Source organism: Sminthopsis crassicaudata, chromosome 3 (assembly GCF_048593235.1).
Source record: "Sminthopsis crassicaudata isolate SCR6 chromosome 3, ASM4859323v1, whole genome shotgun sequence".
NCBI classification, from domain to species: Eukaryota; Metazoa; Chordata; class Mammalia; order Dasyuromorphia; family Dasyuridae; genus Sminthopsis; species Sminthopsis crassicaudata.
The window spans coordinates 174,608,144-174,674,095 of NC_133619.1; the positions used below are offsets into that span (position 1 = coordinate 174,608,144).

General features: G+C 34.7%; 1 protein-coding gene across 2 annotated transcripts; it reads left to right on the forward strand.

Moving 5' to 3' along the window:
* The first annotated feature begins 16,350 nt into the window (after nt 1-16,350).
* CFAP97D2 (CFAP97 domain containing 2) lies at nt 16,351-59,635 on the forward strand. 2 transcript variants are annotated; one of them, XM_074299615.1, is made up of 6 exons: nt 16,351-16,568; nt 32,073-32,296; nt 41,276-41,356; nt 42,438-42,559; nt 53,940-54,120; nt 57,925-59,635. In XM_074299615.1, the coding sequence occupies exons 2-6, from the start codon at nt 32,138-32,140 to the stop codon at nt 59,131-59,133; spliced, it is 1,752 nt and encodes a 583-aa protein (XP_074155716.1). In that variant the 5' UTR covers nt 16,351-16,568; nt 32,073-32,137; the 3' UTR covers nt 59,134-59,635. The 2 variants fall into 2 exon arrangements, with proteins under 2 accessions (XP_074155716.1, XP_074155717.1); XM_074299616.1 differs by having other exon boundaries at nt 16,373-16,568; nt 32,078-32,296.
* Nucleotides 59,636-65,952: the final 6,317 nt, after the last annotated feature.

Genomic DNA, 65,952 nt, shown 5'->3' on the forward strand with positions numbered 1-65,952 from the left:
TGTCTTCCCTCATTAGATGGTAAACTCTTTGAGGACAGACACTTTCTTACTTAGTATTAACCCCACCACCCTTGTACACTTGGCTGACAGTAAGTGCTCAATAAATATTTACCAACCATCTATTTTTATTGATATTAATAATTTCTTGTGGTACAGTAATATTCTATTATATTCATTTACCATAATTTATTTTTACTTGGTTTCCATTTACTTATTGCTACAATAAATGTATTTTTGTGTATGGAACTTTTTTGTCTTTTACTTCTCTCCATCCCCCCCCATGTATGTCTAAAATTGGGATCTCTGAAACAAAAGGTCTGGACAACTTAATAACTAGATTTCTAGAATAATTGGACTAATTCATAGATCCATCAACAGTGCATTATAGTGCCTTATCTTTCCACAGAACCTGAAACATTCATTATTTCCATCTTTTTTTGCCAATTTGCTAAGAGTGAAGTGTGAAATGAAACTTCAGAATTATTTTGATTTTTATTTCTTGTTAGTTGGAGAAATGTTTGTTAATAACTTGAAATACTTTTTTATTTACTTATTTTTAAAAATTATTTGTTTTTGACATTTACTTTTATAAGATTTTGATTTCCAGTTTTTTCTCCTTACTTCCCCTCTCCCTTCCCCAAGATAGTAATCAATCAGACATAGGTTATATATATACATGCACAATCATATTAAACATATTTCCACATACCACATTACTCATGTTATGAAAGAAGCATCAGAACAAGAGGGAAAAACCTTGAGAAAGAAAACAACAACAAAACAGCATGCTTCAATTTGCATTCAAACATCATAGCTCTTTCTCTAGGATGTAGATACCATTTTCTACCATGAGACTTTTAAGATTATGTTAGATCATTCTATTTCTGAGAAGAGCAAAGTCTCATAAAACTGATCATTCACATAATATTGCTATTACTGTGTACAATGTTCTCCTGATTCTGCTCACATCACTTAGCATCAATTTTTGTCATCTAAGACTTTCCAGGTATTTCTGAAATCAGTCTGCTCATCATTTCTTATAGAATAATAGTGTTCAATTATATTCATATACCACAATTTATTCAGTCATTCCTCAATTGATGGTTATCCCTTCTATTTCCAATTCTTTGTCTTGTAATTCTTTGAGAATCATCTGTTTATGTCCTTTGCCATGATTTAAAATTTTTTTAAAAACTATATAAAAGGATATGATGTTTTTCTTAATTTTTACTTAGAAGCAAGCATTTTAACTATGTATTACTAGAACATAACTGTGTGAATATTAACACCAGGAAATCTCAAAAAAAAAGCTGGAATATAAAGTTTTTTCTCAGAAAAAGCCTGCAGCAGCATTTTTATATAACGCTTTTTTTCAAGCTTGACTTTCCATACAGCTTCCAGAAACAAATAGCAAGAACTGGCCAGCATGGAATGATAAGCTTCTTCCTGTAGATGGAGGGTTCTTTCCCCTTTTTATGTCATGATCATCTTTGGCAGTCAAGTGAAACCTATCGATTCCTTGCTAGATTAACAGTTTTAAATGTATAAAAGAAAAGAAAAGAAAATATGTAGGGTTGTGAAAAAAGCCAAAATCAAATGAAAATAAAAATGTATATTTTCCCCCATCCCATAGACTCCCTGATATCTATCACAAAAACATGGATAGTTTATGAGTTTGTACCTAGAGGTTGTTAGGTAACAGAGTAGCTGGAAGACTGAGCCTGAAATCAGGAAAGATCCAAATTCAAATCCCATTTCAGACAATTGTTAGCTGTGTGATTCTGGGTTAATCATTTTGTCTCCTTCTTATTAAGTTTCCTGCATTGTAAAATGGAGATAATAATGAACTTATATTTATAAAGCACTTAGCCTAGTGCCTGGAACAGAGGGTTTGTTTCTTTCCTGTGAAACCAGGTTAAGAACCTTTGCTCTACAGGACCAGGAGATAGTCGTATACTTCAACAACAATACTATATGATGATCAATTCTGATGGACATGGCCCTCTTCAACAATAAGATGAACCAAATCAGTTCCAATAGAGCAGTAATGAACTGAACCAGCTACACCCAGTGAAAGAACTTTGGGAAATGACTATGAACCCCTACATAGAATTCCCAATCCCTCTATTTTTGTCCACCTGCATTTTTTATTTCATTCACAGGCTAATTGTACACTATTTCAAAGTCCGATTCTTTTTTTTTTTTTTTTTTCCCCTGAGGCTGGGGTTAAGTGACTTGCCCAGGGTCACACAGTTAGGAAGTGTTAAGTGTCTGAGACCAGATTTGAACTCAGGTCCTCCTGAATTCAGAGCTGGTGCTCTATCCACTGCACCACCCAGCTGCCCCCCAAAGTCCGATTCTTTTTGTACAGCAAAACAACTATTTGGACATGTATACATATATTGTATTTAATTTATACTTTAACATATTTAATATGTATTGGTCAACCTGCCCTAGAGGAGAGGGGAATTAGAACAAAAGGTTTGGCAATTGTCAATGTTGTAAAATTACCTATGCATATATCTGGTAAATAAAAACTATTATATATATATATATATATATATATATATATATATATATAATATAGAGCAAAGGTTCTTTTTTTCTTTAATATATATATATTATAATATATATTATATATATTAATTAATATATATACATATATATTAAAGAAAAAAAGAACCTTTGCTCTATATTTTAAAAATCAATTTCTGATTAAAATTTCTTGCACAAGGTCAAAGAGGTGGAAGAGAATAAGTATTTGTTTAGCATCTACTATGTGCTAGGTACCATGCTTACAACTTTATAAATATTACTTCATTTAATCCTCCCAATAACTCTATGAGGTAGATGCTATTATTACAAAATTATGCATTTGAGGAACCTGAGGCAAATAGAAAAGTGATTTACACAGGTCACATAGTTAGTAAGGCTTTGAGACCATTTTTGAACTCAAGTCTTCCTGATTCCAGGCCTAGTGTTCTTCTCACTGTACCATCTAGAGTACTGTATCTCAAAGAGTACTGGTTAAATAATTTGAGATTTCAGATTTCTAATGAAATCAATCTGAACTTCTCCCCTTCTTTTACTAAGGCCCAGATTTCCAGAACAAAAGAAGAGGTATCAGAAATTCTGACCTCAGTGGCAAGGAGATTGATTCATAGCTAGATGTTCACTGTTGTTGCTCTAAAAAAATTCCTGCCCTTCAAGGCAAGAATCAATAAAAAATTATTTCTAAGAAGTCAGTGTAATTTAAAGCATTTATTCAGAGGCAATAAAATCAAGCATAAGTGTTTTATATAACTCTTTTTTGTTATAAGAAGAATTTAAGTGGGAGGAGAAATGATTGTGATTTAAAAACAAAATGCTTCAATAAAGCTTATTTAAAAGAAAATAAAATCACTTACAAAAGTGGTTTTATTTTAAGATAATAACTCTGAGGATATATAGTGTAAAATAATGGATATAACACATAGTATACATTTATACTGCCATCTTTGGCCCATCTTTATCATGTCTCCCATTATCTGCTGAGAAAAACACAATGGAAATGCATCCTATTATAACATTAAGTCAGCTTCTGTTCACTCCCTCCCTTGTTCAAGCTGCCAGAACTACCAGAAATATCTGGACCTAACTATCCTCCCCCACAACTAGGAGAGCCAAAAAGCCTCCACAGAGCCACAAAAACACGACACAATTCCAAAGGCAAAAGTGATTCTGACAGCAAAGAAGAGGCAAGCAGTAAGAATCAGTTTACACTCATACAGGACTTCTACCCAGCACAGGCTATCTGCTGGCAGAGGAAACACCTGCCTTCTTCATTCAGAGTTCCCAGGAAATTTGCCAATTGGGATATTGATTCATTCATTCAGCAAACAGTTATCAAGTTTCCAGGTGTAACTAATTTCATTTGTGCTAATAATTTCTATCGGGCTTCTATAAAATTTAGCTACTTCCAACTACATCTCATACTGAGAATGTCCCATTATCCTCCATATTACATAAGGGTCTTTCAGGTGTTTCCAAAAAAAAAAGCCAAGTGTAAATGACATTCTCTCCCTGTCCACATTTGCCAAGGCCATAGAATATTACAGAAGAGTACAGGAGCTGACACGCTGGGTCAGACCAATGGGCTTTCACTTCAGTAATCTGTCTCTGTAGAACCAAGGAGCATGTTATGGGAGGGTGTGGTCATAATCGCTGTTTCTACCTATAGCCCAAGCTTTGCAAAGATGACAATGAGACAGCCCCAAAGCAGAGACAAATTAGGCTTCAAGAAAGCCAAAGACAGGATAAGCTATAAATATATTCAATTTGCTCTACTCCTATCCCCAAACCAGCTAGATCTATCTCTCGAGATCAAGCAGCTTCTCTATCTAGAAAAGTCTGATGCTGCTGATCTAATTGGTTCCATTTTCTAGCTTACTAAGAAAAGATGTTATTCTGTGTTATTTTTCATCAAGGTCAAGTTGCAGAACTTGTCCCACAAGTATCTACAGTTCTTTCCGTAACCAGCATAGAATGAGAGTACTGACTTTTCTCCCTGGGTTCTATATCGAGACAAACTAGCCTAGTCTGTGGCCAGTCCTTATCTGCAGTAACTTCCTCATCCTTTCTAAGTAACTGAAGCCAGCATATCCAAAGAGGACATATGAATAGCATCCTGACCTCAGATTCCTGCTGTCCCAGGAAATATCAAGTCATTGTCTCTGGAACTTAAACCCTAAAGTGTGTGTTCTTTAGGAACAATGGGCAGGAGTAAAGGAAAAGTAGGTTCATAGTTTTCTAAGCAGATCTATTAATAGACTCCCATATGTCCTGGTAATTTTCCTCCCAATGCAGAAACAATTAGTTTGATCAGATCAATGGGCTTGAGTCTTAGTGGTATCGAACTTAAAAAGAAACAGGGACTAACAAACCATACATAAGGTTTATTAATTTATGTTCTAAGTTCTACATATGAAATTAGAAACCTATATATTACCTATGTTCTATTGCATTTTTATTTAGTTTGTTAAATATTTCCCAATTACATTTTCATCTAGTTAGGAACACCTCTAGTCATAGCCATAGTTTCCTTTTATAGGCTACAAGAATAGGATAAGAGAAGCATCCTACTATTCGAATTCTTTTAAGCTCTGTGATTTTCATGATTTTCCTTAAGGTAATACCCACACATTCATACTTTTTTTCAGACTTAGTATCTATAATATTTGATGCATGTCTCTGCTGAGCATCTTAAATAAGAGAGAGCCTCTTCCTGGGTTTGGACAGTTGCGTTAACTGATCATTATTGTATTTTTTTTTTACTTAGTGTATGCATATGTTCCCCCCCCCCCCATCAAATCTCACTTGCCTCTATTACTGACAGCCAGTAAGTTTGTGTGTTTCTCTTTGAATTAAAAATTCAGACGCTGGGAAGAGGAAAATGTCACTCATGTGTCTTGCTCTTGTGTTCCTGGGAGAAAAAAAGGCTTCACAGTGTTGGAAGTTTGGCAGTATGTCTATCTGTGGGTGGCAGGAAGGAGTCAGAGGACTAACCCCAGCTGATTAGATTGTGAGAAGCAACAGCTGTGGATGAGCACTAATCCCAGGCTAGGCTAATTAGACTCTGTCTGAGAGTAGAGCTCCAAGACTTTCGCTGTTTTTAATATCAAAGAAAGATGCCCAGAGAGGAAGACAGTTTTCCTCTGATGTCAATCTCAAAAGATAAGAAACGTTGTTCAAAATGTTCATATTTCCCCTTAATACTGTGCAGATCTGTTATCCATTAATTTATTTAACCTTTTTTGAAGCCACACATATTTTTTTGTTTCTTATGATAACAAGCACAATGAAAAGGCTGCTATTCAAGTAGATAAAAGACAGGGCTTGTGGCCACTTACATTAGTTGTGACCTTAGGCAATAATAATAACAGTAATAATTTACACTTATAGCGGACTTTCAAGTGTACAGAGAATTTTCTTTAGAATAACCTTATGAACTTATATATTCAAAAACATTTTAGCTACTCTTTTCATAGTAGCTCCAAACTGGAAACTAAGAGGATCCCCATCTAATGGGAGATAACTAAACAAATAACAGTGTATGAATATAACAGAATTCCTTTATGAAGGGATGTAAAGTCAGCAGAACTAAGATAATAATTTATACAACTTTGGAACACTTTAGGACTCTGATCCATTTAATGAGAAATAAGTGCAGCGGACTGAAGAGGATGAAAATATGGCTAGTGAGAGATGAAGAAAGGCTCTTCTTTTTTATGACATGGTCAATGTAGGAATATGCTTCATTATGCACATATGTTATGAGAGGTTTTTGTTGTTGTTCAGCTTGATAGAAAAGAAACATAATAAATGCTTGAAAAAGTAAAACTAATTTAATACTGTAAAAAAATTATAAGTATTATTATTCTCGTTTTAATTCAATTCAACAAATATTTATTCAATGTTTACTATATGCAAGACACTAAGCTAAGCTTGGGGAAAGGGGTGAGGGAAGATAAAAATAACAACAAATATTTCCTGCTGTCAAAAAGCCTTACAGTCTACTAGGGTTAGGGGCTACTAATTCTAATATATGGAATTGAATGAATAAATCAATGGTAATGCATTGGAAATGAATTGAACAAATCAATTAGCTTAATAATTTCTTAGATTTAGAAACCAATCCCTTTTACTTTTTATCTTTCTTGATTGGAGGGTTTTATTCCATCCTTACATAGTAATAGCCTCCCTTCCTAGGATTATTTAAATTGTCTTTATCTCTAACTTATTGTGTGTCTCTTTTAAGTCTTCATTGGTATGAGGTAATGGAAAGAGTAATAATCTTGGAGTCTTTATGCCCTCAGTTTGACTGCTAGGTTGGGTAAATGTTGGTGATATGAACTTGAATGAGCAAGACCTTGAAGTTCTTAGAGGCTCAGCTTCCTCACCTTTAAAAACTTGCCCCAACTACCCATTGAAGTTATTGTGATTATAGAGTATTTTGTGAAACACTACAGAAATATGAGTTGATTTTATGATTTCTTGAATTGTGCTAATCTCAACCCCACATAGAATTTCAAACAAAAATATTTCATGATTTTGAACAATGAAACAATATTGATATGTCAATCCACAATACAGTTTTATTTTAAGTTGTCAAACTTTCTTTACAATAGCAGCCATTTTTTTTCCAGATCTGTGCTCACTAGTCTCAACATTTATCAAAGCTAGAGTGTGTGTTCTTTTTAATTACACATTGTAAGTTTCAAGTACTAATTTATGCCAACCACACATGGTTCTTTTATCACTTTATCATAATTTGGCATCAACTGCTTTGCAAATATATCATATCCAGTATTTAAATAGCTAAATTGACTATTAAAGATTTCTCCCTTACAACTCAGGTTTTGTGACAGAAGTGATTAACATCTGCCACCTGCTGGAAATAGTTGCCATTTCTTACAGAAGAAATGAAAGTCAGAGTCTGAGAAAAATGCATTCAGAATAACCCAGAAGCAACCTTGGCATTGCCTTCACCCACCTCCAGAGGCCCATCCAGTTCCAAAGATGAGTCACACACTGTGCTATTTGGGCACAAACTAGTTCTGAGTCCTACCTTAAAACACAATCAAATGCAGATGAAACTGACTTTAGGAGTAGCCCAGTCTCCTAAAGGTTCTGAATTGAAGGTATGGGGCCTCCCTATCCTGAGGCTTTCCAAGGATACTCATCACCTCTCCTCCACTATCTTCCCCCCACCCCAGAGGGACAGGGGAATGTTGTTAAGGTGCTGTTTGCCAGTGCTTTTGTCTAGGCGTTCTTCTCTAAACAAAGTGGCAAGTAGAAACATGCTCTTCCAACAAATAAACACAACTGCCAGAAACCTGAATCTGTTCTTGCTTCATTGCTTAATACATAAACAAAAAGTTTCCTCTGAACAATCATTTGTTATAAAAAAAAATGCATGTTGGGACTATTCAACAAGCAAGGAAAAGTAGTAACAGCAGAAACTTCTAACAGAGGAAGAAGATTTCCAGCTCAGACTTCATGGGGTTTCTACATTATAAGAACATTCTTCTATTTCAAAAGAAAAAGTTATACAGTATGTGATTTGGCAGGGACCCAAAGCTTGCAGCATAATTTTCAAATAGTCACAGAGTTTGGTATTATAGCTGAATATGTTAGGGTAGCACTTATAAAATTGTAATTTCCTATTGAATCAAAATTGCCCCTTTTCTCTTTCATGCAATAGGACCAACTTTAGAAATGGCATGATAAGCATCAGTGATTTAGAGCTGAAGAGCTTTAGAGAATCTCTAGCCCAGTGGTGTCAAACTAATAGGAAGGGGTCTCTTCGGGCAGGATAGTGCCTTATTATTATTGTTGTTGAGTCATTTTTCAATCGTGACACAATGATTAAATTTCATGATTCAAAAGATATTCATGATGATTCAAATGGGGTCATGAATTTTAACTCAGGTCCTATGATTCTCAATCCAATTATTTTTCATTGGTGATGGTATTTTCCAGTTTGTTGGGACACCTAGAAAATCCTCCAGTCCTGAAATGTTTACCTCCAACCTCCCACTGAAACTTTAAGTTGCATTTTCATCGTTTAACTATGTTAACAATTGTAGGAATTTGATCATTCTAGAAGCATTTATTAATCAGTTACTGTATGTCAGGTAGTGAGCTAAGTACTGTCATTTGAAATGGGAGGGAGGGGAATGGAATTGGAGAAGAGAGAAGGTAACATAGAGGATAGAGTGCCAGGCCTAGAGTAAGGAAGGTTTATCTTCCTGAGTTCAAATCTAGCCTCAGATACTGGTGCACCAGCTGTGTAGCCTTGGACAAGACTTTTAATTTTGTTTGCCTCAGTGTCCTCATCTATACAATGAGCTGGAGAAGGAAAATTCCAATTGGGGTCATGATAAGTTAGAAATGATATGTCTGAATAACAACAAATAAAGGAGTCTTGCAGATTCAAATGATAGCAGAGATTCTGACAGAGAAGCTGGAAGATACAAACAAAATGTAATAAAAGTACTTAACACATACTCTGCCTGGTTCACAATTTGGCAGAAGGCAAGTCCAATAGGCCAGAATTATTCTGTTCTTTTGGAGTCTACTACCCCTCCCTTTTCCACCCACCCTATTATCATGATGTATTCATAATAATTATGATTTTTCTGAACTACAGACCAAATTTCTCTAGTCTCTTTAAATTTCATTGTAAAAATTTGATGTTTTCTTTTAATTTCTATGATTACGTATTTTTTTTTAAAAACCTAAACACTGAAAAGTAGCTGAACTCAGGCCAAATGCATTAAACCTTGATTCTGAAGAGCAGAAAATGAAATATACTTACCCTTTCTTGGGGACATAAAAGAAGGATGAATATGCAAGCATACATGATTACTAAATCAGTTAGTTTCATCTTACAGTTTTCCTCTGTTTTAAGTGAGAATTCATGAGAGTGGGAAAAGGGAAGGGGAGGAGGGGGGTTGTGGAGTGGGGGGCCCAGGAAATGATTAGTATGAAAAACAAAAGGCAAGAAAACTGGCAACTTGTTTCCCACTTAATTGTCTTTAAGAGTGGCCTGGGTCATTAGGAGATTGAGTTGCTTGCACATAGTAGCATATCTAGTTTGTACATGCAGGATATTTCAATCCTGTATCATTGGCTGGATGACATGTCCAAAATAGAACTCATTATCTTTCTTCAAAACACACTTTCTTTATGGTAGCAAAGAACTGGAAATTGCAAGGATGCCCATCAATTGTGAAATAGCTGAACAAGTTACGCTATATGACTTGATAAAATACTACTGTTCCATAAAAAAATGATGAGCTCAATGATTTTAGAAAAATATGGAAAGAATTTCACAAAACAATGGAAAGCAAAATGAATAGAACCAAGAGGAGGCTGTATACAGTAACAGCAATATTGTTTTAAGAACAACTTTGAGTAAATAATTATTTTGTCTATTATAAAGGACAAATTAACTATTAAAAACATATGAAGAAAGAAGTCGTCTTCATCCAGAGAAAGAATAAATAGAAGTATAGATAGAATAACTTTATGCATATATATTTACATAAAGTAATATATATGTCTATATATAAGTACATACGTTATATATCTATATGTTATATAGCATCCATGAGGGAACAAAAAAAGAAATTTACATGATAATTTTGTTGTATATTTGAAAGGAATAGCAAGATGTGCATATTAAATTTGCAGTTTCATATATAATCATGTTTATTGTGTTATATTATGGAAATGCTTGTTTTATTCTATAAACTAAAATTAAAATTAAAAAATCATCCTCTTCTTCCAAATTTCTCTAATCTTATTATACCACCATTGTTACAATCCTAGATTTATAACCTTGCCCTTATCCTTATTCTTATCTCCCTATTATTTCTCAACCACATATCTAATTAATTGCTGAATATTGTCATTTTTACATCTATTACATCTTTTCATAAATCTCTTCTATATATTCCCATAGCCCCACTCTTAATTCAAACCTTTATCAACATTCACCTGAATTATTTCAGGGCCTTCTGACCTTTATTCAATATATCCAACTCTTTGTGATCCCATTTGGGGTTTTCTTGTTAAAGATACTGTAATAGTTTTCCATTTCCTCTCCAGCTTATTATTCAGCTACAAACACTGAGGCAAACAGGGTGAAATGACTTGCTCAGAGTCACACAGTTAGCTAGCTAGAGTGACTCTTATCTGAGGCCAGATTTGAACTGATTCCAGGCACAGAATTCCATCCATCCTACCATCTTAGCTGCTAATCTCTCTTTTTCTTAAAAAGAATGCTTAAAGAAATGATCAATAGGATGACTTCAGAGATGCCTGAAGAGACTTGCATGAATTGATGCTAAGTGAAATGAACAGAACCAAGAGATCATTGTACATGACAAAAGCAAAATTAGACAATGATCTTTTCTTATGGACATGTCAACAATGAGACTATTCAGACCAGTTCTAATGACCTTGTGATAGAAAGACATCTACACCCAGAGGACCATGGAAACTGAGTGTGGATCACAACATAGCATTCTCATTCTTTTTGTTGTTTGCTTGCATTTTCTTTTCTTTTCATTTTTTTGAATCGATTTTTCTTGTGCAGCAAGATAATTGTATAAATATATATGCACATATTAGATTTAACACATATTTTACCATGTTTAACATATATTTAATTACTTGCTATCTAGGGGAAGGGGTGGAAGAAGGGAGAAAATTGTAACACAAGGTTTTGCAAGGGTTAATGTTGAAAAATTATACATACATATCTTTTGAAAACTAAAACGCTTTAATAAAATAAACAAAATAAAATAAATCTACTTAAAAACGAACTTTTCTCCATGAAGCTTTTCTTCATCATAACTGCTAGGGACCTTCCTCTTTAACTACCTTGTTATCAAACTATCTTGTATTTAGTTATTCCTTCTCTTTATCTTTATTCTATAAATATTTATGTATATACTTATCTATGTCAAATACCATGTAAACTCTTTGTGGGGATTATTTTTTGTCATTGTTGTTTTTAATATGCCCATTTCTTAGAATATAGAAAGGAAATAATTACTTTTGAATTAGTTCCAAAGCCAGTTTATGACCCACACAATAAATCAGTGATTTTATAATTATATCTCATTTTTGAACCTTAATAGTGTTCCCTGAAATTAGTATAGCAGAAACTAGGCATTGACCCACACGTAACACTATACACCAGGCTCAGGTCAAAATGAGTTCATGACCTAGGCATAAAGAATGAGATTATAAATAAATTAGAAGAGCATTGCATAGTTTACCTCTCAGACCTGTGGAAAAGGAAGGAATTCATGACCAAAGAAGAACTAGAGATCATTATTGATCACAAAATAGAAAAATTTTGATTATATCAAATTAAAAAGGTTTTGTACAAACAAAACTGATGCAGATAAGATTAGAAGGGAAGTAATAAACTGGGAAAACATTTTTACAAAGGTTCTGATAAAAGTCTCATTTCCAAAATATATAGAGAATTGCCTCTAATTTATAAGAAATCAAGCCATTCTCCAACTGATAAATGATCAAAGGATATGAACAGACAATTCTCAAAGAAATTGAAACTATTTCTAGCCATATGAAAAGATGCTCCAAGTCATTATTAATCAGAGAAATGCAAATTAAAACAACTCTGAGATACCACTACACACCTGTCAGATTGGCTAGAATGACAGGGAAAGATAATGCAGAAGGTTGGAAGGAATGTGGGAAAATTGGGACACTGATACATTGTTGGTAGAATTGTGAATACATCCAGCCATTCTGGAGACCAATTTGGAACTATGCTCAAAAAGTTATCAAACTGTGCATACCCTTTGATCCAGCAGCGTTACTATTGGGCTTATATCCCAAAGAGATTTTAAAGAAGGGAAAGGGACTCATATGTGCAAGAATGTTTGTGGCAATCCTCTTTGTAGTGGCCAGAAACTGGAAACTGAGTGGATGCCCATCAATTGGAGAATGGCTGAATAAATTGTGGTATATGAAGATTATGGAATATTATTGTTCTGTAAGAAATGACCAACAGGATGATTTCAGAAAGGCCTGGAGAGACTTTCATGAACTAATGCTGAGTGAAATGAGCAGGACCAGGAGATAGTCGTATACTTCAACAACAATACTATATGATGATCAATTCTGATGGACATGGCCCTCTTCAACAATGAGATGAGCCAAATCAGTTCCAATAGAGCAGTAATGAACTGAACCAGCTACACCCAGCGAAAGAACTCTGGGAGTTGACTATAAAGCACTACATAGAATTCCCAATCCCTATAATTTTGTATGCCTACATTTTTTACTTCCTTCACAGGCTAATTGTACACTGTTTCAAAATCCAATTCTTTTTGTACAGCAAAATAACTGTTTGGACATGTATACATATATTGTATTTAACTTATACTTTAACATATTTAACATGTATTGGTCAATCTGCCATCTGGGGGAAGGGGTGAGGGGAAGGAGGGGAAAAGTTGAAACAAACCGTTTTGCAATTGTCAATGCTGGAAAATTGCCTATGCATAAAATTTTTGTAAAAATTAAAAAAAAATAGTGTTCCCTAGCTTGATTACCCAATTAATTCACTGAATTGCTTCTAGCTAGTTTCAAAAATCTAATCCATCCTCAAAGGACAAATATCTGCCCTTATAATAATATGCCAAGAATTCAAATGTCAATTATCAAAGAGCAATTATAAAAATATTCACAGTAAAGAATCATCAATGAAATTAATGTAATTATTTTAAAGCATTTATTAAGCACTCGACTCACTGTGAATAAAGCACTGTGTAAGTACTAGGCATACAAAGACAAAAACAAGGAGACCACACGTATAAATTTCATATGTATATCAGAAGGAAAGGCTCAGTGGTCTTTAGCACTATGGCAAAGCTAATGGCAATCCATCTTTAATGTATTTATTTCATTTCTGTAGGAAAAATAATTTATTTCTGCTGTCAAACCATTTGACAAGAGATCTTTGGTATCAGGATTTTCTTTTCTACATCTTCAATATTTGTGACCACTGAGGAGGTAGTTCTGGAGCTCCTGCAGAAGCAGTTACTAAGTCAAATCTCTACAGAGGTTGAGGGCCAGACTAGAAACAGGGGTTTCTAGAGTAATCTCGGGGTATGAGAATAGTTCTGCTATTTCTAGTCTCTTGGGTCAAGGTCCTGGACTGAATCCACCTAGGCAAGACGGTGATTGAGGAGATGGTAGTAGTTTGACCAACTTGGTACATCCCATCCATTGTTTCTCCCTCAGGCTGCCTTGCTATTTCAAGTAGACTGGTTTACCTACTCTTCTGGTGATAGTAGATTAGAACAGGTATAAAACCTGGCAGGATTAATTTGAAGAGAACAGAACTCATCTAGATGTTTAAGTTCTGCTGTTGGTTTAAAGTCTTTGATGCATACTTAGAGAAAGGTTTGAGAACAGAAAAGATATGGAGTGAAATAGCCCGGTAAGCCCTTTAGAGAAGAGGATTGAGGGTGTTCTTTATCAGAAGTAAAAAGAAAATCACTACCAAACTATGAGAAAAAAATATTGGTTAAGTCAAAAGGCAGAAAAATCAGCTTTGGCAGTGATACTAGAAATACTTTTGGAAAAAATTATTTTGGAAGCAGATAATCTGGAGAGGAGGAAAGGTTCATAGAATATTAAAATTACAGAGCTGGAAGATTCCTTATAAATTGTCTAGTTCAACTCTTACTTTTACAGGCAAGGAAACAACACGCAAATGCAGCATACTACAAATAGAAGACCTGGACTGGAACCCATCACTTACTATGTGGAGATTGTTTGACTATGTTCAAGTCATTTCACTTCAATAAGAGCTCAAGTTAAACTATAGGCCTTCAAAATCTTTCCAGTTCTAACTCTAGCTCTTATATTTTTAAACAATGTTTTCAGTTATCAAATGCCTATTTTCTTTTTTATATACAATAATATTTTATTTTTCCAAATACATGTAAAGATAATTTTCAACATTCATTTAATTTTAATAGTATTGTTCCCCAAATACATGCAAAGATAGTTTTCAACATTTACCTTTGCAAAACCTTGTGTTCCAAATTTTTCTTCCTCTCCTCCCCACTTCCCTTCTCCCCAAAAAGCAAGAATTCCAATGTAAGTTAAATATGTGCTTTCTTTCAAATAAACTTCCATAGTCATCATGCTGTGCAAAAAAATCATATCAAAAAGTAAAAAATATGAGAAAGGAAAACAAACAACAAAACAACAACAATAACATCAAAAATGTGAAAATATACTTTGATCCATATTCAGTCTCCATCAGGTGTGGATGGCACTTTTCAACATTCATTTGTATAAGATTTTGTGTTCCAAATTTTTCTCCCTCCCTCTCTTGACTCACCCTTCCCCAAAACAGCAAGTAATTATATATAGGTTAAATATGTGCAATTCTTTTAAACATATTTAGGTATTTGTCATGTTGTATAAGAAAAATCAGAACAAAAGGGAAAAAAACATGAGAAAGAAAAAAGTGAAAATACTATGCTTTAATCCATATTTAGTCTCCATAGTTCTCACTGAATGTGGGTATTTTCCATTCCAAGTCTATTGGAATTGTCTTAAATCACTACATTGTCAAACATCTATATTCTCTCCCCACAAAAGTTCTTCCCACTTTTTTCTTGGAAAAAAAAAAAAGGAAAAAAAATCCTTGAAATCCTTGTGCAATCAAGTAAAACAAATTCCCATATTAATAATGTTACAAATGTTTCTTTCTTCATATTAAGCACATCATATCTCTATCTGGAGATGAGTAGCACTCTGCATCATCAGTCCTCTGAAATAAGTTCCTAAATCTTTCAAAACTATTTATTTTTACAATGTCACTGTTACAATATAAATTGTTTTCCTGGTTCTTCATACTTTACTTGGATTAGTTACTTCTTCCTAGGTTTCTCTGAAACTGCCCCTTTCATCATTTCTTACTATACAATTGTATTCCATTACATTCACACACAATAATTTGTTCAGTCATTCCCCAATCTATGATCTTATATGATTGAAAGATTCATTGGAGATCATTTAATCCAACCTTCTAATTTTATATATGAGGGAAAGAAGGCCGAGAGTAAAAATGACTTATTCTACCAAGATTTCAGGTAGTAAATTAATAGCTGAACCAGGACTAAAGCTCAATTTCCTGATTATCAAAGAATTTTTCTAGTATATCACTGCCTCCTCTCCACATACACACACTACAAGAGAGACTAATGATTCTCAAACATTTGGGAGGGGAGAGTCACAAAACATCTGAGAAAAGGAAAATAATCCGCAGGGGATGTAACTCTTTTGCTTCCATTATCATCATAAAAGAAAAGACTTCACTTTGAACAAGTGAAAAAAAAAATGATAGTGTTTCTCATGGACACCATTATACTTGGTATCTGCTTTAAAAATAATACATATAAGTAGGTAATTCATATCATAAGCAATTAAGTATCAACATTAATGTTTATGATATATTAGGCAAAGGATTATTAATGGTCATAGCACCAGATTTTAGGAACTCCCTAGGCTAGATGGGGACTAGCTAGGTTCACGGATAGATAAGTAGATGTATAAATCCTCCAGGTATTATAACTAAATCCCTGAGTGTAGGTGACTTTCCCCAGAGTCAGGGAATACAAGTTCAAGGAAGAACCCCTTACTAGGGCAAGTGGCTTAGTCCTTAAGGAGCTGCTTTATGAGCGGCAACCAGAGGGTCCAGGCAATCGAGAATAGAATCTTGAAAGGCTGGATCCGAGAGGATGCTGGGTACCGGATTGTACAGTCTCAGAACTCGGGTGGGAAAGGTAGAGGGAGGGGGGCGGGATAAGGGGTTGAAGTCAAGGGGAGGGGGGTGGGGGGGTAGGAAAATATTTGGCTAGTATTAGGTTAAATCAGCGTCCTCTTATGGCAGCGAACAAGCCTTCTGAGATTTTGATAAGCGTGGTCTTCGCAGAATGCAGAGGTGGAAAAACAGAGTCCAGGTAAGAGTTAGATCAGAAAAGATAGGGACAACTTGATCCATCCAGGAGACTAAAGAACCAAAATAAAGGAGTTTAGGGAATTATCACATCACTTCCCATTTCCACACCCTGTCACCCTCCCCTCTAAAAGAAAGAAAACTCTTTTTCCCGACGCTTATGTTTGTTTTTGTTTTTTTTTTTAAATTGGGTTGGCTGACAAAAAGGGGCTCAATTTATGGCCCCAAGTCCAGCCTGGAAAGTCCTAATTAAGCCTCTCCTAAAGATGGACTTCGAAGAGAACCGTCCAACTGCACCGTTGGGGCGGAAGAAGCTCTGAGGGCTGGGCCCTCAGAGAGTCTAGTCTGAGCCCCCGTCGGGTGGGGGGGAGGGGGAGAGTTGAGGTGGGGAGCCCAGGCGGGAGGGAGTCATGGTGACGGGCCTCTGGGGGTGGGGCCGGTGGAGAGACCGCTGGGAGGCGACGGGTGGGAGAGATAGAAAAGGGCGTAGAGAAAGGAGGAGGGGGAAGGGGCAAAAGGACCTGTGCTACCTTCTGGGGCATTAATAAAATAACTATATTTTAGAGTTTTGCGGATCGGTTGGTTTGTTTGGTTGTTAGTTCAGAGTTGTGTTTTTCCTGAGAATTTCCCTTTGCTGATGCCAGTCGTCAATTGTCCTGTAAATTATGGTCATAGAGAGTTGACTGGGGACTTTGAAAAGTTAAGTGACCTTTCTAGAATCACACAGTTAGGGTCAAAGACCGAACTTGAATAAAGATCTTCCTGACAGAGGCCAGCTCTTTATGACAGCAGTGATTAAAATTGCTGCTTGTCTTTTATGGCTTACCTGGATTGTATTTTTATTTTTTTAAATGACAACTGGCATTTATAGAAGCACTTTAAGGATTGCATATCTGATTTGAGCCTCATGAAAACCCTGTATGGTAAGTACTACCTGCATTATTAATCCCATTTTAGAGATCAGGAAACCAAGCCTCAACCAAGATTGATAACTTGATCAAATACCCAGGAAGTGGCAAGGGGAGGATTTGGACCTAATGTCTTCTGACTCTAGTTTGGCAATTTATCTAGATTTTAGGAAACCAGTGGATAAAATACCTCATTCTATTCTTGTGGAAAAGATGGGAGTTGATGAGTACAATAAGGATGATTTAAAAGTGGTTAAATCATTCAATAAAAAAAAAAAAAACAGCCAAATTTATTAAGCCCCTGCCACGTGTCAGGCATTGTGGCAATACTAGAGACAAAAGTAAAATAGTACCTAGGAGCTTATACTTCAGTGGGGTAACAATATGTACATATAGCACATATACAAATTCAATACAAGAAAAATCTTGGAGGAAAGTCACTAATAGCTGAGAACATGGGGAAATCTCATGCTATAAATAGTATTTGAAATGTCTTCAAAAAAAAAAAAAAATCCAGGAGCCATAAGTAAATAAGATCATTTTAGATAGCCACTACAAAGGCACACAGAAATGAATTGAAGAATGTCAAGAAGGCCAATTTGACTGACGTTAAAGAATATGGAAAAGACTAGAAATGGAAGAAGGGTCTAGTTGTAAAGAGTTTTAAATGCTCAACATAGGGACTTAAATTTATTTGATCCTAGAGGTTGAAAGGGAACCACTGAAGATTATTGTATAGAGGATTGGCATGGGCAGACCTGAACTTAGATTTATTTGTCCTTCATTCTCAGAGGACCATGACATCAGGAAGGTGATGCTATGACATGACAGGCTGTACGAGAACACCTGGCTCACTTTCTCCTCTAGTCATGTAGGTCCAGTGGTCAGATATAGATCAAGACAATTGGAGATGGTTCCCGGTGAAGTGGGAGTTCTTGGCCTTTTTAAGCTAAGGTGGTTAACTGGTCTCAGTTTGACTGAGGCCACATTCATTCAGAGATTAAGAGAATCACTTTGGTGTCTATATGAGGAGAGACTTGAGGCAGTTAAACCAAATAGTCCAAACAAGAATTAATGAGAGCTTGAACTATAGTGGTGGAAGTGTGATTGGAACAAAGGGGGCATATCATTGTGGAGGCAAAAAGGCCCAGATGTAGCAACTGATTAGATATGTGCAGTTAGGAGTCAATGATAACATCAAAATTGTAAATTTTGTTGGAAATATGGTAGTCACTCCTCAGTGACAGGGAAAGTTAAAAGAAAAGTGGGTTTGAGAGTGAAAGATGAGTTCTGTTTTAGACATGTTGAACTTGAGATGCTTGTAGTATCTGCAATTTGAATGTCTAATAAGTAGCTTGTGATATGGGCTTGTAACTCAAGACTGAAGCTAAGATTGATATAAAAACATGGAAGTCATCTATATCATTTTACAAAATATAAGTGGTCAAAGTAGTTGAGTAGGCTGCTTATAGTTGGACTCATGAAAGCTAATAAGCTCACCAAGAAAATGTCTAGATGGAAAAAAGGTGAAGTCAGAGTTCCATGGTTAGGAAGACAAGGATGATGACCCTATAGAAGAATTTTAGGAGTAGTCAAAAAAGAAGGAGGAGAACCAAGATAGTGTTACAAAAACCCAGAGAACCAAAAAAAAAAAATGGTAATTAACTGTGTCAAATACTGTAGTGTTACAGAGAGATCAAGAAAGATGAGGATTAGCTTTGGCAATTAAGAAATAACTAGTGACTTTGGAGAGAGCAGTTTTAATTGACTAGTTATGAAATTAACTCAAAGATTAACCCAGAATGACTGGGTTAAAAGAGTAATTGTTAATTGCAAAGTACTTCAGAGAACTATCTGGGCGTGGTTCTGCACAGTTTAACATAAAAACAATAAATTTAGATTTGTAAAGGTCTTTAGGAGACATCCATCCTAACTACTACAAGTACTTCTCTTCTCTCTTCTGGTCTCCTGAGTCCTCAATCCCACTATTTTATGGATGAGGGATCTGAGACTCAGAGAAATTATATGATTTGTCCAAGGTCTCATGAATAAGGAGGCCAAGTCAAGATATGGCTCATTTCCTTCACTTAATCTTTTATTCTTTAACTGGCCAATACCAGAGCTGTCCATTTCTTTGTTTCCTCTCTCCAGGCCTAGATCTTGGCTTGTTGGAGACATCTGTTATCTCTGTATAAAACAGAGCCTCAGTATTTTCTCATTCAGCTTGAGAAAGCATGCTCAAATAAATCACAGTAATCTCTAACTATACTTAGACTATCTTGGAGGGTCCACTTTCCCCTTAATGACATCTTTGCCACTTGTCCAGACACAGACATTAATCAATCTAAAGGAAAAACAGTGCTTCACCTTTAATATATACCATTGAAAAATAAAATTGCTCCAGTCTTTATCCTGTGCTAAGAGCTGGGAATACAGCTATTCCCCACCCTCCCAAAAAAATCACTAGGATTTTTAAAGTAAATCATGAGGTCAACAGCAAATAGGGGTAATTTTGTCTCTTCTTTCCCTAACATTAAATGTTTAACTTCTTTTTTTGTCTCATTGTTATTGCTAACATTCCTAAATTTATAACAAATAATGGCAATGAAAGGAATAATTCTCATTTTGCACCTGTATTTTACTGGGAAAATTTCTAGTGCAAACCACTAATAACCACACGGAAGAAAACTTCAGTTCACTAATAATAAGAGAAATTACCTTGAAGCTTCACTCCACAACCAACAAATTGGCAAGTATACCAAACAATGAAAATAGTCAATGTTAGAGGGATTATAGAAAAAGAGATAAACCTAGGCATTGTTAGTAAATATATGATTTGATTCAATCCTTTTTAAAAAGTCTGGAATTATGCAGATGAAGTGGCTATAATTGTCCCAGAAATTCCACAGCTAGATAAAAACCTCCGAGGAGAAAAGAAGGAAAATAAGAGGAGAAGAAAGAGGAAGAAGAGAAGGAGGAGAAAGAAAAGAAGAAGAAAAAGAGGAGAGGAGGAAAGGGACAAAGGTGTAACTTTTTACTTCTCAATCAGCTCCTGAGATTTCTAAAAGGAGATGGGGAAGGGATGAATGGAAAAAAAATAAATTGATCGAAGGCTAAAAGGGCTTCATCTTCTTTGAAAGTCTGTCTAACAATAATATATAATACTATTCTTTATTTTCTTAGGAGTCAACTGAGATTAAATAAACTGTTTTACGATTTTTCCAGTATCACAAAATCAAAACTTATATATAAGTTGAGTATTCAGGTGTTATGGTTTAATATGTGATTTCAGGAATGACAGAAAAGTTCCATTTTTTTAAAGTCCCTTCCTCCTAAAAAAATAAATAAAATCTTCTTTGCTTTCAAATTACTATATGAAATTCAGCATTTAGAGTTTTATTATTTTATTTCAAAATTCCTGATCTGTTAAAAATTCATTTATCCTTAGAAGGGGATAATATTTTAAAATGCCAGTTATATGTAGTTCAATATGAATGAGCTTCACACTCATTTCATAATGAATGAATTTCATATCTTTTTCCAGATAGCATATTTTGATGGGGGTAAAAGCATAAAATGAAGAGGTCACTGAATACCTAAGAGTACTGTAGAAAGGGAAAGAAGACATAAAATGGAAGATCAAAAGTACTTATGATCAAATTTGCCTCTAACAATCATTTGTGACAGTCATTTGTGAGACCTTAAAAAGCTACTTCAGCATCAAGAAATTCTGTGGATTAGCATGTACTCAAAATCATAATAGTTTATATATAAGCCTCCATTGAGCTTTTACTAGACAATGCCATATTAGTTTTTAAAATTTTTAATAAAAGATGGAAAAATAAAAGATCCTTCCATGTGCTTAAATGGGGCATAATGAATTGATTACCATATAACCAGAGGGGGAAAATCACCACTTAAAAATCACACATTAATTCAGCAAACATTTACTAAGCATCTAATATGTGCAAGGCACTGTGCTAAGCCCTGGGGATTTGAAGAGAAAAATACAACTATCCCTAGCCTCAATGAATTTATAATCTCTTGGGGAATAGATCGTGTACACAGATAAATATCAAATATACTTACAGTAATTTTGGAGAGGAAAGATTAATTACAACTAAAAGAGCACAAAAGGCCTTGTCCATGAGTTGACAATTGAACTGAGCCTTAAAGGGAGAGCCCAAGAGCCATAACTGAGAAGGGAGGCATCTTGAAAGGAGATACAAAATGGAATGACATGGAAGAATGCAAATGGGTTATTTGAGCAGGAACATGGAGTATGAGAAGAAGTAATGTAAAATAAGTCTAGAAAGGCAAGGTAGAGGTTTGTGAGGACTTTAAATGAGAAGTAGAGGAATTTAGTTACCTAGAAACAATAGGGAGCCATTGACTTTTGTTGAATGAGGGAGTAACATAGAAGTGTGTGCTTTTGGACTATCGATTTGGCAGCTGTGTACAAATTGGAGAAGGGAAAGACTAGAAGCAAAGAAGTTGTTGTAATAGTCCATATGAGTGTCAGACAAGGGCTGATTTAGGTTTATGACCATGTGAGTTAAAAGAGGGCAACAGATAGAAAAAATATTGTAAAGACTCAGAGAGACTGATAAAAAGATATGAGGGATAAAAAAGAGGGAAGAGCTGATGGTGGCTCTTGAGATTATGAGCTAGAGTGATTAGAAGGATAGTAGAGCTCTCACCAGAAATAAGGGAATTAGACAAATAAGTTTTAGAGGGAAAAATAATGACCTACTTTAAATACATTACGTGATCAGTAAACATACATGTAGGAAACACATGTGACCAGGGAACATGCATGAAAGGGAACACACAAGGAACTAATATCTAATATAAACAAATGTAGGGCACACTTTTAGGGACACTTGTGGCCTAGACACATGTGATTCCAATAATTCATCCTTGACAATGCAGAGCATCTACTGTCCACTGGTGGCATCATTTTCTGATTTTTTTTGCTGAGTATCACACTTCTGCTTTCCATAAAGGGCCAAATATCTTTCCTGGTCTCACAGGGATCAAGCTATTTTCTAATGCCATTTGCTGCTCATTATATCTTATGGTCATTTGACACTGTGTCTATCTGCTAAGGTACAGTGACTCATTTAGTAAATTTTTCCCTGACACTGTCAAGCAGTTCTTTTATCTGATAGCTGAACCACCAGACCTAGCCAGGGAATAAAAGAAAATCCATCCCTGAGAGCGGGAAACTCACAGTGTAACACAAGGGTAGGAAAAAATATGAAAGTAGCTATATACATATAATATATAATGTAAATGAGAGGTAATCTTAGTGGGAAGGCCATGGGAGTGAGGGTTACAGTACCAAGAAAGGCCTTCTGTGGAAGATGGGATTTGAAGTGAGTCTTAAAGGAAGCTAGTAGATAGGGATGGGGATGAAAAACATTTCTAGTCATGCAGGACAGCCAGGACCAATATAGAGTTGGGATTTAGAGTGTCAAGTATAAGAAACAGCAAATGGACTAGTTTAGATTATCAAATACATAGAAAGAAAGGAAAAGACTTGGTTGTGAAAGGCTTTAAAGGGCAGAGGATTTTATATTTAATCATAGAGAAAAGAGGGGGTAACTGGGATTGATTGAGGGAGGGAGGAAGAAAGGATGTGTTTGACATGAGCAGAATTGCCTTTGAGGAAAATGAGTTTGGCATTTAAGTGCAGGGTGGATCAGAGTGAGGAGAAACTTAAGGCAAGACAAATTAGGAGACAATTGTAACAACAGTCAGGAAGAGATAAGGGCTTATGCTAGGCTGGTGCTAAATGAATGGAGAGAAAGGGATAGGCATGAAAGATGTGAAGGGAAAAAAGATACAAATAGAACATTATCATTGTGCATTATATAATGTATAATATATTAAAATAACATTTTTCAGATGATTTTTGACCTTGTAGTTTAAATTACTAAATATATGATAAATATTTTCTCCAATTTAAAAAAAATCCAACTGTGTAAATCAGAAGAGAAAACTACATTATTTGAGGTGGATTGTGTGTATATTGAGGTTTTTTTTTTGAGGGAGTGGGGAGGTTTGAAGGAAAGGATATGTTATCAAAAATACAAACTGCTTGCTTGGATTTTTTTTTTGGGGGGGAGGAGAATGGTTGTTTATGTTAACATCAAGATCACATTAAAATAGCAACAAACACTGTTAGGACTAAGATGCTGGAGGTCTCAGTATCTCCCTCTGTACTGAAATTACCTGCTGAACTTCTCCATTATTTCTCTTCCCATTGTTCTTCATTACTGGCTTCTGAAGCTTAGGAACACACTTCCTCTCTGTCTTGTGTCTTCACTGAACTGCCTACTATTTCAGATGTTACTGAAAGCCTTCAAAATGTACATTAGCCTCAGCCCATTTCTCTTGCATTGTAAGACCTACATGCCACACAGGATGAGCTGTTCCAGATGGGGCTTCACAAGGAGATTCTCTTTCATTCCTGTAAGCTTTGCAGACCTGCAGGAGCTGTTAGGCCTCTTCTTAGCAAATGGTTAACATGTCCTAGTGTTCTCCAGGTGTTCTCTTTTTAGAATCTAATGGAATAAAACTCCACTCTGCTTGGAACAGTTAAGACATTATTCAAGGGCAACTGCATGAGACTAGTGACCTATAACAAAAAATAGACTGCCTTTAAATAGCATAAATATTATTATTGTTCAGCTAAGAAAGTTCTTGCCTTTATAGCAGGATAAAAATGAGGGAGAGGATGGGAAGCAAAAACAGATTCCATGCTTTGGCAGAGAGCACCCATTTTAGAAAAGAAAATATTTGTGTAGATCTCCATAAAGGCAGACAAGCCTTTCTCCCACCATGGGCTTTCTCTTGGATTGTGTCAGCTTCCTTTCAACTGATTAACTTCATTCTATGCTCTTTTCATTTTTTCTGCTAAGCATGCTAAGAACTCTTGATAGTAATTGTAAAATTTTGAATTTGAATAGATCAGGATCTATTGAAAGGATCTATCAGGAATAGATCAACTTTTCTGTTGACCTAATCTCTGATGAGAGAGAACTCCTAAAAAGACTGCAGCATGGGATAGGGGAAAGAGCAATGGCACTGAATAGAAAATTAGAAGAGTTGGAGGTTCAAATCCCATGTCCTACAGTTACTAATTTTGAAGCATAGACAAATCATTCAACTTTTTTTTCCTCTCTGAAAAATAACGGTAGTGGGTTGGACAGTCTCAAAGTATCCTTTCAGTTCTAAATCCTAAGGATAATTGAGATTGGAGTTTAGAAAGTTTAAATATACTTTCTTCTATTTCCATAAGTTCATTGAAGAAATTTTCTTGTGCTTCCAGTATAATAATTTTCTATCATCAATTCACAGCAGGTCCTTCCATTCTATAAACTTTCACAGCTTTTGATAATCTTTCATCATATTTCTAATCATATGCATCTCATTGAACTCCATGATACTTGATGTTTAATTTTTGCTATTAAATTTAAGCTCTTTTAGAGGAAGATCTATGTCTTAGATTTTGAAATCTCAACACAGTGACTTGCATTATTGTTATTATTGTTGATCCATTCAAGTTGTGTCTGATTTTTCATTCTCATGTCTGTCCAAGCTCATGTTAACATTACCTCCATAATAGTATATTTCTGTCTCTTTCTTTGCTATCTTCTGCTCCTTTTGCTTTCAGTTTTTCCTAACATTAGAGTCTTTTCCAATGACTCTTGTCTTCATTATGTGAACAAAGTTTTTGTTAGTATTTAATATTTGCCCTTTAGTATTAGCTTTAATATTTGTCCTTCCAATGAATTAACTGAATTTATTTCTTTGATTTAATTGGTTGATTTTGGGATCTTTATTGTTCAGGGGATTCTCAAATGTCATCTCACAGCCATATATTGCTAATGGAAAAACCATAGCTTTTTCTCTACAGATCTTTATTGACAAAATGATATCCCTGTTTTTTAGTATGCTATTCATATTTGCCATAGTTTTCCTTCCAAAGAGTAAGAATCTTTTTTTAAAAAAATTTTTTTAAAAGTTTTGAGTTCCCAATTCTATTCTTCCCCCTTCTATCCATCCCTCTCCTTGAGATGGCAAGAAATTATGTATAACATTTCCATTTTAGTCATTTTGTACAAAAATATTTTAATAAAAGAAAAAGATGAAAGCAAATAAAAAATAGCATGTTTCAGTTTGTATTCAAATATTAGCACTTTCTGTGGAGGCAAACAGTATGTTTCATCATTAGTTCTTTGGGATTGTTTTGGATCATGGTATTGCTGAGAACTAAATCATCCATAGTTTTTTATCTCCAATATTTCTGTTACGGTGTAATTCTCCTGGTTCTGTTCACTTTATTATGCATAAGTTCATTTAAATCTTTCCAGGTTTTTCTGAAATTATTCTGATTGATCTTTCTAGCACATAACATATGTCACAGCTTAGTTAGTCATCCCCCAATGATGGGTATTCCCTTGATTTTCAATTCTTAGCCACTACAAAAAGAGCTGCTATAAATATTTTTGTACAAATAGATCCTTTCTCCTTTTGGGGGGATGTCTTTGGGATATAGACCTAGAATTGATTTTTCTGGATCCAAGGGTAACGCATAGTTTTATAGCCCTTTGGGCATGGTTTCCAAATTGTTCTCCAGGATAGTTGGGTCAATTCACAACTAATTAATGTTCCAGTTTTCCCACATCTTCTCCAACATTTTTATTATTTTCCTTTTCTCTCATATTTCTTAATCTGAGAGGTATGAGGTAGTACCTCACAGTTATTTTAACTTGCATTTCTCTAATCAATAGTGATTTGGGGCATTTTTTCATGTGACTATAGATAACTTTGATTTTTTTTCTAACATATCCTTTGACCATTTATAAATTGGGGAATGATTTATATTTTTTACAAATTTGACTATATATTTGAAAAGGGTTTTTTTCAGAAAAAACTTGTTACAGAATTTCCCTCAAATTTTCTTCTTTCCTTGTAATTTTGGTTGCATTGGTTTTGTTTATGCAAACCCTTTTATGTAATGTTCTTTTCTTTAAATTGTAATCGTTCTCAGGAGTAGGTTTCTTAGGGAGCTTCTAGAAGCAGCTTTAGTTTCAGTTCAGTTTAATAATTCCAAACGTGTAGCCAGGAGTCCAAATCCTTTACTGTCTCTTTCCAAATCTTATCTCCTTCACTTGGGGCTCGGCTAATTTTCTGGAGGCCTTCTGGATCTTGGTTTCAGTGTTCTCCACAGGACAGGCTGCCATCACTTCTCGGTCTTCCTTCGTTCTTCTCGACTTGTGAATCTCCTTGACTGAATCCTGACTCTGAGTCTCCGGAAGTCCTCTCTGGCCCTAAGAGCTTCTTGCTTATATGCTACTCACTGAGTACACACCAATCAATCCTTACATCACTAGGAAACATTATTTATTGTAGGATTAAATCAATGCTAAATTAGATTTAACCATTGTCTCCTCAATTCCACTTCATACCTTGTTTCAAGTTCTAGCCCATAACATCTCCTTATAGGATCAGATCAATCTTACTGAACCATGCTAAGTTAGATAATTATTGTCTTTATCCATTCCAGTGACTTAGCACCTTGTAAGACTCCTAACACTTTTAATTTTATGTAATTATTACATTTTGTAATGCTCTCTATATCTTTTTTGATGCCTCATTCTTCCATTATCCACGAATTAGACTGATAAACTATTCTATAATTTCTTAATTTGCTTATGGTACCACCCTTTATGTATAAATTACATATTCATTTTGATCTTATCTTGGTATATGGTGTGAGATGTTGGTCCATACTTAGTTTTTGCTGTGCTGTTTTCCAGTTTTGCTAGAAGTTTTTGCTCCAAAAGCTTGAATCTTTGGGTTTATCATATACTAAATTACTAGGTTCACCTAATCTTTTCTACTATCTACCTCTATTTCTTAACCAGTACCATATGGTTTTGATAATTACTAGTTTATAATACAATTTGAGATGCGGTATAGTTAGACTGCTTTTGAGCTTTTGTTCTTCTAGATTAATTTTGTTACTATTTTTCCCAACTTTATAAAATGGGTTTTTGATAATCTGATTTGTATAACACTGAATAAATAGGTTAATGTAGGTAGAATCATCATTTTATTATATTGACTTGACCTATCAATGAAGAATTAACATTTTTCCATTTGCTTATATCTAATTTTGTGTGAAAAGTGCTATCTAATTTTGTGTGAAAAGTGCTTTGTAACTGTTCAGATAGTTCTTGGGTATGTCTTAGAAGGTAGACTCCCAACTATTTTATAGTGTTTATCATTATTTTAAAAAATTTTTTATCTTTTGCTGCTAGACTTTGTTGGTAATGTATAGATATGCTGATGATTTATATGGGTTTATATTGTATCCTGCAACTTTGCTAAAATTGTTAATAATTTCAAGTAGTTTTTTAGTTGGTTCTCTAGGGTTTTCTAAGTATACCATCATATCATTTGTAGAGTGATAGTTTTGTTTCTTCATTACCTATACTAATTTCTTTAATTTTTTTCTTGTTGCCATAACATTTTAATACAATATTAAGTAATAGAGGCAATAATGGGCATCTTTGCTTTATCCCTGATTGTATTGAGAAGGCTTCTACCTGATCTCTATTACTGATGCTTGTTGATGATTATAGATAAATATTAGTTATCATTTTAAGGTCAACTCCCTTTATTCCTTTGCTCTCTAGTGTTTTTTGATAGAAATGGGTGCTATATTTTGTCAAAAGCTTTTTATGCATCTATTGAAATAATCATATGACTTCTGTTGGTTTTGTTATTGATATGATCAATAATGTTGATTCCTAATATTGAATCAGCCCTGAATTCCTGGTATAAATTCCACCTGATCATAGTGAATGATCCTTGTGATATATTGCTATAATCCTTTAACTAGTATTTTGCATCAACATTTATTTGGGAAATGGGTCTATAATTTTCTTTTAATTTTGGCGCTCTCTAGTTTATGTATCTGCACCATATTTGTGTAGTAAAAGGAATTTTCTATGACCCCTTCTTTGAACTCTTTTAAAGCTTTTTATTTTCAAAACATATGCATGGATAATTTTTCAGCATTGATTCTTGCATAGCCTTGTGTTTTAGATTTTTCCCTCTTTCTCCCTACCCCCCCCCCAGATGGTCAAGCAATTCAATATATGTTATACATGTTAAAATATATGTTAAATCCAATATGTATAAACATATTTATACAATTTATTTATACAATTCTCTTGCTGCATTAGAAAAATCAGCTCAAAAAAGAAAGAAAATGAGTAAGAAAACAAAATGCAAGTGAACAACAACAAAAGAATATTATGTTGTGATCCATATTCAGTTCCTCCAATTCTCTCTTTGGGTGTAGATGGCTCTCTTCATCACAGGATAAATGGAATTGGCATCTCATTGTTGGAAAGAGTCACTTCCATCAGAATTGATCATTGTATTATCTTGTTGTTGCCATGTATAATGATCTCCTGGTTCTGCGTATTTCACTTAGCATCAGTTCACGTAAGTCTCTCCAGGCCTCTGAAATCATCCTATTGGTCATTTCTTATAGAACAATAATATTCCATAACTTCATATACCACAATTTATTCAGCCATTCTCCAATTGATCTGATTTCCAACTGATCCACTCAGTTTCCAGTTTCTTGCCACTACAAAAAAGGCTGCCACAAACATTTTTGCACATGTGGTTCCTTTTCCTTTCTTTATGATCTCTTTGGGTTACAAGCCCAGTAAAGCCACTGCTGGATCAAAAAGTATGCATACTTTGACAGCCAACTTTTAAAGGATCCTTATTTCTTCACTTTTGGCCACCAGAATAATAGTATATGCATATATGAGATTGTTGATATTTTCCCAACAACCTTAATCTCAGTTTTTAATTTCTCCAACTTGGGAAATTACATGATGTGCTCTGCATATTAATTAAATGAGTAAAATGACAATATACAGCCTTGTCATACTCCTTTCCCAAGGAAAGGAGGATTTATACCTCCTTTACATCGTCATGGTTATTGGTGATATTAAGATCTTTTTTGTATAATTTAGTATATCCTTGACACCTCTTCTTAATGTCTTCTACCTCTGTTCAATTCCTATCATTTTGTCTTTTATCATGCCAATTTTTGCATGAAGAGTTCCTTTGCTATCTCTAATTTTGTTGAAGAGATTTCTTATATTTTCTCATTCTCTTGTTTTCTTCTATTATTTTGCATTTCTTCTTTAAGAAAATCTTATCTGTCCTTCTGGAATTCTGCACTTATATAGGTTATGCCTTTCCCTTTCTCCTGTCTTTTTGACTTTCCTTCTTTCCTTAGCTATTTGTAAAGCCTTTTCAAACAGTTATTTTGTTTTCTTGCTCTTCTTTTTTTCTAGAATGTTTTTGTGATAGCCTCTTGTACATAGTTCTTTGAGTACTCTATTTGCCAGATTTAATTTCTTAGATCTATTTATTACTTCCATTTTATATTCATAAGGGATGTTATTTAGGTCATATCTATATGGTGTAATGGTTTTCCTTATTTTCTTTAATTTAAGTCTAAAACTTGCTTTAAGAAACTTATTATGATCTGAACTACAGTCAGCTATTGGGTTTTGTTTTAACTCACTGTATAGAGTTTCTTCATCTTCAGAGAAATCAGTCTGATTTCAGTATTGACCATCTGGTGATTTTCATGTGTAGGTGCTTTTTAGATTTAAAAAGTGTTTGCTGTGACCAGCATGTGATGAATGTGATGTCTTTTTGGAGGGGCAAGAAGATGTAATTTCTAGAAATTGTTACAGACTTTAGAACCAAGCACCTTTGTTCCTTTAAGCATCTGTGGTTGGAGCATAGATTTGTATTACTGTAATACTAAATAGTTAATCTTAGCTTTGAACAGATATCATTCTGTTATTTTTAAGATTATACAGCAGTACAGCATTTCTCACTCTTATTGAATATGAGGACTATGCCATTTCTTATAAGGGATTCTTGCCCACAATAGTATATATTGTGATCACCTAAATTAAAATTTACTCATTCCTATCCACTTAAATTCACTGACATTCACGATGTTGATGTTTAAATGTTCCACCTCCCGTTTGGCCACACGTAAGTAGTGGTCAACTAGAGTGAGAAGCTTCCCAAAGTTGAAGTATTCAGTCTAGAATCAGGAAGATTCATCTTCATAAGTTCAAAACTGGCCTGAGATACTTACTAGTTGTGTGATCCTGGACAATCACTTCATCATGTTTGCTCAATTTCATTATCTGTAAAATGAGCTGGAAAAGGAAATGACAAACCACTCCAGTATTTTTGCTAAGAAAACCCTAAAAGAGTCAAATATGACTTAAAAAATATCTGATCAATAATAACAAAAATTCCCCATATAATTGTCTCCATAAAAAAAAAGTATCAGGGAAACATAAATTTTATCTCTAAGCTGGGATGAATATAAGATGTATTTGTCTAAAACTTAGTTCACATATGCAAATTAGCTGGAAAGATAGGATCAAAATGAATATTAGTCTTTATTTAATCTTCATAGTTCAAATAAACATCATCTAAAATTTGAGTTATCCAGAAAATATGCATGGAACTATGCAGTGCAACACTGCACAATATCATTAATTTAATAATCTGTCCTTTGTGGAAGTGAAATATATAACTTTTTTTTTGAAGCAATTGGGATTGAGTTGCCCAGGGTCACACAGCCAGAAAGTGTTGTGGTGAAGCCAAATTTGAACTCGGACTAGTGCTCTATATACTGCACCAACTAGTTGCCCCTATAACTACCATTTTAAGAAAATTTCCTTTCCATTTTTAAAACAAAGAAATGAGAGAGTGGGGAGTTAGGCTACATAATCCCTAGCATCTTTTCTAATTCAAAATTTTTATGATTTCAGTTCTATAAGTGAGAAAAAGCTAGCAATCACAACCTATTTTTAATAGTTTTACACCATTCTCACCACTTTTTTGGTCATGTTCTACATTAATTTATGTATGTTTCCATCTCATTTTGATCTTCAGAGGGAATAATTGAACACACATATATCTGAGTCTCTGGAATGGCATACAGTTGGCAAAAAAAAACTCGATAGAATAATTTCACTGCCATCCAAATGTTTGATCATATTAAAAATCAAAACTATGTTTGAGGCAAACTTTGTGTGAATGAGACCAAAATATTTGACTTGTAATCATTTTCCAGAAGCAAAAAATTTTACACAGGTAGTATGTCCTATAGATTCTTATAGATTCTCTGTTTTTTGTTGTTAGTTGTTTCCAAATCTTTGTGATTTACTAAGGAAAAAAAAGCAAAAAAAGGAGAGGAGAAAAGAAGAGAAGAGAGGAAAGAAGGGGAGGGGAGAGGGGAAAAAGGAAAGGGGAAAGGAGGGAAAAGGAAAATTATTAATCTGGTATATTTTCTTCCTTTAGCCAATGGGCAAATGGAAAAAGTGGTAAACAAAATGGAATTTCTCTTTCTATTCAAGTACTATTGAGAAACTATCCCTTTGCAATCCCTTTGAAATTCATTTCTTCTTTGCCATTTTGTTTGAAATACTATACCAACTATTCTTTTTTTTCTTTAGCTTAGATGGCATGACAACTACCATGTGATGATCTGTAAACACAATTACGGTCTCCAGGGCTTTGCATGAAATTTTGTGTTAAAGTGATACCTCTGTCTGAAGAGGGGAAGGGACCCATCAAACGGTTTAAAATGCATCGACCCTGCTGCCCTCTGTTTAATTACTTTGACAATATAATCTGCCAGAAATCATGGGAGAGAGCCTACAGAGACCACAGGAGAAAGGTAGGCACAATTTTAACCTTGTGGTTGAGTATATATGAATTTGATAGATAAGTAGTTATTTTCAGATCCAAATGAGCATTAGTTCTTTATTATTTCATAAATAAGAGTTTATAGGGAGAAAAGCTTATTAAGTACCATCATCTAGTTAACTATCAGACAGCAGTCTTTGGTTCATTCTTTCATTATCCAGACTACAGACTCAAGGCTGATGGAAACTCTTGAGTTCATATCTATCTCTCTAACACTGTTAGTTTCTTCACAGCACAGTTTTGACTGCCATATCCTGGATGTATCTGAGTATGCTGGCAAGGAGGGAGGGATTCTACTACATTTTCTCAGGAAACACTTTCCCACTATCTAATTGGTTTCACTGTTAGGAAATTTTGTTCTGTTATTCAAACTGGGACTCCTTGTGTATCCCTTTGATTCATTAGAACAGGGAGTCATTTTTTTATCAAATCTAGAATTCTGGATCGAAAAAGATACAAATGTCAAGAGGAAGGAACAGAAATTAGCTACATGAAAGAAATAAATATATATCCAAAGCCTCTGATCAACAACAGTTAAATAAGTTAATAGTTCAACTCAACCACTAGGGAATGAGGAAGTCTACTGGCAACATTCATCAAAGTTATAATGATCTCTGAAAAAAATGGGACTTGGCTCCTCACCCATGGTACTTGAAAGTAACATTTTGGTAGGAATTCTTAACCTGGGTCCATGAACTTTTTAAAAAATGATAATCGTATTCTAATATGATTGACTCCTACTGTCTATTTTATTTTATACATATTAAAAGTACTATTCTGAGAATCAGTAGGCTAGCAGGGTCCATGTCACAAAAATGGTTAAGGTCTCCTACTAATAGCTTTTCACAGGATAGTTTCTTTTATGACTGTAATGCTAGTAAAGTGATATGTTCAAAACTTGTCAAGTCTTTTTAATTATATATACTGCATTTCATTAAAGAACATGGTTTCCTCCCCTGCTACAAGGATAGCAGAAGGAACTTACCAAACAATATTTTTGAAATATTATTTTCCAAGTAATTTTAGCCAAAGTTTTAGAACTTTTTAGCACCACGTCCCATAAGTTTTATTGTATATATATTGACTATTTAATTCAATCTCCATTAAATATGTTGTAGTTTTAAATATGATATGTTTTAGAATATATTGTACATGTATGGTTCCTTTATCAAATGCCCTATGAAGGATTTAAAGAAAGAAATAATATAAAATTGTGTAGAGTGAAATCACAAAATGACAGAGCTGAAGGAGACTTTAGAAATGATCTAATTCAATCCTTAAATACCTAGATGAGGAAACTGAGGCTGAAGGAGATGTGACTTGTTCAAGACTATGTATCAAGTGATGGCAGAGCAGTCATTGATACCCTAGGTCACCATACTTCTGTATCATTCTGCCCACTTGTGAAGGGCAGTCATTGCCAACACTTATCAAAGTGTATCACAGGTGTGTCAGGAAAATACTTTCCCTGCTTGGGTCACCATGGTGGCTGTACAAAAGAAAGGCATTTGCTCCCATTATCCAATCACATTGAGGAATACAAAGGAGTGTTCTTAATACACTATCTTTTCATTTGGAGCTCCAAATAGATTTTTCCCACAGAAACAATGTAATAGATGCAAGTTTCTATAAAGAGACAAAATGGCATAAAGTTTGCCTAAACAAGGACTGAATTTAGGCTCTGAATTTAATATCTTTGATACTGGCTATGTAACACACTCTAACATAGAAGTTTCTCACCAGAAGCTCCCTACCCAGAAGACAAAACAAATCTGATAATAATAAATAAAGTTTCTAGAGCATTTGGTGTGACCACTTTTGTGGCCAGCTGTTAGGTTCTTACTAAGTGCTAAGTCGGTACTTTGACAATTCTCTAGTTCTGGCCTTTCCTGGGGAAGAGCTTGCATGCTTAGGAGGAGCAAGTTCATTGGTTGAAGTAATTTTTCCCAGAAGCCCTTGAATTATCCCACGCCCATTCTCTGGGAGGATAAAAGAGGGCAGCTCTGGAGGAAAAGAGAATCTCTGCTCTAGTCCAGGCTGGTGGCGGCTCTCTGCAGGAAGGGAAGTCACTTCTCTGGACCAGAGTTAACGGCACCTGTCTGGAGACAACGGCTCTCTACAGGAAGAAGAATCTGTCCGAGAGATTTGAGTTGACACAGCAGATCTCCTCCCAGAGAGCAATCGGCAGCTTCTGGAGACAACACTGTTACAGCCAGCCTGTTGACCTAATCACCAATGACAACAGTGTTTCCATGGATAAAGTCGTTCTATATTCCAAACAGCTGACCTCTGAACAAATTTTCAGAACAGTTTGAGTTGTGGACTACCAATAAAACAGGTTTCTTCACTGTCATTTCCTATTTCAGGTTTATCACCAGAGAAATGCTGCTAGGTTTTGGGAAACTCATGTTGGTGGACTAGATGTTAGTTTCTTCAAGAGAAATAATAAAACTAAGAGCCTATCCAACAAGGTTATTGTTCAACGATGATATATATAATGAATCAGCCCAATTTTCTGACAATTCAGAATGTCATGGATCTGTACTTGACAGATACACCAGAAAATCTATGATAACTCATAATGTCAATAGACTATTAGAGAAAGCTCACTTACCCCAGGGGTTAAGGGGATAATATTATTCCCTACCATAGTAGAAGAATGAAAGAAAGGTTTTCTCTCTTATCAGTTTCTAAGATCACAGACTGACAGGACTTTTAGTGGGCTAAAAATATTGTGTTTGTTTTTTGGTTTTTATATTTTTAAGGATTAACCCTTTTCTTCTACCTTTCAGCTGTTGGCATAATTCCCAATCCTTTCTCATTAATTCACTAAAGAAAAGGTCATACACAAATTAAAGCCTAATGGCACACACCAGGCTGTCTTTTTTACTGTTACCTGCTAGAGTATGCATTGTAATCAAGCTTCAAGAACCATAAAATCATAAAGCTAAATACCATTCCATGCCCTATCCCAAGTAAGAGTACTTTTTAAACTATCATTTCAGTTCAACCAAATAAATATTTTAAAATCCCTACTATGTGCTGGGAATAAAAACAAGCAAACATATTTGCCTTCAAGTAATGTACATTGAGAAAAATTAGGTGGATTAAAGGAGTACCAACCAGATACTTCAATACTTAGTGAATCTTTAATTTCATCAAGTAAGAGGATCTTCTCCACTGATATAGGTGACAAGCCTGAATAACTTGATGGTCTTTGAGAGCTGCTACAACTAAAAAAGATTATCAGCTTTGTGATGAGCCTCTCTGAACCTCAGACAAAAGAAATTTAGCTCATTACTGGATTCATACTTGAAACTTTTACTCTAGAACAAAAGTTCTTAACTTGGGGTCTGTGATCTTTTTAAATATATATTTTATAACCACTTATTTGTAATACTTTGTGTTTTATTTTGTGCTTTTCATTTTATGAAAAAAGCATAACTGAAAGGGACCCTATAGGCTTTGCCTGTCAAAGATATGTATCCCCTCGTGCCCCACTGGCATGGCCTTCAAGAATCTAGAGTTACTACTGTGCTGTACTAGTGCATCAACATAGAACTAGCTTTTAGTTGAGTGTGAAAGAAATTAAGAATTCTGAGAGGTGGGCTTGAGGAAAAAATGCATTCCGGGAAAGAAATAAAGAAACAAGCATTTATTAAATGCCTACTATGTGTCCTTAATGCTAAGCATTTTACAATATCATTTCATTTGATTCATATCACAACCATAAGAGGTGGGTGCTATTATTATCCCCATCTTACAATTAAGATTACATTAAGGTAGACAAAGGTTAAATAACTTCCCCAAGATCACACACTTACTAAATTTGAATTTAGGTCTTCATGACTTTGGGCTCAGCCCTTTATCTGCTATACCATCTATCTACCTTGTGTTTCTTATAAAGTCAGTTTCACCTGAAAGGAAAATCTGATTTGTCATAAAACCAATGAGGATTTCATCATTGTTGTATCCCAGAGTGACATCCAGAGCAATTTACAAAGAATATATTTTTATATAACACATACATGAGTTTTATGTTCATGTATCCAATACTACAGAAAGTCAGAATAATCACAGCTTCAGTTAATTCAAACATTTTCTAAAATATGTATAACTCCTCCCAGTCCCCCTATCTTGCAACAGAAAAAGGTATTACTTAAGATATCAGCAATCCAATCTAGTTTAACTCAATCCAGTAAGCATTTATTAAAATGTAAAGCACTATAAAGACAAAACTAGAAATAGTTAAGTAGTTTATATTCTACTTGATGCCAATACCAAGTCAAAAGACAAATATATGCATGTCAGTTTGAAAAAGTTAGCATTAACAGCTGGAAGAGGGAGGAAAAGAAAGGTTTCCTTTATATTCTTCTTAACTTCCACTCTGAATATTTGAGTACAAGCTATATGCATGCAAAGATGTAAAATATAAAATCATTCCTGTTCTTAAAAAGCTTACAATTTTCTAAGTTTCCCAGTAGTATCCTCAATTTAGATCATCAAAAATTGTCCACCAAGTTGTGAATTGATGCAACCATTCTGGAGAGCAATATGGAACAATGCCCAAAAGGCTATCAAACTAAGCATATGCTTTCATCCAGCAGTGTCACTACTGGGTCTGTATCCCAAAGAGATCATTAAAAAGGGAAAAGGATCCAGATGTGCAAAAATGTTTGTGCTAGCCCTTTTCATAGTGGCCAGAAACTGGAAACTAAGTAGATGCCCATCAATTGGAGAATGGCTGAATAAGTTATGGTATATGAATGTTATGGAATATTATTGTTTTATAAGAAACAATCAACAGAATGATTTCAGAGAGGCCTGGAGAGAGTTACATGAACCGATACTGAGTGAAGTGAGTAGAACGTTGTCTACAGCAATAAGAAGATTATGTGATGATCAACTGTGATAGACTTGGCGTTTTTTCAGCAGCAAAGTGATTCAGACCAATTCCAATGGTCTTGTGATAGAACCAGAGAGAAAACTATGGTGGTCGAGGGTGGATCACAACATATTATTTTCATTTTTTGCTGTTATTTGCTTGATTTTTGTTTTCTTTTTCATTTTTTCCTTTTTGATCTGATTTTTCTTGTACAACATGATAATTATGGAAATGTGTATAGAAGAATTGCACGTTTAACAAAAAAATTGGAACATAGATTTGGCTTCTTAGCAAAGCATAGATGGTCAGAGGAGTGGGAGAATTGTCTTTGTATTAAGTCAGAGATCACTCTTAAATCTTAAAATCTTAAATCTTCAAGATAACATTGGCTATGTGAATCTTTTAACTTTATTGTGCTCGTCTACAGAATGCCAATTTCTTTAAAAAATTGGAACAAAAGGTTTGCAAGATTGAATGTTTAAAACTATCTATGCATATGTTTTGAAAATAAAAAAAGTTTTGAAAAAACCTTTTAAATCATCTACCAAAGACAGAATTCTTTTTGGTCTATTGTCTTTGAACTTTTACTATGTCTACCTAGGAACTCAGTATAAGCATATTTATTAAGTACTTACTGTATGTGTATTTTGGGAAGGGGGGAGTGGAACACAAAATTTAGATAGGGTTTTCCTACATGTTATGCCCCTAGATAACTGTCTTTCTTGCCCACCCTTAAGTTGCTTCTCTGCCAATTCAGCTAGCTCTGAATCTTAAACTCTTTGAGTTTAAAGTGCAGTAGGGGGAATAAGATATAATGTAAATCACAACAATAAAAGGACAATATTGTTTTAAAACATAGGTCTAGAAAACGACTACTGAAATTTGATGAACTGGTGACCTTTAAAATTACAGGCAAAACACTCTCATTACATAAAATTGAATTCTCTCCATACATTTTAATCCCATTTCCTCTTACTTAACTACAAAGATGTAAAACTGGGCAGCATTTAATGATTTTTTAATACAGAAATCTCTGTAGACTTATATTGTTGAAAAGTTTTTGAGGAAACTAAAATTCTATTATACCTACCCCTTCTTCTCTATTGGCTTCCTTGATAAAGTGAAGATGAGTCCCTTCAAAAATATAAATTAATACTAATTTAGCCTCAAGAACAAAGAAAGTAGAAACTGAGGCTTATACGCAAGACAGGAAACAATTTAGGCTATCTCCATAGCTCATCTAAACTTAGTATTCCTTTTCTATTATATATGAAATATAGTGCCTAAGGCTTTAGGAGCACAACTATGAAAGATTTATTTGCGAAGTATGTTGGGCTGAATTTGAATTGTATATTTGGTTTGTGTGTATGCATATATGTGCAATTTTTAAACTTTGTACAAGTTTCTGATAGTAATCATAAGATTAAAAAAGGGAAAATAGGGATCCCATACTAGACATTTGCTTTTGAGGCTAAATCTAATGATGAAATAACATTTGACTTTCTCAGGATCCCACAGGATCCTTAGGGGCTTGAGTCTGATAGACTCTAGGATAGTTCTCTATCCACTTTCACAGAGAAGATTAGTCTCATAGGTAAAAAAACAAATTCCTTTCGATCCTAGACTTGATTTTCCTTTTTTTCTTTAACTCAGCTACTGCCAAATAGGCCTTTGGCAGTGGGGAAGGGCCCTAATTCTCCCATCAGGGCATTTATGCCCTGTTACTTATGCATTCTGGTAACCAGGGCTTTTATCTTGCAAAAATATTGAATCTTATTTTGGCTCTGATGCTGCCAAATTTGTGGTTTCTTTAAAAAAAAATAGCCACTATAACAACAACAAGAACAACAAAACAAGAAAACTATTCTTTGCAACTCATTAGAGAATATCCCTACAGACAGGTTTCTAAGATTAGAACTTCACTTTCTAGCCCCAGATTTTTAGAACATTATTTGCCCCAAGGCAACATTCTATATATAGTTATATTATATTGTATAAAAGACTTGTAAAATCATTTGAGAAGGTTATGTAGTATAATAATTTCATTTTACAGAAGAGTTAACTGAGGCATAGACAGTTATTTGCCCAAGGTCATACAACATGTAAGTAACCCCATTAAGATTCAAACCTTTTTGTAAAGTTGTATCAGTGGAACTCATTTACTTAATGTATGTAGTCTTTTGAAAATTCTTTACCTTTATTTCTGGTTGTCCTTCCTTGACAGAGGCTCTGAATATTCTAGTTTTTGCTCCTCAGCCAAATTGGCTACCATCAATCCGTAAAACAAAACCTTAAGAACACTAGGGGAACTGCTTCAAAGGCCTGCTTTTTAGTACTCAAGTAATTCCCATCAACCCCCCAGCTGTGTAACATATTGGATGTTCTTAAATTCTAATTAATCCCTTTATTTGTAAATTCCTCAAATTGAAACTCTACTGATACCTGTTTGTTTTGCTATTAACAAAGTTAAGGCTGTTTACTTGAAGACCTAGAATTTAAAATAGGTCAATGTTACCATCCCTAATTAGTGACTTTTGGAAATACACAGTGAAATAGAAATGATCATTAGCAAGGAAGTCTTTTATTTTCACTGGATTCGTCATTTTAAAACAATAACACAATTTATTTTACCCTCCCTAATGTAATGAGTCATTTATGGCCTTCCCATGTCCTCAAAGTGACCTTGAGATATTGAATGAAATCATTAGCTCATTAATAATTCTTTTCAATAATTTTAGCTTTAAGTTGATATGGTACAGTTGAGATGATGAATAATGATGTGTAAATATTCTTTCATCAAGAAGCAGCATTCATATGACTATGAATTAAAAACCTCTAGGTGGGGACGATCTAGAGAATAGTTGTGTGGCTTGCAGTAAGTCATTTAACCTTGCAGCCTTTGAGACCACTGTCTAAAACTTACACTGCAGCCCTTTTATAGATCTGCATTAGTAGAGGGAGTCATCTCACCAGAAGTTCCCTACACCAGTGAAATCACTGATAGTATGAAAAACTGTAGTAACCTATATTTGCGTGTTATATATGTGTGGGTCCATATAAAAATATATCTCTCAACTGTTTAGGATATATTCTGTTTTCTCTTTTTGTATACATTCACACACATACAAACAGATTTTCCTCTACTTGGCAGCGACTTGATATACGCTTTCAGAAGCCTTTGCTTGTCCTACCAAACCAGAAAGATTTGGAGGATAGGGTCATTCATGGGTTATGTTTCTTTCTTCCAAGAACTAGGTGGAAGAAAGGATCATCACCAGAAAGGTTGGCATGAGGAGGGCTTTTGTATTGTTTTCCTCTAGCACCTCATAAAAACTTCTATAAAGGTACTGCAAATGTACTTTGTATATTGTGTTTCCCTCTTCCAGTGGTGAACTTCTTGAGAGCAATGACCACTTTCTGTGTGTCTTTGTATCCCCAGCACTTAGGAGAGCTTAATTAATGCTATTTGACTGAGTGACTAGAAGAGGTTAGATCTCCACTGGTAGAGAGAGTTGTTTGTCCTTCTGTTTTCAGAGGACCATGACATCAGGGAGGTGATGCCTCCCTGTGAAAATGTTTTGGGTTTAAGTGAGGGAGGGCTGTGCAAGGTCATCTGCCTCACTTTTCCCTCCAGAGCCATTTGAGTCCAATGGCAAGATAAAGATCAGAACAACTGGTAGTTCAATAACGGGAAGAGGAAGCAGCGCTGGCAGATGCTCTCTGAAGAAAAACAAACCTTCTAAGACACTTTTAAGATTAACTTGCATATGCATAATCAAATCTCCATTACTTTCTTAAGTTTGGACAATCGACAAAAGAACAAACCAAGTCCTGATTTGTAGTCTTTGCCTATTTTTGAAGTTTGAATACTTACACTGAAAATCAAATAATTGACTCTCTAAACTACGAGGTGACTTCTCCACCCACTCCCCTGTCAATGCTGGTAACATTTTTTAGGAGAAAAAAACTGTGATTCCATTTCTAATAATAGCATAGCTACAAATCTTAGTAGATTTTATTTTATCAGTCTGTAACTAGAATAAAAATGTTCATTTTCTGCTACAGGTTGAAACTGCCAAAGCTACTGTGGATTGTGGTCCTCCTGTGATCTACAACCATGTTCAACTCAATTTAAAGAAATTCAAGGTATCTATAGGGTAATTTCTCTAGGCTAATAGTAAACCAAAAAGTCACCTGGAAACTCAGGAACTTTTAAAGGTCAGGCATAATAGCTGGTTTTTAAATCATATTTTTATAGAAAGGACACAATTGGAAAAACCATTTTAACCTCACTTGTTCCTGAATAGAGCCAAAAGGTCACTTGTACTAGAAATCCTCCTTTTTTCTTAGCATTAGCCCTCATCTTATTATTAATTTTTTAAAATTACAAGGGAGATAGAAGAAATATAGCAATAGAAAAATGATTTTTAAACAACTATTCCTGTTAGCTAAGTAAACTACCAATTCTAAAAATTAGAGTAATTTTCACCACTTAACTAATTTTTAAAGAAATTATGTAGGGAGTAGGTGTGGTAGGGGTTACTCAGATAATTATATCTGGTCATAAAATCAAAATGTTGTAGTTTGAGATTTTCATTTGTTTGTTTCTTTGTTCTTAAATTGTATTGCCTCTATATGTTGGAGTTAATGGTGATGATTGTTAAAAAGTAGTATGAGTTCATTTTAAAGAGAAAAATAAAAGCAGGAACCAAGAAGTAGTCTTAAGTGGATGGGATAAAATGCAAATAACCAACTCAGAGCAATGCAAGGCAGCATTTCTGAATTCTAAAAAGTCAGACATGTAATAAAAGGCTAGCCCTCTCTTTTGGCCTCAATTTTTTTTTTTTTTTGCTTTGGAACCCTGTGAAATCTTTCCTATGGATACTTGCTTTTCTCTCCATTGCCATTATTATATCTCAGTATTATTGAAGTGTGACCTAGTATTATCACATTCCTTTGCTTTTAACTTCTATTCAAAGCATAAAGATAGTCTTCATTTTGGTGCATTTGGAGTCACAGAGGATTCATTTGAAAAACTTCCCTCTATGACTGTCTCCATGATTTCTGAAGATTTTTGTGTTGCAGCACTCAGTACCTATGTTTGGGTCTTTAATTACAGGGAAGCAAATGCAGAGTAGAGGGAATAAGAGAGATAGCTATAGCAAAAGTGTTGATGCTACTAAAGGGGACTGATTCCACTATTTTTAAAATGATCTTTTCTCTACAGAAGGATGCAGAAAGGCTTCGATTTATTGACAGAGAAAATCGCTGGCTGATGGAGAGGATAGCTTTCATCATGAGGACCCAAGATGCATGTGACATCTTAAATGACTACAGACTAAGATGGTGGTAAGGGAGGAGAAGGGGGAGGAAAGTAGAGGAAAAGCTTCAGGCAACTCCAGAAGACTTTTCCTCTAAAAGAGAGATAAGTTATAATTTGAGTTGATAGAGGGAGTTCCCATATTGATGAAATTGCAGATCCTTAAAGTATTATATAGTAATAATAATATTTTATCTCTTTGTGCAATGGTTCATAGAACATTATATATAATAATAGTAGAATATAATATTAAATTAACATAATAACAGAATAGTGACTTCTCAGAACTGCTTCTATTTGAAATTCCTAAAAAGATAAGCATTGGATAATAATAATAATTCACATTTAAATAGTACTTTAAGATTCCCCAGCACATTTCATTATCACCACTATTCCCATATACCAAAGGAACAACCCTAAAGTGTATAACATTATATATGACATTAAGGGCATTTGATGGCTAAGTAGCTGCAAAAACAAAAGCATAAAAATGAGCTTGAGGAATGAGCCACTTTGGGGGCTTAAGTTAGTATTTTATTTCCCTTACATGTAAAAACAATTTTTCAACTTTTATTTTTAAAATTGCATTCCAAGTTCTTTGTGACCCTCTCCCTAATTGAGAAGGCTATTTGATATAGGTTGTAATGTATAATCACACAAAACATATTTCCATAATAGTCATGTTGTAAAAGAAAATATAGACCAGAACTTTAAAAAAGTAAAAGAAATAAAAGTTTAAAATGAATGCTGCCTTCAATCTCTATTCAGACTCTTATCAGTTCTTTTTCTGGGGATGGATTAGCATTTTTCAGCATAAGTACTTTAGAGTTGACTTGGATCATTGTATCAATGAGAATGGCTAAGTCATCACTATTTATCCTACAATATTGCTGTTTTTGTACACAATTTCCTCCTCTTCATTTTATTTTGCATCAATTCATGTAAGTTTTTCCAGGTTTTTCTGAAAGCATCTAACTCATCATTTCTTATAGCACAATAGTATTCCATCACAATCTAGACCACAACATATTCAGCCATTTCCCAATTGTTGGGCATTCCCTCAGTTTCCAATTCTTTACTACCAGAAAAGAGTTGCTATAAATATTTTTGTATATAGCTATTCTTTTCTTTTTTGTCTTTTTTTTTTTAATCTTTTTGGGAATACAGACCTAGTAAGTGAAATTGCTAGGTCATACTTCCAAATTGTTCTTCAGAATGGTTGAACTCATGAACTCCAGCAATGCATTGGTGTCTTAAATTTTCCCATATCCTCATCAACATTTGTCATTTTCCTTTCCTATCCTATTAGCCAATCTATTACATATGAAGTAGTAACTCAAAATTGTTTTAATTTGCATTTCTCTAATAGTGATTTAGAGCATTTTTTCACATAGCTGTATTACTTCATTGAAAACTTTTTTTTTCATATTTATCATTTTTAAATTTTTGCCAGTGATTGAATGACTCTTATTTTTTATAAATTTGACTCATTCTTTACATATTTGAGAGATGAGGTCTTTATCAGAAAAACTTGCTTCAACATTTTTTTCACAGTTATGATTGCTATGCATTTTGCTCTATCTTATTTTTCTCATTCATTCTATTTTCTCTCTTCATCCTGTCCCTCCTCAAAATTTTACTTTTGACTGCCACCTTCCCTAATTCATCCTCTCTGCTATGAGAATTCCCCTTCTCTTATTCTCCTCTCCTCCTTTCCTGTAGGGTAAGGTAGATTTCTATACTCAATTAAGTATATATGTTATTCCCTCTTTGAGTCAATTCCAAAGAGAGTAGGGTTTAAATGTTTCTCATAATTTCTCCTATCTTCCTTTGCATTATAAAAGCTCTTTTATGTTTCTTTTATGTCAGATAACCTATTGTACTTCTCCCCTTCTCTTTCTCCCAGTATATTCCTTTTTTCTCACCCCTTGATTTTTATTCTTTTAGATAATTATCACATTCAACTCATATCCATGCTTTGTGTCTATTACACTCTTTTTAACTGCCCTAATAATGAGAAAGTTCTTAGGAATTACAAAAATCATTTCCCCATGTAGTCAAACAGGTTAACCATAAGTCCCTTATTATTTCTCTTTCCTGTTTACTTTTCTGCTTCTCTTGAGTCTTGTACTTGAAAGTCGGATCTTTATTATAGCTTTTTATTTACAAGATATATGCAGAAGTCAAATTTTCTACTCAACTTTGGTGTTTTCATCAGGAATCTTGAAAATCTTCTATTTCATTGAATAATCATTTTTTTATCCTGAAGGATCATACTTAAGTCTAGCTGAGTAGGTGATTCTTGGTGGCAATCCTAGTTCCTGTAGAATATCATATTCCAAGACCTCTGATGCTGCTAGATCTTGTGTTACCCTGACTGTGACTTCACAGCATTTGAATTTACTTGAATTGTTTCTTTCTGGCTTTTTGCAATATTTTCTCTTTGCTTTGGGAACTGGAACTTGAATTTGGCTATAATATTTCTGGGAGTTTTCATTTTGGGATCTCTTTCAGGAGGTGATTGATGGAGTCTTAATTTCTATTTTGTGCTGTAATTTCTTTTTTAAAAACCATGACTTTCAGGAAGTCCAATAATTTAAAAATTGTCTTTCCTGGATCTACTTTCCAGGTAAGTTGATTTTTTTTCCACTGAGATAATTCAAATTGTTTTCTATTTCTTTATTCTTTTGGTTTTGTTTTGTTGTGCCTTGATGTCTCATAGAATCGTTGAGTTCAATTTGTTCAATCCTAGTTTTTAAGGAATTAATTTTCTTTAGTGACTTTTTTGAACCTCCTTTTCCATTTGGCCAATCCTACATTTAAAGATGTTCTTTTCTTCAGTGAATTTGTGTACCTCTTTTGTTCTTTGGCCTATTTTTTAAGTGTTATTTTCTTCAGTAATTTTTTGTGTGTGCCTCCATGAACTAGCTGTTGACTTTTTTCATGATTTTCTCACATCATTTTCATTTTCCTTCCCAGTTTTTTCTCTGTGCCTCTTACTGCCTCTTACTTGATTTTTAAACATCCTTTTTGAGGTCTTCCATGGTATGAGACCAATTCATATTTTTCTTTGAGGCTTTGGATGAGGAAGCTTTGACTTTGTTGTCTTCCGAATATATGTTTTGATCTTCCTTATCACCATAATGATACTTTCTATAAACAGAATTTTTTTTGTTCTTTGTTCATTTTGCTAAAGTAGAATTGTATTTCCAGGGTGTAGGGCCTACTATCTCAAACTTCAGGGGTTTTGCACAACTATTTTTAGAGATACTTCTAAAGACTTAAGTTTTCAGTCTTCCAAAGTGATGTGATCTTTTAAGAAGTATGCTTACTACCCTGCTTACTACCCTCCTGGCTTGTGCTTTGGTCTGTGAGTGACTACAAGCACTCTTTTTGTTGCTCTGGAACTGTGAGGAAGGTCCCTGATCCACTATGGCTGGATCTACTAGTTCTGGTAGGCTACTCTTCTTCCTCACCCTGGATCTGTCACCCAAGATTGTGACCTGTGTTCAAGTTGGGCAAAGGAAAAGAGTCCTGTCTTAAGTGCTAGAAACTTTTCCGGAATGTGGGTTGAAAGCTCAAGATGCAGCTGTTGCTGCTGATGATTCAGTCACTTCCAAGGCCTACTTCTGGTTTGCTGGAGATGAGTCTGAGTAGTGACAAACCTTTCCTGCTGACCTGTTAAGTTGTTTAGGACTGAAAACATGATTTACCGTATCCTTTTGTGGATTCTGCTGCTTCAGAATTTGTTTTAGGGCATTACTTAAAGGTGTTGGGAGATATTTTAGGAAGAACTCCCTGCCTTTTCTCCATCAACTTTTTAATCTACTCTTAAATATTTAGATCTTATATTTGGAAAATATTTTCTATTGTTTATCTCTGTGAATCAGCTTTTTGTTTTGCTTTCCCCAATCTCAATTTACTCCATCCCTAAAAAAGAACCACATAAAATTTTTCTTTTATTTAATGGATCTTTATCCATACTTCATCTCTGAACTCTCAAATACAAATGATCCATGGGGCAGTAGCCACAAGTCTGTCTTGAGAGAAAGACAGAGACAAATAGAGACAAGACAGAGAACCACAAAGAGACAGATAAAAAGAAACAAAGACAGATATGTATATAAATATACATATATAGAGAGTCAGACAGAAACAGAGAGATAGTTTGTGTGTTTAGGTTTTGATTTTGGTTTTTCATAGCCTACAGCATACCACAATTAAGAGATATTTCAATGCAAATAATCTAAAATCTCTAGAATTTTAAAGATAAAAAGCATATCAAAAGGACATTTGTAAAGCCCTACAATTAGTTATTTGGTACTCGTAATAGTCTTTATGTTTTTAAAGATCTCCAGAGATATAAATTTCATAGACTTATAAGTGCCAGTTCTATGGGTTCATCTCTCACTGTGAAAACAAACAAACAAACAAACAAAAAAGTCATGGCCTGGCCACAATTACTGGAGAAAAATAAATTCAGGAAGATAAAAGACAGAGAGGAGGAGAAAGGAAATCATGTAAGCAAGAGCTGAGTCAGTAAAGGGCCTGGATTCAATTAAAGGCATGTTCAATAGAAACAATTATACCAAGGCATCAATAATCCTGTCAGAACTAGAAATCATTCTATATTTTAGAGGCATTTGTTCCTTGTGCTTTTGTAGAGTTTCCAGACAATTTTCCCTGAAGATTGCAGAGCATTTTAAAACTGAGACTCAGAAGAGGATTTCATTACATTTGAAATAAGACTCCAGTTCACATAGCTGAATATGAATGTCTACCATCAAATCAAGGTTTCCAAACTTGGCTATAGGGACAATTTCATTGAATCTATGGCACACTGCAAGCTTATGATTGGTTTACTCATCCTTCTAGCTGAGGACGAGGGACTCTTTAAGAGCCTTTTGGTTCTGACATGTCTTGTCAGTCAGATGGGTGTTTGAATTTCATTTTGAATTCCAGTTTTTGGTGTGAACAGGACAGACCTCAAAATGTCAAAGAAAATATAGCCTATTTGTGAGTTTAAAATATCCAAGAGTGGAGTGTTCTTAATCTTTTTTTAGCATCATGGACCCCCATGGCAGGTTCTGATTCCCTTCTCAAGATATTTTTCAATTATAAATTAAACAAGTTCACAACCCACAGGTTAGGAACTCAGATCTGCAACATCTGCTCTGTGTCCCTCAAAGGAATACTTGATTATTTCCATGAATTACAGTCCATTTATGATTGTATTACCTTTTCACAGTATATGCTGCTCTTAGTACAATGTGTGGCACATATTAATACTTAAATATTTATTGTGTGACTGATTGTCACTTCCACTATTCTTGACTCTCTCCTTCAGTCATTATATTGTACAGAATGTGTCTGGTTTCCTGTGTAGGTTTAAGCAGTCCCCCTCCTTTGGATCAATTTGAATCTAACTGCCTTTAACCTTTAATACAGTGAAACATACTCTTAATTTTAACAAAGGAGCTGATCTTTGGACTCTTCATCAGGAGAGAGTGACCCATTTGTAGAGAGAGAACATGAAAGTCATTATGATGAAAACATGGCTAAGTGCAAGGGAAGAGGAAAATTATTGAAGTCAACTGTGATTTGATTTTCCATATTATCAGAGAAAAGGAAGACACACCAGTAATTTCAAAAATGCATAATCACAAAACATACATTAAATGTGTATGTATACATATATTTTTCTCATATATGTATATGTATGTGTATATCTTTATTTTTATTGGCTTTAGACTTCAGTCAAGAGGTCACAAAAATACACCTCAGATGCCAACTTAGACATACAAACACACACACACACACACACACACACACACACACACACACATATATATGTTCCCTCTTCAGATAGCAATGGGAAGGAAGCCCCATGTTACCACATATAATTCATAATTGAGATTTTTTTTAAGGAAGAACAAAAACAAAAACAAATCTCGGAGGAAAAATAAGGGTATCTGCCCCTCATAAAAAAGCATTTCAGAATAGTTGTCAGAAAAATGATACAGGAAATGGCTCCACACACTCACTGTGCTCTGTTTTCTCCTTTGTAATACAGAGGTCACTGGCTTGTGTACTTCCCCAGAAAAATAGAAAAGATGCTCTTTCTTCTCCCTTCTGATAATCTTTGATGCAGTTGAGCTTTATGGCTGTTTTTGCTAGAAAACTACAAAATTACAATTCAATATAGACAATACTGATGTGACTTTATATTTGTTGCTATTATTAGTCATATCAGTTGTGTCTGACTCTTCATGACCCTATTTAGGGTTTTCTTGATAAAGATATTGGAGTGGTTGGCCATTTTCTTCATTTCACAGCTCATTTGACAGATGAGGAAATTGAGACAAACAAGTTTAAGTTACACAGCTAGTAAATATCTAAAGCTAGATTTGAACTCGGGGAGATGAGAAGCAGCACTCTTATCTACTATATCACCTAGCTGTCTGTGAGTATGTATGCATACATAATTGATAGCAATGCTATTCTTCATATTTAAAATCTAGATTTATAGGCTTTTCTTAAATACCTCCTCTCTGCAAAGTATTGGGCTTGAAGATGAAAAAGAATCTCTCTGACTTACAAGGAGATGAGGAAACTTTCAAGGAGTCTTTTAATAAAGGTGGATAAGACAAATATAATAAAAGTCTGAATGTGATTAGGGCAGAAGAAGGGACTAAACAAAGTGATAGAGAAATACAAGGAAAGAAATGTCCCTTCAGGCTTCAGGGAAGGTTTCAAGGAAGAAGTGGTAGCTTCAAAAAAGAGAAGGATTTCAATGACTGACCCTCTGAAAGAATCCCAGAATCTGTGTCTTGGAGGGGATCATAGTGACCATCTAGTCCAATGTCACTATAACACACAACTTGAACTAAGCAATTTCATGAAGAATCAAAAAATATTCACCTATGCTAACAGTGATCAATCATCAGTATAACATTTTTTAAGTTAAGAAATATCAGTGATTCCTGGGAAAATTACTTAACTTCTCTGAATGGCAGTGAATTTCTCGGTAAAATAAGGAAGTTGGACTAGATTTCTAATGTTCTTTCCAGTTGAAAGATTATGCTGCTTCTTGGCTACCATGTTCAGCCATCTTTTAACACAGAAAAGCACATAGTTGGCACCAAACTGTTCACCCATGAGTACAAAGAACAATTGGCTAGCCCATGCATATATCAGGACATTTGGGAGAATTATGTATTTTTTATCTCTTCTACTCTAAAGAGAAATGGTTCTGGAGTCAAAAGGCTTGCATTCAAATCCTGTCTCAAATGCATACTTTGTTGATCCTGAACAAGAAACCATTATGTACTTTGGTTTCTCCATCTGTATTGGACTGGATGGACTTTTTGAGCACCTTCTAGCCTTAGAACAATAGTTCTATATTCCCATAACAAGTCCTAGAATTAAAGAATCACAAAACCAACAAGATGATGGATTAGACATTTTTAAAACCTCCCAACCCTCCAGTATCCCCCATAGAAATTGTACATTTAGAATAATTACAATTGAATCCATAGGAAAAGATGACAGACATCTAGACATGGTAAAAATCCTTTTGAATGAACATTGGACAATTCAGATACTTAAGGAACCTGAATTGATAATTAATTTATTAAATAGGGGCAGGCACGCCTGATTCTTTGGGTACTCAACAGAAAAGGACATAATTTATGTTCTTAAGAAATTATGTGGCAAACTCATTTAATTAAGTACAGACCATTATGGAGGCAAAATGTCCAGAAAAGGCAGAGATAAGCAATGAAAGAGGTAAACGGCACCTTGAGGACAAAGAATGGGATATTAAAGGAATGGGAAAATGGGAAAGAGGATAAGAATAATGCATGTACCCATGAATTAAATTAGGAGCACTACGTGGCATGGATCTGGTGGAGAGGGAAGAGTGCTACACTGGGATAAAAGGAGAAATTTGAGATCTCATTTTTTATAAAATTTGGAGGGGAAGGAAACTAACTCTGATCTGTGCAATCTTAGGGCCTCCAAATTCTCTTTTAAATTATTGATTAAATTTCAAAGTAATTACCTTAAAGCTATCAATACTCTTTTCATGTTCTGCTGGTCTGGAATCAAATTCCAATTTACATAGTGGTTTAATTTAATAATCTCAGTAAAAACAATGAAATCTATAAGCAGCCTAGAGAAAGACCTTCAAAAATTATAAAAAAAAAAGAAATTTGTTGTGGTTCACTTGTTTATATTGTGCCTTACTCTTCATGACCCCATTTGGGGTTTTCTTGACAAAGATACTAGAGTACCTTTCCATTTCTTTCTCCAGCTCATTTTACAGATGAGAAAACTGAGACAAACAAGGTTAAGTGACTTGCCCAGGGTCACACAGCTAGTAAATGTCTGAAACCAGATTTGATCTTAGGTCTTTCTGGCTCTAGACCTAACATACTATTTACTACTCCACCTAGCTGCCCCCAAATTTAAGTAGCAGAACTATTCCAGTTAGAAGAAAAAACACAAAAAAAGCAATGGCATGAGTATATTCTGGAAAGCAAAAATCGTAATGTAGAACTCAAAATAAAATATATCTGCAAACCCAAGCCTAATCATCATGAAAAAGAGGCATCAAACAAATAAGAAGAATTTGAAGGAAGAGAAGGAAGAGGATGGAGGCACAAGAACTCAGTATGCTATTATTATCGTTGTTCTGTTTTATCTGACTCCTTGTGACTCCATTTGGTGTTTTCTTGGCAAAAATACTGGAGTCATTTGCCATTTTCTTCTCCAGTTCATTTTATTGCTGAGGAAAGCAGACTAAAGTGATTGTCCAGGTCATATAGCAGTAAATCTGAGGTCAGAAATATGTCTTCCTGATTTCAAGTCCAGTGTTCTATCCATCACATCACTTAGTAAGAACAGAATACATAATGAAAGAAATTGTTTTATATCCTAAATTTATATCTAAAGGTTTTTTAAAAAGTAGATATTGATATTGATATTGACTTGTGAAATAAATTAAATAAATAAATTAAAGAACTAAGACCATTTAAGAGATTTTTCTTTAAAGGGCACACAATTAAAAAGATTTAAGTAGAACCTAAAGAGGTGAGAAACAAAAGAAAAAAAGCACCATGAGCTAAATCTCCTAAATCCATAAAAAGATCCATAAAAATAAATTGCAGAATCCAGAAAGAGGACTGTGGGGACTGACTATGAATCACAATATTTATTATGTTCACCTTTTTGCTGTAGTTTGCTTGTTTTTTGCTTTCTTTCACATTTTTTCCCTTTTTTGTTTGATTTTTTTTTTTGGCTGAGGCAATTGGGGTTAAGTGACTTGCTCAGGGTCACACAGCTAGGACCTCTTAAGTGGGATTTGAACTCAGGTTCTTCTGAATTAAGGCTGGTGCTCTATCCACTGCACCGCCTAGCTGCCCCTGATTTTTCTTTTACAGCATGATAACTTTGGAAATATGTGCAGAAGAGTTGAATATGTTTACCATATGTTGGATTACTTGCTGTCTAGGCAAAGGGATATGAGGAAGGGAAGGATAAAAAATTTGAAACACAAGGTTTTTGCAAAGATGACTGTTAGAAGCTATCTTTGCAAATGTTTTGAAAATAAAAAGCTATTAAAAAATTTCAGAGTGAGAAGAGAGGAAAGTAAGGGACAAAAAAGAACAGATACTGACTGTCCTCCTACAAAATTCATGGGTAAATAGTGAAAAGATGGTGTTTCCTATGGTTTAATGTTAAGAGTAAGGACTATGATATGGGAGAGTGGGAAAAGTGATAGAGAGACTGTTGCTGAGACTTAGAGACTGGAAAGAAAAGTTTTCTGAAAGGGAGGTAAAGAGAATTCCCATGGGAGAGTAGTTATGTATCTATGATGGAAGAAAAGAACTTCATGGCAGGCTTAGTCTAAGAAAATTTATACATTGAAAGAACACTTTTTTCCAAGAAAACTGTGCCTCTCTATAAGCAGCATCCTACTGAAGGAAAAGAGATATGTCAGTTTTTAAGGACACCTAGCACTTATAATGATGGGGGAAGAAATGAAATTAGTTATAATATAGTCTTTAGGAAGGATTATTCTGAAGACTAAAAAAACAGGCTAAGATACAAGGTGGTTACCTTATGCCATACAGCACTGCTTCCATTTGACTTTCCTTTCCTCCTGAATTATTTCTAAGAAGGAATCAGAGCAGAAAAATAAAAAGATGAGACAAGATCTACAGGTTATATAGTTACTGTTTAGATAATGGAATTCAAAGCTGATATTTCAGAAATTTATGCTATAATATGAAATTAACAGAAAGAATAAAGAAACATAGACCGCAAAGCAGACAATAAAGTTCAGAAGAGAATTGAAGAGAAAAGAAATAATTAACAGAACAAAGCAAAGAAAAACTTCATAGAAAAGGGCATAGTAAAATAAAGAAAAGGTTTGGAGAGGAAGGGAAGGTTTTGAACTAATTAACAGCGGAGAAACATAAGGGGCAAAATAGGGGGAGACACACATAAAGTGAAAATTTATAATTTAAATAAAATCTAATAACTTGGAAAAGAATAAGCAAAGGAAGGTGGGGAAAGGGTACAGAGTCTTTAAAATTAGATTAACATCAAATGAATGAATTTAAGCAAAACAAACTCAGGAACAAATTACTGATGAAAAGGGAGTTTTAAAAATTAATACTAAAGAAATACATGAGAGAAAATCCTAACAAAACTTTTGAGTGTGAATAGTTTAATAAAATGAGAGTGACAATGACTAAGAAAATAGAATCCAGAAATCTATTGTATACAAGAAATCCATCAAAAAATAAGATACACATAGAATTAAAATGAAAAATTAGAACTATGCATTAGGTGAATTTAAAAAACATCAGAAAAAAAAACAGGAGGTGCAATTATATTGCCTGACAAAAAAAACCAAAAATTCACACTGTTGAGAGAGTTGAAAAAATGCATTATGCTTAAAGAAATCATGAACAATAAAACTAAATATTAAACATATATAAATCAAAATGCATATCTAAATTCACAAAGGAAAAATTAATTACAAAAAATATATAGATAGCAACATGATAAAAATAAGAGACAATGTTTTTCAGAGTTGGACAAATCTAACAAACAAAGAAACATAGGGAATTTCATTTGAATTTTTATTTGAAGATCAAACGAGATAATGTATTAAACAAAGTATTATATAAATGTCTATTTTTTTTACTGATATTAAATAGTAAAAATAATCAAGCCATTAATTAGATGACAGAAAGGAAAATTTATCTTTTTGAAGGTATCTTAAAGTCTGAATGTATTTAATATTCTGATAATTTTATAATTTTGTGGTACTGGGCTTATGATTTAATCTGTTTAACCATATCTGAATTAATAATTTTTCTTTTTGGATTTAAATAGGGACAGGAGAGAAAGAGAACTTCGGAGAATAGACAGAGAAAACAGATCCTTTCAAGAAAGACTTGTAAGCTGTCTGCATTGGTATCATTTTCATAGATGGTGGGAAGACTGGCAATTGGAAGACAGCTTCAGTGATACTCTAACTGAAATTCCACAAACATGTTGTTGCTCTCATTTGGTGGTAAGCTCCGGAAGTATTGTTTTCTTTTCATTTTTAATGTATTTTTACTTGAAATTTCTATTTTGCTTCAATCAGATTCATCAAGCAAGTATAGGCAAAATCAACATTTCTATTATATAACTATGTTATAGTTTTTCCACCCAGGAATAATCATTTATAATTTTTTTAAGTTTAATATGAAATATTTAACAGGCTATTTATAATAATAATGTATACAGATTTACATGTTTTTTTAGACATTTTGGGAGGGAAGAGTGGGGAATGGATGTGTGCTCACTGTGCTGCAGTGAGATATCTTTGCATGTGCACACAAACATTTGCAAAACTCTTCAGAACACATTCATATTATGTGATCCAAAGAAAATTTAAAGTGTATATGCTACTAATAAGCTATGTCCACAAAAGATAAGCAACAGTGATTTAGATCTATTATTTGTATTATTGAAATCTCCCCTCATATTCTATTAAATTGGGGAAAAAAAAGTTGATAAGAGGACATCTTAGGTTCTCTTAACTGGCTTTATTCATAGTAATCATACTCTTTATAAAGCTCTATTTCATTTGTCTGTCTTTATACATAGCCATATCTTTTTTATGAGACCTTGCAAAAGAAGTCAACATTTGAAATTTCAGATATAAAGAAGAGTCCAAATAAAAGGTCAAACCAAAAGTGTTCATGGTACACAAAAGTTTTTTTAGGGCCTAAGTTCTCCTCTATTAGATTCCTTTCTCAGGCTTCTAGGATGATTTTTATACAATTGCAAATTACATCCTATGGGTATGAAAGAATTGTCATTTGTGGAGGTGTTCAAATTATAACTAAGGAGTTACTATGACATTCTTCATTTCTACATTTAAAACATCTCATTAGCAAAATCTAAAAACCTTGTGTACTATGCATTCAAGTCCTCGAACTGCATTCATACAGTTAAGACTTTAAGTTATCTAGCCAAGAACACCAAATATGAAGAACATAGTCCCTATTGTTATCCCAAATGCGTTTGTTTAAGCTGACGTGAAGGAGATACTTGCAATGTATTTGGTTGTTTTTCAGTTCCTTTTATTCACTGATGTTTGGATTCTGAATCTATCTATTGCCCCATGATCTTCTGTATAATAGGTAAAAAAGATAAAATACAAAGAATGCAAGACAGAGGATGGCTGAAAAAAAAAAGAGAAAGTAGGAAAAGCAGAGGATTAGAAGTTCACGGAAACCTCAGAAAAAATATATTTTGACCTGCCACTCACTAATTTTGACCAAATATTATATACTCACATGTTCTTACATATATATGCATATTATGCACACACACACACACACATATAGACACATATACACATGAAAGTTAAAGAAACTGACCACCTCTGACACCAACATTGAACAGAGATATGGAAGTTGGATTTTTACTAGTCTCATAATGTGCATAATTAATCCATTTGATGAATCCCAGCATAAAATTAGACAAGTTACTATTTCCTTGGGTTCATCATGAAAATCCAGTTATTCTCACTGATGCATGTACTTAATGATTACACTTCAAGAAAAAGCAAGAACCATTCATTTGCCTCTATTCATTTGATCATATTATTAGAACTTTATAAATTTCCTCAGAAGGTATGTGATTACAATTCTTCCTTTCCTAAAAAACATCTGCTTTTTATTTGTGCCAGCTGAAATCTTACATAGAGAATTATTATGAATATTTTCCTTCTATTGTGCTCTTCACAATTCTCCCACATTCCACTGCTAATTTCCAGGTTATTAATAATTAATTAACTTTCAGTTCAACAAACATTTATTAAAAATGACAGCAACTGATGTTATATTTGCCAAGGAGTACTAAAAGATTCTTCAATGAAGCCAGTTAAAGATAACCTCAACTACTTGAGACTTCAGTTAACTGGAATTTTAACTTTTAAGGAAAAGAGACACATTATGAGAAAAGAAACTGTCATTAATCATTTAGTAACCAAAGTATAGAAGCTTCCTTCAAGCTTCAATAAGGATTTAATACAGCCTTCTATATCTATAATATAACAAAATGATTGTTGGTACTTAATCTATCTGATGGAAAAAACCCTCAAAAATTATCATCTTGAATGAATTGGTTATACAGGGTATCCAATGCAGTTTTAAAGCTTTAATAGACTAACAGCTTAAAATTGCACTAAGACTTTTGGGACACATTTTTCACTGTGCTTAGATGAGAGCAAAATTTAAATGTATTTCAGAAAGAGGCTTAACAATAGAGTTGAAATGAGGTGATTCAGGCCATTTTCAATACACTGATGATGGAGAGAGTCATCTGCAACCAGAGAGAGAGGACTAAGGGCATTGAATGTGACTCACAACATAGTATTTTCGCTTTTTTTGTGGTGATTGTTGTTTACTTGTTTTTTTCTCTCATTTTTTTCCCTTTTGATCTGATTTTTCTTGTGCAGCATGATAAATATGGAGATATGTTTATAAGAATCGAACATGTTTAACTTATACTGAATTAGTTGCTATTTAGGGGAGGAGGGGGAGAGGAGGAGGGAGGGAGGGAGAAAAATTTGGAACACAAAAGTTTTGCAAGGGTGACTGTTAAAACTATTTTTGCATGTATTTTGGAAAATAAAAAGTTGCTATTATTTAAAAAAAAAATGAAATTGAGACATGTTTTCTGCTTAACCCTAGGTTAGATGAAAATGTCTATTAAAAATCTTATTACTATCAAGCCATTCTCCAATTGATACATGGTCAAAGGATATGAACAGACAATTCTCAGATGAAGAAATTGAAACTATTTCTAGCTATATGAAAAGATGCTCCAAGTCATTATTAATCAGAGAAATGCAAACTAAGACAACTCTGAGCTATCACTACACACCTGTCAGATTGGCTAGAATGACAGGGAAAGATAATGTGCAATGTTGGAGATGTGGGAAAACAGGGACACTGATACATTGTTGGTGGAACTGTGAATACATCCAGCCATTCTGGAGACCAATTTGGAACTATGCTCAAAAAGTTATCAAACTGGGCATACCCTTTAACCCAGCAATGTCTCTACTGGGCTTATATCCCAAAGAGATCTTAAAGAAGGGAAAGGGACCTGTATGTGCAAGAATGTTTGTGGCAGCCCTCTTTGTGGTGGCCAGAAACTGGAAACTGAGTGGATGCCCATCAATTGGAGAATGGCTGAATAAATTGTGGTATATGAATATTATTGAATATTATTGTTCTGTAAGAAATGACCAGCAGGATGATTTCAGAAAGGTCTGGAGAGACTTACATGAACTGATGCTGAGTGAAATGAGCAGAACCAGGAGATCGTTGTAAGCTTCAACAACAATTTTGATGGACCTGGCCCTCTTCAACAATGACATGAACCAAATCATTTTCAATAGAGCAGTAATGAACTGAACCAGCTACACCCAGCGAAAGAACTCTGGGAGATGACTATGAACCACTCCCTCTATTTTTGTCTGCCTGCATTTTGGATTTCCTTCAAAGGCTAATTGTACATTACTTCAAAGTCTGACTCTTTTTGTACAGCAAAACAACTGTCTGGACATGTATACATATATTGTATTTAATTTATACTTTAACATATTTAACATGTATTGGTCAACCTGCCATTGGTGGGGAAGGGGGAGGGGAAAATTAGAACAAAAGGTTTGTCAATTGTCAATATTGTAAAATTACCCATGCATATATCTGGTAAATAAAAACTATTAAACTTTTAAAAAAATCTTATTACTAAACATTCTGACCATATTAAGGAAAGTATATTTCTAACATATGTCTTTTTGTGGTTACAGCATGAAATAAGACCAAGGAGGATGACACCAAGGAAAAGGCTGCTAAAGCTCAGGCAAAGAAGGGTAGAAACCTGGGACAGTGATGTGGAAGATGAAGCCATTTCCGAAGATTGCAAGATGAAAAAATCCCTAGATGATAATTTGATGGAAGAAAAAGCAAAAAAATTCTCATCAAAAGACGAGGAAGAACTGATAAATAAGGCATTAAAAGGGCAAGAAAAGAGAAAATATGAAGTAAATCAGGAAGAAATGGATGAGCTTGGGTCTAGGCTGTTACAGGATGTAAAATTAAGAGTGGCAAAGCTGGAAATAGAATTAGAAACAGAGAGTAGAATGCTGCAGGAAGTAAAAACAATGATCCTACTGAAAGAACAAGAAGAAGCAGCAGGGCAGCTTCGGAAGAGAGACTCAAAATCAAGAAAGTCCGTTCTGAAAGAAAAGGAGGACGCAGAGACTAAAGAGGAAGAAGATGGAGAAGCTAAAACAACGGAGAGTGGAGAGTCTAAGCCGGAGGACGGAGAGGCTAAAACCGAGGGCGCAGAGCCCTCGGAGGGCGCCGGGCCGAAGGAAGGCGGAGACCCTAATGCGGAAGGCGGAGAACCCGCTGCGGGCGCAGAGTCTAAAGCGGAGGGCGGAGAGGGCGGAGAGGGCGGAGAGCCTCCCAAACCGATGGAGCGCACCGAGTCTAAGTCGATGTCAGAACCTAAACCGATGGAGCGCACCGAGTCTAAATCGATGTCAGAACCTAAACCGATGGAGCGCACCGACTCTAAGTCGATGTCAGAACCTAAGCCGATGGAGCGCACCGAGTCTAAATCGATGTCAGAACCTAAACCGATGGAGCGCACCGAGTCTAAATCGATGTCAGAACCTAAACCGATGGAGCGCACGGAGTCTAAGTCGATGTCAGAACCTAAACCAATGGAGCGCACCGAGTCTAAATTAATGGATCGTGGAGAAGAGAGGGAGGTACCTAAGCCAAGAGAGAGGGAGCCCAAACCGAGGGAGAGGGAGATGAGAGAGCCCAAACCTAGGGAGAGGGAGGAATCAGAAACAAGAAGAGTCACATTGGTAGAACCAGGGAAAGAAGGTCAGGAAGATGAATCATCACCCAAGGTAACAACAGAAGAGGAGGACAACGCTTCATTAGAACGGTTAGCATCCCAGCCACCGGAAGCTTCGCAAGAGTCTTCTCAGGATACTGCCTAAACACTCCTATATCTCCTCTCTGTGAAACTGGAGAGCTAGAGGAAAAGAATGTGAACATCAGCAGCGGACAGCGCTCAAAGTTATCCTGCTGCGTGCAGCTATTAAATAGGGAGTATGAATACGGTGGCTTTTATAGGTGGAACAACCTCGTGATGCTGCAAAACTATTTTTTGCCATTTTTCTGGGTTGGTACCCAGCCCCAAAGATGGAACAAGTTGTTCAGGATAATACAAGCAGCATAAAAGACTTGGAATGAGATCAGTTTTTTTTTGTTTTGTTTTGTTTTTTGCTTCCAAGCTTTACTAGTTGTTCTGTTGAGGATTTGTTTACAATGACTGGATGTTCTTATTTATACCTTTCAAGACAAACTAGACAACAACGAATTCCTTTCTTCAAAAACAAACAAACAAACAAAAACAAAAAAAAAAAAAATCCACCACTCTCATAGAAAACACTTGGGTCCTTATATCTAAATAAATTAAAGCTATAAAATATAATGGAACCACAGTCCTACTCTAGAAGTAGGACAGGGTACTTTGGATTTTTTTTAAGTTAGATTATGTCAATGTCAAGGTATGTTACTAGCTCACTGGATCTTTGATCTCAACTAAGTGGGTTCTCGTCTAGTAGTACAAACTGTACCTATTCATGCCTTCTTATACTGTTTAATGTTTATCTGTCTCTGCTAATTCTGGGCATTCCACATGATTTAGATCAGAGGAGACTCATATTGTCATATGTCTAGTCATGTAACTCCACTTTGGAGTAATGGGAAAGTCCTTATTGCTTTGAAGAAATGGAGAAACTTGCACTTCTCCGAGAATGCCCCCTGATGACAGTAGAACTATGTTGGTTGTGAATGATGGACTAGGGATGGAAGAAAAAAGGGTGGGATATCATCCCTTCCTTCATTCTCAAAGTAGATACTTTGTTTCTCCCTCCTCTGTCAATTCATTGCCCCCCCCCAAAAAAGTACTTTTCCATTCCCTCCTCTGTGGGAACTCTGTAGGAATGAAGTTTGGGGGTTGAGGAGGGATTAAAGAGGGTATGGAAATTGGGTTCCGAGGCTCTAGTCAGAGAACATGGATTCTATATTACCATGAGCATGTTGCTCCTTGTCTTTGGATTGAACTAACCACCTCTGTAAACAAGAAGATTGAACCACATTCTTTAAATTCTACAAATATTCTCTCAAAAATGTGATTTCATAACTTCCCTTAAAATATTCTACTGTTTAGTAACACTATGTTACTACTTTACATTAGTAACATGTAAAAATACATAATTTACATTATGCCTAATGTAAATCTGCCATTTTAGTTCATACTTTATTGTTCTGTCTTCAGTGGAGATAGAAAAGGAAAAAGTCACATTTTTTTTTGCCTAAGCGCATAAGACAAGCATAAATCACTTCATGGTTTTATCTTTTTAAGGGAATAATTTCAATTCCTTTAATCTTCATTTAAGTGAGCTCTTTTCCAATCTTTTAGTTAAGATGTCTCTCCAACTGGAGTTCTTAGCAATGAAGTTGCATCTTAGTGGGTTCTCACAGGAAATGAAAATTCCAAAGTCCAGAGTATCATTGAAAATTACCCATAAAGTACAGTATGATGTTCTTATACAGTCTTCATCAGAGAGCAGTTAGATCTGAGATTTTTGGGACGGAAACATTTTATTTTTCACTAGACCAGGTATATGTATTGATCTGGAAAATGAATAGGAAGCAGAATGTCTTCAGATGAAGTAAATCAAAAAGTGAGAAAGATGTAGATACTAGCAAAAGTAATTAAGGTAAAAATACTCTTAAGAAGGGCTTCAAGCCTGAAAGTGAAAATAGAGGATCTCTCTAAAATAATTTCCTCCTCTTCCTGTCAAGAGGACTACAGAAGGGACATTCCAGCAGGACCAGGAAGCCAGATCTAGATTTGGACAGAGAAGCATGCCTCTTGTAAATAGAGCCCAGATTTGAAGTTAAGACCTACATTTAAAACATTTCAAACATTTTTAAAAATAGAAATAGTACCTCCTGACAAGATTGTCCTGAGACTCGTGTCAGTGTATTTAAAATGCTTTGCAAATCTTAGTCCTATGTAAATATTAGTTATTATGTATGATCTAGCTAGGAAGGCCAATTAAAACTGTCCCTCTTTACCAGTCTATACAGAATTAGATGATTGTATGATCAGATTTTAGAATTGAACTAGGTCTGGGGAGGAGTAAGATGTTCATATTCTGGAGTAAGATGTTCATATTCTAATACACTGAAAAATTCCCACAGACTGGGAAAAAAGATATCTTCCCATGTTCACAATGGGGCATTTGCTAATTTAGTACAATGGCTAGGGATATTTACTGCCATACATTAAATTATTCGTTCTCTCTCTTTCTGTGTGTGTGTGTGTGTCTCTCTCTCACATACACACACAAAAATACAGTTGAATTAAGTTAAATGCAAGTGTGATGTAGTTCCATTATGTATCCTTTTAGTAACAGAACCCAGAACTGTCCACAATACTCTTCTTAAGAAATTGATTGGATCATGACTGAGGATTCCAAGAGAAACACGTCTTGATTACTTTAAAATTCTCTTTTGTATACTCCCTCTTGCTATGGTTCCATGTTTAATTATAGTATTGCATTGTTGTGCATAGGCAGCCTTTTATTCATGAAGAATGCTTGATCTTTACTACTTTCACAATACCAGTCCCCAATTATTGTCTGTTTTGATAACACTGATAACTGCTTCAAAGAAGCTATGTAAAGTCATTAAAGCATTAAGCAATGATTCCTCCTACCCAAACACCAGTACCATAAGTTTACCCTCTTCCCCACCAGCTCAATGACTTCTGGAAAGTAGTAGGGGAGGAGAAGGAGGGTTATTACTTAAGGATCCAATTTTGAAGATAAATTAAAGAAACAAAATGCCTAGATTTTTTTTCAGGTACAGGATCTATAGACCCAAACTAAAGTTTTATAGTCATGGTTCTATGTTGATATGGGAGCCACCTGCCAGTGGCTGCTGGAGGTCTAACTCAGACCTGTAGAATGGATCTCTTCGTGTGAGAGGAGGAGGATGAGAAGGAGACTGAGAGGCAGTTGCTGTTCTTTGACCTCTCTTTACTGTAAGTATCCCTTGCTTCAAGTAGAACACTAATGGTCATGCACTCCTTGACTTCTCAGAAAGGGTGAGAGCACAGGGATGTGGGGAGCCAAACCAGGCATCGTCAGTAGGTTCCCTCTGGGCTGAAAGGTCTTACACCTTACCCAGAGTTCCCCCACTTTTTGTGGCCCTCTACAATTCTATTCAATGCTTTCTGCAGTAGTAAGACACGAGCCTACCAGAAAACTAAAAAATCAACTTCTTGGAAAGCATCACCTAAAAATCACTTTTAACATTCAGACTTTTTTTTCTTTTGCTATATAGGAGTATAGACAAAGGTCTTTTATGTAACATTTTGGTGATGCAGTGAACCCAAGCCCTAAAATGAGAATAAAAGGAGAAAGCAAAAACTTTGTATCTAAAGAGCATAATTAGATTAGGTAATGAGTGAAGAAAATAATTCTAGAATGTAATGGACTAGGTACTTTATAATCTTGAAAATTTCTTTCAGCTCTGAAGGTCTATGCCTAATGTGAGTTCTAATTTGAAATTATGGTAACTGCAACATCAGTTCCCTAGGTTAGACTTAGAAAAGGAATATCATTTAGGAGAAACCTGGATCCAATTAAGGGAGATAGAATTGAATCTGTACTGCTTCTCATCTGTAGGACTTACTACCACAACTTCCTCAACTATAAAATGAAAGGGTTGGATCAAATAAACTCAACATCTTTTTAAATATTATGATGATGCTCAGAAAAAGGCTGATAAGACATCAAATGGAACTAAAAGGTTGACTATATGATAAACAGAAGAAACCATATCAAATGGAACTAACAGGTTGACTATATGATAAACAGAAGAAACCTATAGGCAGGGATGAGCTGGAGCAGTTATGATTAGTTCTCACTGTGAGTATGTCTCAGAAATCAGCAGTCTCTACAAATCAGGGCTCATACTTGTTGATCGTCTAGGCATTAATACAGATTAAACTTAAAAGCATTTGTACAGTTCTCACCCTTCCACCCCATCCTTGTTAAGCATTTATCAACATCTGTTTGAGTAATAGTAATAGAGAAAACTTGAAGAATCAAGTCATCACAAGATGAAGAGGCTAAGAAAAATTTATTCTTAGGTAATTTATATAGCCCTTTAACATTTGTAGAGTGCTTTTTACAATGATTATTTGACCCTTTCAACATTCCTGCCCATAGTTTCACATGGAAGATAAATTCAAAACTCTTCAGCAAAGATTTGAGAACATGAAGAGGTTAATAATTATTCTTAGGGCATTTATATAGCCCTTTAACATTTGTAGAGTGTTTTTTACAACCATCATTTGAGCCTTTCAACATTCCTGCCCATAGTTTCACATAGTTTCAAAACTTCAGCAAAGCTTTGGGAAATACCAGAAGCTGACAGACCATCAGGTCAATTGTCAGCAATTAGTTTCTATATAGTCTTTATTCTACATAGTCTTTAGAGTTGGGGTAACATTCGTTCAAATAATTAACATTTTTCAAGTCTCTTCTGGTCCTTAGGACTAATAGAATTTTGCATATATACCTTAAATCTCCAACTGGAGTTTTCGGGGATAGAGAACAGATATCCTTACTATGTGTCTCAGGGTACCTCATATTGTCTGTTGCACTCCGGAAGTGCTTGCTGGATGAATGAATGGATAAATGGATGAGTGCACAACCAAGCTACAAGTACACAGGTGAATGCCACAATACACCATCCAATGTTTCCAAACAGATCACTAAATTAAAAATCAAGAAAACTTGAGATTCTCATTTTAGTGCTCTACTACTCTGTTAAGTAACATTGGCTAAGTCATTAAACTACTCTGAATTTCATTTTGGATACAACTCTTTAGCAGTCCAGTAAAAAATTATGGACCCCTTTTCAGAATTAAGTTTACAAAATGCATAGGATTATAAAAACCAATAAAAATTAAAATATTTTAAAAACTCACACTCTAGGTTAAAACACCTCGAGTAGATATATTTTAAGTTCCTCTCAGTTCTCAAATGCTATGATCTTTGTTCATATTTTTAACATGGACATATAGCAATGTATGTATGGCGTGATACTATCACCATGTGGTAGAATAGAAAGTGCAATTTTTCACTCAAATTTCTATTTTAAAAGGCATGTAAAAATGATCACAGCACACAGTTGTCCTTGAATAAGCAGATTTAGAATCTCCAACTCTTCTTAGAAATGTCTCAATAAACTCCCAACACAATTTGATAAGCTTTTGATTCTTTAAACTTTTTTAAGCACATGTAAATTAGAATAAGCTCATGATAAATCAATATTTCTCAACTTCTCAAATTACTAAAAGTAAAATGTACTATAGAATGGTTCCTGCTCTGAACTTGGAACTCCATGCAAGTAAGCAGTATTCTCATTTGTAATATATTTCAAAACACTTGTGAATTTCAAGTTAACAGAATTCCAATATTCTTAATATAGCATTGTCAAATAACTCAGGAAGTATATTTACATAGTTAAGATCTATAAAAACATTGCACTTTATAATATCCAGGCAAATCTATGAAAAGTCAAGCTTTCAAAAAGTCAAAGCCAGGCATAAAAGGGTAAGTAATATAAAGTCATATAACTTTTAGTTCTGTCAAGGCAATTTGTTTAAATGTTAGAAATTTGAGGGTAGTAATTTTATAAAAATTCCTAGTAGGGGATGAAAAAGAGGACAATAGGGTTAATGCATTATTGTAGATGTTATTCATGTGACTATTAGAAATGTTTATTCTGTCAAAAGGATGATGAAAAAACACCTTGCCATATATTTCTTTGGATATTCTATTAAAATTCATTTGAAAGTATTATGCTAATTATATCAAGTCTTAGAATGTTACAGAACATCCTCAATGATGTGCAAGATCATTCAAAGTGGTCCTACTTAACAGTGCATTTGGAAAAACTAAATTGATGAAAAATGTCTTTATTGTCCAGACAATCCAAGTAGAATTGGTTGCCTACTTCATTGAGTTTGAACATCACTACAATTATTTAATCACTGAAGATAAGAACTTAATTCAGAATTGAATAAGAGAAGTGCAAATTAAATTGCATTTGGGAAATTGTTCAGTGATTTTAACAATCCCAAACATTTCTTTTGCATAAAGACTTATGTCAATGTGAATGCTCTTGTCATGATGTGTGGTTAGAAATCTCGCAACACTATAATCTCTGAAGACAATAGAAAGCTGCCTAGTGGACACATATAGTCTAAATATTTCCAATAATGAACTATGATGAAAAGTATCATTAATGAAATATATGATCAAAAAATGTAGTGGGGATAGGGGAGTAGAGCCAAATTGGCAGATTAGAGGTTGCAACTGAATTGAACTCTCTTCACATTTCCTCCAAAAAAAATTTAAGTCAAATTTTGGAGCAAAAGAACTAAAGTCAATGAGACACTTTTCTAGCCTAAAACAACTTAGAAATTGGCAGGGTGGGAGCCAGACTAGAGCACAGCAGCACCACACCAGCAGTGGGCATTGGGAGCAGGGGCAACAAGCAGCAACAGAAGCAGCTTTGGGAGTGCTCAGCCCAGAGATGGTAAAAGGGCTGGAGAACTATTCAGAAAAAAAAATTACAAGGAGTTCTTGCCTGTTAACACAGATGACACTGACTGGTAACTCTAATAACCATACATAGTTCTCTTATCGGTTCCAGGACTGAGA

Coding starts and splice junctions, on each gene's coding strand:
- CFAP97D2 (XM_074299615.1), top strand. CDS start 32,138: ATGAAATTTTGTGTTAAAGTGATACCTCTGTCTGAAGAGGGGAAGGGA. Junction 32,297..41,275: donor ACAGAGACCACAGGAGAAAG/GTAGGCACAATT, acceptor TTTCTGCTACAG/GTTGAAACTGCCAAAGCTAC. Junction 42,560..53,939: donor GACTACAGACTAAGATGGTG/GTAAGGGAGGAG, acceptor GGATTTAAATAG/GGACAGGAGAGAAAGAGAAC.